Here is a 71,246-nt window from a genome sequence, read left to right as displayed (position 1 = left end):
GACACTTCTCGGGGCGCGTCTTGCTTGGGCCTCTCTCCTGGAGGCCCTCTGTCAGACCCAGAGGAGACATGTGGCAAGACGCTCCACGGGGCGCGTCTTGCTTGGGCTTCTCTCCTGGAGGCCCTCAGTCAGACCCATTGTTGACATGTGGCAAGACGCTCCTCGGGGCACGTCTTGCTTGGGCCTCTCTCCTGGAGGCGCTCAGTCAGACCGAGTAGTGACATGTGGCAAGACGCTCCTCGGGGCGCGTCTTGCTTGGACCTCTCTCCTGGAGGTGCTCAGTTAGACCGAGTAGTGACATGTCGCAAGACGCTCCTCGGGGCGCATCTTGCTTGGGCCTCTCTCATAGAGGCCCTCTGTCAGACCCAGTGTTTACATGTGGCAAGACGCTCCTCGGGGTGCGTCTTGCTTGGGCCTCTCTCCTGGAGGCCCTCTGTCAGACCCAGTGTTGACATGTGGCAAAACGCTCCTCCGGGCGCATCTTGCTTGGGCCTCTCTCCTGGAGGCCCTCAGTAAGACCCATTGTATACATGTGGCAAGACGCTCCTCGGGGCGCGTCTTGCTTGGGCCTCTCTCCAGAAGGCCCTCAATCAGACCCAGTGTTGACATGTGGCAAGACGCTCCTCGGGGCGCGTCTTGCTTGGGCTTCTCTCATGGAGGCCCTCAGTCAGACCCAGTGTTGACATGTGTCAAGACGCTCCTCGGGGCGTGTCTTGCTTGGGCCTCTCTCCTGGAGGTGCTCAAACAGACCGAGTAGTGACATGTGGCAAGACGCTCCTCGGGGCGCGTCTTGCTGGGGCTTCTCTCATGGAGGCACTCAGTCAGATCCAGTGTTGACATGTGGCAAGACGCTCCTCGGGGCACGTCTTGCTTGGACCTCTCTCCCTGAGGCGCTCAGTCAGACCGAGTAGTGACATGTGGCAAGACGCTCCTCGGGGCGCGTCTTGCTTGGACCTCTCTCCCTGAGGCGCTCAGTCAGACCCAGTGTTGACATTTGGCAAGACACTCCTCGGGGCGCGTCTTGCTTGGGCCTCTCTCATGGAGGCCCTCTGTCAGACCCAGTGTTGACATGTGTCAAGACGCTCCTCGGGGGGCGTCTTGCTTTGGCCTCTCTCCTGGAGGCGCTCAGTCTGACCGAGTGCTGACATGTGGCAAGAAGCTCCTCGGGGCGCGTCTTGCTTGGGCTTCTCACCTGGAGGCCCTCAGTAAGAACCATTGGTGACATGTGGCAAGACGCTCCTCGGGGCGCGTCTTGCTTGGGCCTCTCTCCAGAAGGCCCTCAATCAGACCCAGTGTTGACACGTGGCAAGACGCTCCTCGGGGCGCGTCTTGCTTGGGCCTCTCTCCTGGAGGCGCTCAGTCAGACCAAGTGGTGACATGTGGCAAGACACTCCTCGGGGCGCGTCTTGCTTGGGCCTCTCTCCTGGAGGCCCTCTGTCAGACCCAGTGTTGACATGTGGCAAGACACTCCTCGGGGCGCGTCTTGCTTGGGCCTCTCTCATGGAGGCGCTCAGTCAGACCGAGTGCTGACATGTGGCAAGAAGCTCCTCGGGGCGCGTCTTGCTTGGGCCTCTCTCCTGGAGGCGCTCAGTCAGACTGAGTAGAGACATGTGGCCTGACGCTCCTCGGGGCGCGTGTTGCTTGGGCCTCTCTCCTGGAGGCGCTCAGTCAGACCAAGTGGTGACATGTGGCAAGACGCTCCTCGGGGCGCGTCTTGCTTGGGCCTCTCTCCAGAAGGCCCTCAATCAGACCCAGTGTTGACACGTGGCAAGACGCTCCTCGGGGCGCGTCTTGCTTGGGCCTCTCTCCTGGAGGCGCTCAGTCAGAATGAGTAGTGACATGCGGTCTGACGCTCCTCGGGGCGCGTCTTGCTTGGGCCTCTCTCCTGGAGGCGCTCAGTCAGACCAAGTGGTGACATGTGGCAAGACACTCCTCGGGAAGCGTCTTGCTTGGGCCTCTCTCATGGAGGCCCTCTGTCAGACCCAGTGTTGACATGTGTCAAGACGCTCCTCGGGGCGCGTCTTGCTTTGGCCTCTCTCCTGGAGGCGCTCAGTCAGACCGAGTGCTGACATGTGGCAAGACGCTCCTCGGGCCGCGTGTTGCTTGGGCTTCTCTCCTGGAGGCCCTCAGTCAGACCCATTGTTGACATGTGGCAAGACGCTCCTCGGGGCGCGTCTTGCTTGGGCCTCTCTCCTGGAGGCGCTCAGTCAGACCGAGTGCTGACATTTGGCAAGACACTCCTCAAACCGCGTCTTGCTTGGGCTTCTCTCCTGGAGGCGCTCAGACAGACCCAGTGTTGACATGTGACAAGACGCTCCTCGGGGCGCGTCTTGCTTGGGCCTCTCTCCTGGAGGCGCTCAGTCAGAACCAGAGGTGACATGTGGCAAGACGCTCCTCGGGGCGCGTCTTGCTTGGGCCTCTCTCCTGGAGGCCCTCTGTCAGACCCAGTGTTGACATGTGGCAAGACGCTCCTCCGGGCGCATCTTGCTTGGGCCTCTCTCCTGGAGGCCCTCAGTCAGACCCATTGTTGACATGTGGCAAGACGCTCCTCGGGGCGCGTCTTGCTTGGGCCTCTCTCCTGGAGGCGCTCAGTAAGACCGAGTGCTGACATAAGGCAAGACGCTCCTCGGGGCGCTCATTGCTTTGGCCTCTCTCCTGAATTCCCTCTGTCAGACTGAGTGTTGACATGTGGCAAGACTCTCCTCGGGGCGCGTCTTGCTTGGGCTTCTCTCATGGAGGCCCTCAGTCCGACCCAGTGTTGACATGTGTCAAGACGCTCCTCGGGGCGTGTCTTGCTTGGGCCTCTCTCCTGGAGGCGCTCAGTCAGACCCAGTGTTGACATGTGTCAAGACGCTCCTCTGGGCGCGTCTTGCTTGGGCTTCTCTCCTGGAGGCCCTCAGTCAGACCCATTGTTGACATGTGGCAAGACGCTCCTCGGGGCACGTCTTGCTTGGGCCTCTCTCCTGGAGGCGCTCAGTCTGACCGAGTAGTGACATGTGGCAAGACGCTCCTCGGGGCGCGTCTTGCTTGGACCTCCCTCCTGGAGGCGCTCAGTCAGACCGAGTAGTGACATTTGGCAAGACGCTCCTCGGGGCGCGTCTTGCTTGGGCCTCTCTCCTGGAGGCGCTCAGTCAGACCGAGTGCTGACATAAGGCAAGACGCTCCTCGTGGCGCGTCTTGCTGGGGCCTCTCTCCTGGAGGTGCTCAATCAGACCCAGTGGTGACAAGTGGCAAGACGCTCCTCTGGGCGCGTCTTGCTTGGGCCTCTCTCCTGGAGGAGCTCAGTCAGACCCAGTGGTGACACGTGGCAAGACGCTCCTCGAGGCGCATCTTGCTTGGGCCTCTCTCCTGGAGGCGCTAAGTCAGACCCAGTGTTGACACGTGGCAAGACGCTCCTCGGGGCGCGTCTTGCTTGGGCCTCTCTCCTGGAGGCGCTCAGTCAGACACAGTGTTGACATGTGGCAAGACACTCCTCGGGGCGCGTCTTGCTTTGGCTTCTCTCCTGGAGGCCCTCAGTCAGACCCATTGTTGACATGTGGCAAGACGCTCCTCGGGGCGCGTATTGCTTGGGCCTCTCTCCTGGATGCCCTCTGTCAGACCCAGTGTTGACATGTGGCAAGACTCTCCTCGGGGCGCGTCTTGCTTGGGCTTCTCTCATGGAGGCCCTCAGTCAGACCCAGTGTTGACATGTGTCAAGACGCTCCTCGGGGCGTGTCTTGCTTGGGCCTCTCTCCTGGAGGCGCTCAGTCAGACCCAGTGTTGACATGTGGCAAGACGCTCCTCGGGGCGCTTCTTGCTTGGGCTTCTCTCCTGGAGGCCCTCAGTCAGACCCATTGTTGACATGTGGCAAGACGCTCCTCGGGGCACGTGTTGCTTGGACCTCTCTCCTGGAGGCGCTCAGTCAGACCGAGTAGTGACATGTGGCAAGACGCTCCTCGGGGTATGTCTTGCTTGGGCCTCTCTCCTGGAGGCGCTCAATTAGACCCAGTGTTGACATGTGGCAAGACGCTCCTCGGGGCGCGTCTTGCTTGGGCTTCTCTCCTGGAGGCCCTCAGTGAGACCCATTGTTGACATGTGGCAAGAAGCTCCTCGGGGCGCTTCTTGCTTGGGCCTCTCTCCTGGAGGCGCTCAGTCAGACCGAGTGCTGACATGTGGCAAGACGCTCCTCGGGGCGCGTCTTGCTGGGGCCTCTCTCCTGGAGGCGCTCAGTCAGACCCAGTGTTGACATGTGGCCTGACGCTCCTCGGGGCACGTCTTGCTTGGGCTTCTCTCCTGGAGGCCCTCAGTCAGACCCATTGTTGACATGTGGCAAGACGCTCCTCGGGGCACGTCTTGCTTGGGCCTCTCTCCTGGAGGCACTCAGTCAGACCGAGTAGTGACATGTGGCAAGACGCTCCTCGGGGTGCGTCTTGCTTGGACCTCTCTCCTGGAGGCGCTCAGTTAGACCGAGTAGTGACATGTCGCAAGACGCTCCTCGGGGCGCGTCTTGCTTGGGCCTCTCTCCTGGAGGCGCTCAGTCAGCCCGAGTGCTGACATAAGGCAAGACGCTCCTCGGGGCGCATCTTGCTTGGGCCTCTCTCCTGGAGGCGCTCAGTCAGACCCAGTGTTGACACGTGGCAAGACGCTCCTCGGGGCGCGTCTTGCTTGGGCCTCTCTCCTGGAGGCGCTCAGTCAGACCCAGTGTTGACATGTGGCAAGACACTCCTCGGGGCGCGTCTTGCTTGGGCATCTCTCCTGGAGGCGCTCAGTCAGACCGAGTGCTGACATGTGGCAAGAAGCTCCTCGGGGTGCGTGTTGCTTGGGCTTCTCTCCTGGAGGCCCTCAGTAAGACCCATTGTTGACATGTGGCAAGACGCTCCTCGGGGCGCGTCTTGCTTGGGCCTCTCTCCAGAAGGCCCTCAATCAGACCCAGTGTTGACACGTGGCAAGACGCTCCTTGGGGCGCGTCTTGCTTGGGCCTCTCTCCTGGAGGCGCTCAGTCAGACTGAGTAGTGACATGTGGCCTGACGCTCCTCGGGGCGCGTGTTGCTTGGGCCTCTCTCCTGGAGGCGCTCAGTCAGACCCATTGTTGACATGTTGCAAGACGCTCCTTTGGGCGCGTCTTGCTTGGGCCTCTCTCCTGGAGGCGCTCAGTCAGACCGAGTGCTGACATGTGGAAAGACGCTCCTCGGGGCGCCTCTTGCTTGGGCCTCTCTCCTGGAGGCCCTCTGTCAGACCCAGTGTTGACATGTGGCAAGACGCTCCTCCGGGCGCATCTTGCTTGGGCCTCTCTCCTGGAGGCCCTCAGTCAGACCCATTGTTGACATGTGGCAAGACGCTCCTCAGGGCGCGTCTTGCTTGGGCCTTTCTCCTGGAGGCGCTCAGTCAGACCGAGTGCTGACATGTGGCAAGACGCTCCTCGGGTCGCTTCTTGCTTGGGCCTCTCTCCTGGAGGCGCTCAGTCAGACTGAGTAGTGACATGTGGCCTGACGCTCCCCGGGGCACGTCTTGCTTGGGCCTCTCTCCTGGAGGTGCTCAGTCAGACCCAGTGGTGACATGTGGCAAGACACTCCTCGGGGCGCGTCTTGCTTGGGCTTCTCTCATGGAGGCCCTCAGTAAGACCCATTGTTGACTTGCCACATGTCACCTCTGGTTCTGACTGAGCGCCTCCAGGAGAGAGGCCCAAGCAAGACGTGCCCCGAGGAGCGTCTTGCCACAAGTCAACAATGGGTCTGACTGAGGGCCTCCAGGAGAGAAGCCCAAGCAAGACGCGCCCCGTGGAGCGTCTTGACAAATGTCAACACTGGGTCTGATAGAGGGCCTCCAGGAGAGGGGCCCAAGAAAGACGCGCCCCGAGGAGTGTCTTGCCACCTGTCACCACTGGGTCTGACTGAGCGCCTCCAGGAGAGAGGCCCAGGCAAGACCCGCCCCGAGGAGCGTCAGGCCACATGTCACTACTCAGTCTGACTGAGCGCCTCCAGGAGAGAGGCCCAAGCAAGATGCACCCCGAGGAGCGTCTTGCCACGTGTCAACACTGGGTCTGATTGAGGGCCTTCTGGAGAGAGGCCCAAGCAAGACGCACCACGAGGAGCGTCTTGCCACATGTCAACAATGGGTCTTACTGAGGGCCTCCAGGAGAGAAGCCCAAGCAAGACGTGCCCCGAGGAGCTTCTTGCCACATGTCAGCACTCTGTCTGACTGAGCGCCTCCAGGAGAGAGGCCAAAGCAAGACGCGCCCCGAGGAGCGTCTTGACACATGTCAACACTGGGTCTGACAGAGGGCCTCCATGAGAGAGGCCCAAGCAAGACGCGCCCCGAGGAGTGTCTTGCCACATGTCAACACTGGGTCTGACAGAGGGCCTCCAGGAGAGAGGCCCAAGCAAGACGCGCCCCGAGGAGTGTCTTGCCACATGTCACCACTTGGTCTGACTGAGCGCCTCCAGGAGAGAGGCCCAAGCAAGACGCGCCCCGAGGAGCGTCTTGCCACGTGTCAACACTCGGTCTGATTGAGGGCCTTCTGGAGAGAGGCCCAAGCAAGACGCGCCCCGAGGAGCGTCTTGCCACATGTCAACAATGGTTCTTACTGAGGGCCTCCAGGTGAGAAGCCCAAGCAAGACGCGCCCCGAGGAGCTTCTTGCCACATGTCAGCACTCGGTCAGACTGAGCGCCTCCAGGAGAGAGGCCAAAGCAAGACGCCCCCCGAGGAGCGTCTTGACACATGTCAACACTGGGTCTGACAGAGGGCCTCCATGAGAGAGGCCCAAGCAAGACGCGCCCCGAGGAGTGTCTTGCCAAATGTCAACACTGGGTCTGACTGAGCGCCTCAGGGAGAGAGGTCCAAGCAAGACGCGCCCCGAGGAGCGTCTTGCCACATGTCACTACTCGGTCTGACTGAGCGCCTCAGGGAGAGAGGCCCAAGCAAGACGCGCCCCGAGAAGTGTCTTGCCACATGTCACCACTTGGTCTGACTGAGCGCCTCCAGGAGAGAGGCCCAAGCAACACGCGCCCCGAGGAGCGTCAGACCGCATGTCACTACTCATTCTGACTGAGCGCCTCCAGGAGAGAGGCCCAAGCAAGACGCGCCCCGAGGAGCGTCTTGCCACGTGTCAACACTGGGTCTGATTGAGGGCCTTCTGGAGAGAGGCCCAAGCAAGACGCGCCCCGAGGAGCGTCTTGCCACATGTCACCACTTGGTCTGACTGAGCGCATCCAGGAGAGAGGCCCAAGCAACACGCGCCCCGAGGAGCGTCAGGCCACATGTCTCTACTCAGTCTGACTGAGCGCCTCCAGGAGAGAGGCCCAAGCAAGACGCGCCCCGAGGAGCGTCTTGCCACATGTCAACAATGGGTCTTACTGAGGGCCTCCAGGAGAGAAGCCCAAGCAAGACGCGCCCCGAGGAGCTTCTTGCCACATGTCAGCACTCGGTCTGACTGAGCGCCTCCAGGAGAGAGGCCAAAGCAAGACGCGCCCCGAGGAGCGTCTTGACACATGTCAACACTGGGTCTGACAGAGGGCCTCCATGAGAGAGGCCCAAGCAAGACGCGCCCCGAGGAGCGTCTTGCCACATGTCAACACTGGGTCTGACAGAGGGCCTCCAGGAGAGAGGCCCAAGCAAGACGCACCCCGAGGAGTGTCTTGCCACATGTCACCACTTGGTCTGACTGAGCGCCTCCAGGAGAGAGGCCCAAGCAAGACGCGCCCCGAGGAGCGTCTTGCCACGTGTCAACACTGGGTCTGATTGAGGGCCTTCTGGAGAGAGGCCCAAGCAAGACGCGCCCCGAGGAGCGTCTTGCCACATGTCAACAATGGTTCTTACTGAGGGCCTCCAGGTGAGAAGCCCAAGCAAGACGCGCCCCGAGGAGCTTCTTGCCACATGTCAGCACTCGGTCAGACTGAGCGCCTCCAGGAGAGAGGCCAAAGCAAGACGCCCCCCGAGGAGCGTCTTGACACATGTCAACACTGGGTCTGACAGAGGGCCTCCATGAGAGAGGCGCAAGCAAGACGCGCCCCGAGGAGTGTCTAGCCAAATGTCAACACTGGGTCTGACTGAGCGCCTCAGGGAGAGAGGTCCAAGCAAGACGCGCCCCGAGGAGCGTCTTGCCTCATGTCACTACTCGGTCTGACTGAGCGCCTCAGGGAGAGAGGTCCAAGCAAGATGCGCCCCGAGGAGCGTCTTGCCACATGTCAACACTGGATCTGACTGAGTGCCTCCATGAGAGAAGCCCCAGCAAGACGCGCCCCGAGGAGCGTCTTGCCACATGTCACTACTCGGTCTGTTTGAGTGCCTCCAGGAGAGAGGCCCAAGCAAGACACGCCCCGAGGAGCGTCTTGACACATGTCAACACTGGGTCTGACTGAGGGCCTCCATGAGAGAAGCCCAAGCAAGACGCGCCCCGAGGAGCGTCTTGCCACATGTCAACACTGGGTCTGATTGAGGGCCTCCATGAGAGAGGCCCAAGCAAGACGCGCCCCGAGGAGCGTCTTGCCACATGTATACAATGGGTCTGTTTGAGCGCCTCCAGGAGAGAGGCCCAAGCAAGACACGCCCCGAGGAGCGTCTTGACACATGTCAACACTGGGTCTGACTGAGGGCCTCCATGAGAGAAGCCCAAGCAAGACACGCCCCGAGGAGCGTCTTGACACATGTCAACACTGGGTCTGACTGAGGGCCTCCATGAGAGAGGCCCAAGCAAGATGCGCCCCGAGGAGCGTCTTGCCACATGTATACAATGGGTCTGACTGAGGGCCTCCAGGAGAGAAGCCCAAGCAAAACGCGCCCCGTGGAGCGTCTTGCCACATGTCACCTCTGGTTCTGACTGAGCGCCTCCAGGAGAGAGGCCCAAGCAAGACGCGCCCCGTGGAGCGTCTTGCCACATGTCAACACTGGGTCTGACTGAGCGCCTCCAGGAGAGAGGCCCAAGCAAGACGCGCCCCGAGGAGCGTCTTGCCACATGTGAACAATGGGTCTGACTGAGGGCCTCCAGGAGAGAAGCCCAAGCAAGACGCGCCCCGTGGAGCGTCTTGCCACATGTCAACACTGGGTCTTATTGAGGGCCTTCTGGAGAGAGGCCCAAGCAATACGCGCCCCGAGGAGAGTCTTGCCACATGTCAACAATGGGTCTTACTGAGGGCCTCCAGGAGAGAGGCCCAAGCAAGATGCGCCCGGAGGAGCGTCTTGCCACATGTCAACACTGGGTCTGACAGAGGGCCTCCAGGAGAGAGGCCCAAGCAAGACGCGCCCCGAGGAGCGTCTTGCCACATGTCACCTCTGGTTCTGACTGAGCGCCTCCAGGAGAGAGGCCCAAGCAAGACGCGCCCCGAGGAGCATCTTGCCACAAGTCAACAATGGGTCTGACTGAGGGCCTCCAGGAGAGAAGCCCAAGCAAGACGCGCCCCGTGGAGCGTCTTGACACATGTCAACACTGGGTCTGACAGAGGGCCTCCAGGAGAGGGGCCCAAGAAAGACGCGCCCCGAGGAGTGTCTTGCCACATGTCACCACTGGGTCTGACTGAGCGCCTCCAGGAGAGAGGCCCAGGCAAGACGCGCCCCGAGGAGCGTCAGGCCACATGTCACTACTCAGTCTGACTGTGCGCCTCCAGGAGAGAGGCCCAAGCAAGACGCGCCCCGAGGAGCGTCTTGCCACGTGTCAACACTGGGTCTGATTGAGGGCCTTCTGGAGAGAGGCCCAAGCAAGACGCACCACGAGGAGCGTCTTGCCACATGTCAACAATGGGTCTTACTGAGGGCCTCCAGGAGAGAAGCCCAAGCAAGACGCGCCCCGAGGAGCTTCTTGCCACATGTCAGCACTCGGTCTGACTGAGCGCCTCCAGGAGAGAGGCCAAAGCAAGACGCGCCCCGAGGAGCGTCTTGACACATGTCAACACTGGGTCTGACAGAGGCCCTCCATGAGAGAGGCCCAAGCAAGACGCGCCCCGAGGAGTGTCTTGCCACATGTCAACACTTTGTCTGACAGAGGGCCTCCAGGAGAGAGGCCCAAGAAAGACGCGCCCCGAGGAGTGTCTTGCCACATGTCACCACTTGGTCTGACTGAGCGCCTCAAGGAGAGAGGCCCAAGCAACACGCGGCCCGAGGAGCGTCTTGCCACATGTCAGCACTCGGTCTGACTGAGCGCCTCCAGGAGAGAGGCCAAAGCAAGACGCGCCCCGAGGAGCGTCTTGACACATGTCAACACTGGGTCTGACGGAGGGCCTCCATGAGAGAGGCCCAAGCAAGACGCGCCCCGAGGAGTGTCTTGCCACATGTCAACACTGGGTCTGACAGAGGGCCTCCAGGAGAGAGGCCCAAGCAAGACGCGCCCCGAGGAGTGTCTTGCCACATGTCACCACTTGGTCTGACTGAGCGCCTCCAGGAGAGAGGCCCAAGCAAGACGCGCCCCGAGGAGCGTCTTGCCACGTGTCAACACTGGGTCTGATTGAGGGCCTTCTGGAGAGAGGCCCAAGCAAGACGTGCCCCGAGGAGCGTCTTGCCACATGTCAACAATGGTTCTTACTGAGGGCCTCCAGGTGAGAAGCCCAAGCAAGACGCGCTCCGAGGAGCTTCTTGCCACATGTCAGCACTCGGTCAGACTGAGCGCCTCCAGGAGAGAGGCCAAAGCAAGACGCCCCCCGAGGAGCGTCTTGACACATGTCAACACTGGGTCTGACAGAGGGCCTCCATGAGAGAGGCCCAAGCAAGACGCGCCCCGAGGAGTGTCTTGCCAAATGTCAACACTGGGTCTGACTGAGCGCCTCAGGGAGAGAGGTCCAAGCAAGATGCGCCCCGAGGAGCGTCTTGCCACATGTCACTACTCGGTCTGACTGAGCGCCTCAGGGAGAGAGGTCCAAGCAAGACGCGCCCCGAGGAGCGTCTTGCCACATGTCAACACTGGATCTGACTGAGTGCCTCCATGAGAGAAGCCCCAGCAAGACGCGCCCCGAGGAGCGTCTTGCCACATGTCACTAGTCAGTCTGTTTGAGCGCCTCCAGGAGAGAGGCCCAAGCAAGACACGCCCCGAGGAGCGTCTTGACACATGTCAACACTGGGTCTGACTGAGGGCCTCCATGAGAGAAGCCCAAGCAAGACGCGCCCCGAGGAGCGTCTTGCCACATGTCAACACTGGGTCTGATTGAGGGCCTTCTGGAGAGAGGCCCAAGCAAGACGCGCCCCGAGGAGCGTCTTGCCACATGTATACAATGGGTCTTACTGAGGGCCTCCAGGAGAGAGGCCCAAGCAAGATGCGCCCGGAGGAGCGTTTTGCCACATGTCAACACTGGGTCTGACAGAGGGCCTCCAGGAGAGAGGACCAAGCAAGACGCACCCCGAGGAGCGTCTTGCCACATGTCACCTCTGGTTCTGACTGAGCGCCTCCAGGAGAGAGGCCCAAGCAAGACGCGCCCCGAGGAGCGTCTTGCCACATGTCAACACTGGGTCTGACAGAGGGCCTCCATGAGAGAGGCCCAAGCAAGACGCGCCCCGAGGAGCGTCTTGCGACATGTCACTACTCGGTCTAACTGAGCGCCTCCAGGAGAGAGGTCCAAGCAAGACGCGCCCCGAGGAGCGTCTTGCCACATGTCACTACTCGGTCTGACTGAGCGCCTCCAGGAGAGAGGCCCAAGCAAGACGTGCCCCGAGGAGCGTCTTGCCACATGTCAACAATGGGTCTGACTGAGGGCCTCCAGGAGAGAGGCCCAAGCAAGATGCGCCCGGAGGAGCGTTTTGCCACATGTCAACACTGGGTCTGACAGAGGGCCTCCAGGAGAGAGGCCCAAGCAAGACGCACCCCGAGGAGCGTCTTGCGACATGTCACTACTCGGTCTAACTGAGCGCCTCCAGGAGAGAGGTCCAAGCAAGACGCGCCACGAGGAGCGTCTTGCCACATGTCACTACTCGGTCTGACTGAGCGCCTCCAGGAGAGAGGCCCAAGCAAGACGTGCCCCGAGGAGCGTCTTGCCACATGTCAAAAATGGGTCTGACTGAGGGCCTCCAGGAGAGAAGCCCAAGCAAGAAGCGCCCCGAGGAGCGTCTTGTCACATGTCAACACTGTGTCTGACTGAGCGCCTCCAGGAGAGAGGCCCAAGCAAGACACGCCCCGAGGAGCGTCTTGACACATGTCAACACTGGGTCTGACTGAGGGCCTCCATGAGAGAAGCCCAAGCAAGACGCGCCCCGAGGAGAGTCTTGCCACATGTCAACACTGAGTCTGACAGAGGTCATCCAGGAGAGAGGCCCAAGCAATACGCGCCCCGAGGAGCGTCTTGCCACATGTCAACAATGGGTCTGACTGAGGGCCTCCAGGAGAGAAGCCAAAGCAAGACGCGCCCCGAGGAGCTTCTTTCCACATGTCAACAATGGGTCTTACTGAGGGCCTCCATGAGAGAAGCCCAAGCAAGATGCGCCCCGAGGAGTGTCTTGCCACATGTCAACACTGTGTCTGACTGAGCGCCTCCAGGAGAGAGGCCCAAGCAAGACGCGCCCCGAGGAGCGTCTTGCCACGTGTCAACACTGGGTCTGACTTAGCGCCTCCAGGAGAGAGGCCCAAGCAAGATGCGCCTCGAGGAGCGTCTTGCCACGTGTCACCACTGGGTCTGACTGAGCTCCTCCAGGAGAGAGGCCCAAGCAAGACGCGCCCCGAGGAGCGTCTTGCCAAATTTCACTACTCGGTCTGACTGAGCGCCTCCAGGAGGGAGGTCCAAGCAAGACGTGCCCCGAGGAGCGTCTTGCCACATGTCAACACTGGGTCTGACTGAGCGCCTCCAGGAGAGAGGCCCAAGCAAGACACGCCCCGAGGAGCGTCTTGACACATGTCAACACTGGGTCGGACTGAGGGCCTCCATGAGAGAAGCCCAAGCAAGACGCGCCCCGAGGAGAGTCTTGCCACATGTCAACACTCGGTCTGACAGAGGGCATTCAGGAGAGAGGCCCAAGCAATGAGCGCCCCGAGGAGCGTCTTGCCTTCTGTCAGCACTCGGTCTTACTGAGTGCCTCCAGGAGAGAGGCCCAAGCAAGACGCGCCCCGAGGAGCGTCTTGCCACATGTCAACAATGGGTCTGACTGAGGGCCTCCAGGAGAGAGGCCCAAGCAAGATGCGCCCGGAGGAGCGTCTTGCCACATGTCAACACTGGGTCTGACAGAGGGCCTCCAGGAGAGAGGCCCAAGCAAGACGCGCCCCGAGGAGCGTCTTGCCACATGTCACCTCTGGTTCTGACTGAGCGCCTCCAGGAGAGAGGCCCAAGCAAGACGCGCCCCGAGGAGCGTCTTGTCACATGTCAACACTGGGTCTGTCTGAGCGTCTCCAGGAGAGAAGCCCAAGCAAGACGCGCCCCGAGGAGCGTCTTGCCAAATGTCAGCACTCGGTCTGACTGAGCGCCTCCAGGAGAGAGGCCCAAGCAAGACGCGCCCCGAGGAGCGTCTTGCCACATGTCAACAATGGGTCTGACTGAGGGCCTCCAGGAGAGCAGCCCAAGCAAGACGCGCCCCGTGGAGCGTCTTGCCACATGTCAACACTGGGTCTGACTGAGCGACTCCAGGAGAGAGGCCCAAGCAAGACGCGCCCCGAGGAGCGTCTTGCCACATGTCAACAATGGGTCTGACTGAGGGCCTCCAGGAGAGAAGCCCAAGCAAGACGCGCCCCGTGGAGCGTCTTGCCACATGTCAACACTGGGTCTGACAGAGGGCCTCCATGAGAGAGGCCAGAGCAAGACGCGCCCCGAGTAGTGTCTTGCGACATGTCACTACTCGGTCTAACTGAGCGCCTCCAGGAGAGAGGTCCAAGCAAGACGTGCCCCGAGGAGCGTCTTACCACATGTCAACACTGGGTCTGACTGAGCGCCTCCAGGAGAGAGGCCCAAGCAAGACACGCCCCGAGGAGCGTCTTGACACATGTCAACACTGGGTCGGACTGAGGGCCTCCATGAGAGAAGCCCAAGCAAGACGCGCCCCGAGGAGAGTCTTGCCACATGTCAACACTCGGTCTGACAGAGGGCATTCAGGAGAGAGGCCCAAGCAATGAGCGCCCCGAGGAGCGTCTTGCCTTCTGTCAGCACTCGGTCTTACTGAGTGCCTCCAGGAGAGAGGCCCAAGCAAGACGCGCCCCGAGGAGCGTCTTGCCACATGTCAACAATGGGTCTGACTGAGGGCCTCCAGGAGAGAGGCCCAAGCAAGATGCGCCCGGAGGAGCGTCTTGCCACATGTCAACACTGGGTCTGACAGAGGGCCTCCAGGAGAGAGGCCCAAGCAAGACGCGCCCCGAGGAGCGTCTTGCCACATGTCACCTCTGGTTCTGACTGAGCGCCTCCAGGAGAGAGGCCCAAGCAAGACGCGCCCCGAGGAGCGTCTTGTCACATGTCAACACTGGGTCTGTCTGAGCGTCTCCAGGAGAGAAGCCCAAGCAAGACGCGCCCCGAGGAGCGTCTTGCCAAATGTCAGCACTCGGTCTGACTGAGCGCCTCCAGGAGAGAGGCCCAAGCAAGACGCGCCCCGAGGAGCGTCTTGCCACATGTCAACAATGGGTCTGACCGAGGGCCTCCAGGAGAGAAGCCCAAGCAACACGCGGCCCGAGGAGCGTCTTGCCACATGTCAGCACTCGGTCTGACTGAGCGCCTCCAGGAGAGAGGCCAAAGCAAGACGCGCCCCGAGGAGCGTCTTGACACATGTCAACACTGGGTCTGACAGAGGGCCTCCATGAGAGAGGCCCAAGCAAGACGCGCCCCGAGGAGTGTCTTGCCACATGTCAACACTGGGTCTGACAGAGGGCCTCCAGGAGAGAGGCCCAAGCAAGACGCGCCCCGAGAAGTGTCTTGCCACATGTCACCACTTGGTCTGACTGAGCGCCTCCAGGAGAGAGGCCCAAGCAACACGCGCCCCGAGGAGCGTCAGACCGCATGTCACTACTCATTCTGACTGAGCGCCTCCAGGAGAGAGGCCCAAGCAAGACGCGCCCCGAGGAGCGTCTTGCCACTTGTCAACACTGGGTCTGATTGAGGGCCTTCTGGAGAGAGGCCCAAGCAAGACGCGCCCCGAGGAGCGTCTTGCCACATGTCACCACTTGGTCTGACTGAGCGCCTCCAGGAGAGAGGCCCAAGCAACACGCGCCCCGAGGAGCGTCAGGCCACATGTCACTACTCAGTCTGACTGAGCGCCTCCAGGAGAGAGGCCCAAGCAAGACGCGCCCCGAGGAGCGTCTTGCCACATGTCAACAATGGGTCTTACTGAGGGCCTCCAGGAGAGAAGCCCAAGCAAGACGCGCCCAGAGGAGCTTCTTGCCACATGTCAGCACTCGGTCTGACTGAGCGCCTCCAGGAGGGAGGTCCAAGCAAGACGTGCCCCGAGGAGCGTCTTGCCACATGTCAACACTGGGTCTGACTGAGCGCCTCCAGGAGAGAGGCCCAAGCAAGACACGCCCCGAGGAGCGTCTTGACACATGTCAACACTGGGTCGGACTGAGGGCCTCCATGAGAGAAGCCCAAGCAAGACGCGCCCCGAGGAGAGTCTTGCCACATGTCAACACTCGGTCTGACAGAGGGCATTCAGGAGAGAGGCCCAAGCAATGAGCGCCCCGAGGAGCGTCTTGCCTTCTGTCAGCACTCGGTCTTACTGAGTGCCTCCAGGAGAGAGGCCCAAGCAAGACGCGCCCCGAGGAGCGTCTTGCCACATGTCAACAATGGGTCTGACTGAGGGCCTCCAGGAGAGAGGCCCAAGCAAGATGCGCCCGGAGGAGCGTCTTGCCACATGTCAACACTGGGTCTGACAGAGGGCCTCCAGGAGAGAGGCCCAAGCAAGACGCGCCCCGAGGAGCGTCTTGCCACATGTCACCTCTGGTTCTGACTGAGCGCCTCCAGGAGAGAGGCCCAAGCAAGACGCGCCCCGAGGAGCGTCTTGTCACATGTCAACACTGGGTCTGTCTGAGCGTCTCCAGGAGAGAAGCCCAAGCAAGACGCGCCCCGAGGAGCGTCTTGCCAAATGTCAGCACTCGGTCTGACTGAGCGCCTCCAGGAGAGAGGCCCAAGCAAGACGCGCCCCGAGGAGCGTCTTGCCACATGTCAACAATGGGTCTGACTGAGGGCCTCCAGGAGAGCAGCCCAAGCAAGACGCGCCCCGTGGAGCGTCTTGCCACATGTCAACACTGGGTCTGACTGAGCGACTCCAGGAGAGAGGCCCAAGCAAGACGCGCCCCGAGGAGCGTCTTGCCACATGTCAACAATGGGTCTGACTGAGGGCCTCCAGGAGAGAAGCCCAAGCAAGACGCGCCCCGTGGAGCGTCTTGCCACATGTCAACACTGGGTCTGACAGAGGGCCTCCATGAGAGAGGCCAGAGCAAGACGCGCCCCGAGGAGCGTCTTGCGACATGTCACTACTCGGTCTAACTGAGCGCCTCCAGGAGAGAGGTCCAAGCAAGACGTGCCCCGAGGAGCGTCTTACCACATGTCAACACTGGGTCTGACTGAGCGCCTCCAGGAGAGAGGCCCAAGCAAGACACGCCCAGAGGAGCGTCTTGACACATGTCAACACTGGGTCGGACTGAGGGCCTCCATGAGAGAAGCCCAAGCAAGACGCGCCCCGAGGAGAGTCTTGCCACATGTCAACACTCGGTCTGACAGAGGGCATTCAGGAGAGAGGCCCAAGCAATGAGCGCCCCGAGGAGCGTCTTGCCTTCTGTCAGCACTCGGTCTTACTGAGTGCCTCCAGGAGAGAGGCCCAAGCAAGACGCGCCCCGAGGAGCGTCTTGCCACATGTCAACAATGGGTCTGACTGAGGGCCTCCAGGAGAGAGGCCCAAGCAAGATGCGCCCGGAGGAGCGTCTTGCCACATGTCAACACTGGGTCTGACAGAGGGCCTCCAGGAGAGAGGCCCAAGCAAGACGCGCCCCGAGGAGCGTCTTGCCACATGTCACCTCTGGTTCTGACTGAGCGCCTCCAGGAGAGAGGCCCAAGCAAGACGCGCCCCGAGGAGCGTCTTGTCACATGTCAACACTGGGTCTGTCTGAGCGTCTCCAGGAGAGAAGCCCAAGCAAGACGCGCCCCGAGGAGCGTCTTGCCAAATGTCAGCACTCGGTCTGACTGAGCGCCTCCAGGAGAGAGGCCCAAGCAAGACGCGCCCCGAGGAGCGTCTTGCCACATGTCAACAATGGGTCTGACTGAGGGCCTCCAGGAGAGAAGCCCAAGCAACACGCGGCCCGAGGAGCGTCTTGCCACATGTCAGCACTCGGTCTGACTGAGCGCCTCCAGGAGAGAGGCCAAAGCAAGACGCGCCCCGAGGAGCGTCTTGACACATGTCAACACTGGGTCTGACAGAGGGCCTCCATGAGAGAGGCCCAAGCAAGACGCGCCCCGAGGAGTGTCTTGCCACATGTCAACACTGGGTCTGACAGAGGGCCTCCAGGAGAGAGGCCCAAGCAAGACGCGCCCCGAGAAGTGTCTTGCCACATGTCACCACTTGGTCTGACTGAGCGCCTCCAGGAGAGAGGCCCAAGCAACACGCGCCCCGAGGAGCGTCAGACCGCATGTCACTACTCATTCTGACTGAGCGCCTCCAGGAGAGAGGCCCAAGCAAGACGCGCCCCGAGGAGCGTCTTGCCACTTGTCAACACTGGGTCTGATTGAGGGCCTTCTGGAGAGAGGCCCAAGCAAGACGCGCCCCGAGGAGCGTCTTGCCACATGTCACCACTTGGTCTGACTGAGCGCCTCCAGGAGAGAGGCCCAAGCAACACGCGCCCCGAGGAGCGTCAGGCCACATGTCACTACTCAGTCTGACTGAGCGCCTCCAGGAGAGAGGCCCAAGCAAGACGCGCCCCGAGGAGCGTCTTGCCACATGTCAACAATGGGTCTTACTGAGGGCCTCCAGGTGAGAAGCCCAAGCAAGACGCGCCCAGAGGAGCTTCTTGCCACATGTCAGCACTCGGTCTGACTGAGCGCCTCCAGGAGAGAGGCCAAAGCAAGACGCGCACCGAGGAGCGTCTTGACACATGTCAACACTGGGTCTGACAGAGGGCCTCCATGAGAGAGGCCCAAGCAAGACGCGCCCCGAGGAGTGTCTTGCCACATGTCACCACTTGGTCTGACTGAGCGCCTCCAGGAGAGAGGCCCAAGCAAGACGCGCCCCGAGGAGCGTCTTGCCACGTGTCAACACTGGGTCTGATTGAGGGCCTTCTGGAGAGAGGCCCAAGCAAGACGCGCCCCGAGGAGCGTCTTGCCACATGTCAACAATGGTTCTTACTGAGGGCCTCCAGGTGAGAAGCCCAAGCAAGACGCGCCCCGAGGAGCTTCTTGCCACATGTCAGCACTCGGTCAGACTGAGCGCCTCCAGGAGAGAGGCCAAAGCAAGACGCCCCCCGAGGAGCGTCTTGACACATGTCAACACTGGGTCTGACAGAGGGCCTCCATGAGAGAGGCCCAAGCAAGACGCGCCCCGAGGAGTGTCTTGCCAAATGTCAACACTGGGTCTGACTGAGCGCCTCAGGGAGAGAGGTCCAAGCAAGACGCGCCCCGAGGAGCGTCTTGCCACATGTCACTACTCGGTCTGACTGAGCGCCTCAGGGAGAGAGGTCCAAGCAAGACGCGCCCAGAGGAGCGTCTTGCCACATGTCAACACTGGATCTGACTGAGTGCCTCCATGAGAGAAGCCCCAGCAAGTCGCGCCCCGAGGAGCGTCTTGCCACATGTCACTACTCGGTCTGTTTGAGCGCCTCCAGGAGAGAGGCCCAAGCAAGACACACCCCGAGGAGCGTCTTGACACATGTCAACACTGGGTCTGACTGAGGGCCTCCATGAGAGAAGCCCAAGCAAGACGCGCCCCGAGGAGCGTCTTGCCACATGTCAACACTGGGTCTGATTGAGGGCCTTCTGGAGAGAGGCCCAAGCAAGACGCGCCCAGAGGAGCTTCTTGCCACATGTCAGCACTCGGTCTGACTGAGCGCCTCCAGGAGAGAGGCCAAAGCAAGACGCACCCCGAGGAGCGTCTTGACACATGTCAACACTGGGTCAGACAGAGGGCCTCCATGAGAGAGGCCCAAGCAAGACGCGCCCCGAGGAGTGTCTTGCCACATGTCACCACTTGGTCTGACTGAGCGCCTCCAGGAGAGAGGCCCAAGCAAGACGCGCCCCGAGGTGCGTCTTGCCACGTGTCAACACTGGGTCTGATTGAGGGCCTTCTGGAGAGAGGCCCAAGAAAGACGCGCCCCGAGGAGCGTCTTGCCACATGTCACCACTGGGTCTGACTGAGCGCCTCCAGGAGAGAGGCCCAGGCAAGACGCGGCCCGAGGAGCGTCAGGCCACATGTCACTACCCAGTCTGACTGAACGCCTCAAGGAGAGAGGCCCAAGCAAGACGCGCCCCGAGGAGCGTCTTGCCACGTGTCAACACTGGGTCTGATTGAGGGCCTTCTGGAGAGAGGCCCAAGCAAGACGCACCACGAGGAGCGTCTTGCCACATGTCAACAATGGGTCTTACTGAGGGCCTCCAGGAGAGAAGCCCAAGCAAGACGCGCCCCGAGGAGCTTCTTGCCGCATGTCAGCACTCGGTCTGACTGAGCGCCTCCAGGAGAGAGGCCAAAGCAAGACGCGCCACGAGGAGCGTCTTGACACATGTCAACACTGGGTCTGACAGAGGGCCTCCATGAGAGAGGCCCAAGCAAGACGCGCCCCGAGGAGTGTCTTGCCACATGTCAACACTGGGTCTGACAGAGGGCCTCCAGGAGAGAGGCCCAAGCAAGACGCGCCCCGAGGAGTGTCTTGCCACATGTCACCACTTGGTCTGACTGAGCGCCTCCAGGAGAGAGGCCCAAGCAAGACGCGCCCCGAGGAGCGTCTTGCCACGTGTCAACACTGGGTCTGATTGAGGGCCTTCTGGAGAGAGGCCCAAGCAAGACGCGCCCCGAGGAGGGTCTTGCCACATGTCAACAATGGTTCTTACTGAGGGCCTCCAGGTGAGAAGCCCAAGCAAGACGCGCCCCGAGGAGCTTCTTGCCACATGTCAGCACTCGGTTAGACTGAGCGCCTCCAGGAGAGAGGCCAAAGCAAGACGCCCCCCGAGGAGCGTCTTGACACATGTCAACACTGGGTCTGACAGAGGGCCTCCATGAGAGAGGCCCAAGCAAGACGCGCCCCGAGGAGTGTCTTGCCAAATGTCAACACTGGGTCTGACTGAGCGCCTCAGGGAGAGAGGTCCAAGCAAGACGCGCCCCGAGGAGCGTCTTGCCACATGTCACTACTCGGTCTGACTAAGCGCCTCAGGGAGAGAGGTCCAAGCAAGACACGCCCCGAGGAGCGTCTTGCCACATGTCAACACTGGATCTGACTGAGTGCCTCCATGAGAGAAGCCCCAGCAAGACGCGCCCCGAGGAGCGTCTTGCCACATGTCACTACTCGGTCTGTTTGAGCGCCTCCAGGAGAGAGGCCCAAGCAAGACACGCCCCGAGGAGCGTCTTGACACATGTCAACACTGGGTCTGACTGAGGGCCTCCATGAGAGAAGCCCAAGCAAGACGCGCCCCGAGGAGCGTCTTGCCACATGTCAACACTGGGTCTGATTAAGGGCCTTCTGGAGAGAGGCCCAAGCAAGACGCGCCCCGAGGTGCGTCTTGCCACATGTATACAATGGGTCTTACTGAGGGCCTCTAGGAGAGAGGCCCACGAAAGATGCGCCCGGAGGAGCGTTTTGCCACATGTCAACACTGGGTCTGACAGAGGGCCTCCAGGAGAGAGGCCCAAGCAAGACGCACCCCGAGGAGCGTCTTGCCACATGTCACCTCTGGTTCTGACTGAGCGCCTCCAGGAGAGAGGCCCAAGCAAGACGCGCCCCGAGGAGCGTCTTGCCACATGTCAACACTGGGTCTGACAGAGGGCCTCCATGAGAGAGGCCCAAGCAAGACGCGCCCCGAGGAGCGTCTTGCGACATGTCACTACTCGGTCTAACTGAGCGCCTCCAGGAGAGAGGTCCAAGCAAGACGCGCCCCGAGGAGCGTCTTGCCACATGTCACTACTCGGTCTGACTGAGCGCCTCCAGGAGAGAGGCCCAAGCAAGACGTGCCCCGAGAAGCGTCTTGCCACATGTCAACAATGGGTCTGACTGAGGGCCTCCAGGAGAGAAGCCCAAGCAAGACGCGCCCCGTGGAGCGTCTTGCCACATGTCAACACTGGGTCTGACTGAGCGCCTCCAGGAGAGAGGCCCAAGCAAGACGCGCCCCGAGGAGCGTCTTGCCACATGTCAACAATGGGTCTGACTGAGGGCCTCCAGGAGAGAAGCCCAAGCAAGACGCGCCCCGTGGAGCGTCTTGCCACATGTCAACACTGGGTCTTATTGAGGGCCTTCTGGAGAGAGGCCCAAGCAATACGCGCCCCGAGGAGCGTCTTGCCACATGTCAACAATGGGTCTTACTGAGGGCCTCCAGGAGAGAGGCCCAAGCAAGATGCGCCCGGAGGAGCGTCTTGCCACATGTCAACACTGGGTCTGACAGAGGGCCTCCAGGAGAGAGGCCCAAGCAAGACGCGCCCCGAGGAGCGTCTTGCCACATGTCACCTCTGGTTCTGACTGAGCGCCTCCAGGAGAGAGGCCCAAGCAAGATGCGCCCCGAGGAGCGTCTTGCCACATGTCAACAATGGGTCTGACTGAGGGCCTCCAGGAGAGAAGCCCAAGCAAGACGCGCCCCGTGGAGCGTCTTGACACATGTCAACACTGGGTCTGACAGAGGGCCTCCAGGAGAGGGGCCCAAGAAAGACGCGCCCCGAGGAGTGTCTTGCCACATGTCACCACTGGGTCTGACTGAGCGCCTCCAGGAGAGAGGCCCAGGCAAGACGCGCCCCGAGGAGCGTCAGGCCACATGTCACTACTCAGTCTGACTGAGCGCCTCCAGGAGAGAGGCCCAAGCAAGACGCGCCCCGAGGAGCGTCTTGCCACGTGTCAACACTGGGTCTGATTGAGGGCCTTCTGGAGAGAGGCCCAAGCAAGACGCACCACGAGGAGCGTCTTGCCACATGTCAACAATGGGTCTTACTGAGGGCCTCCAGGATAGAAGCCCAAGCAAGACGCGCCCCGAGGAGCTTCTTGCCACATGTCAGCACTCGGTCTGACTGAGCGCCTCCAGGAGAGAAGCCAAAGCAAGACGCGCCCCGAGGAGCGTCTTGACACATGTCAACACTGGGTCTGACAGAGGGCCTCCATGAGAGAGGCCCAAGCAAGACGCGCCCCGAGGAGTGTCTTTCCACATGTCAACACTGGGTCTGACTGAGCGCCTCCAGGAGAGAGGCCCAAGCAAGACGCGCCCCGAGGAGCTTCTTGCCACGTGTCACCACTGGGTCTGACTGAGCGCCTCCAGGAGAGAGGCCCAAGCAAGACGCGCCCCGAGGAGCGTCTTGCCACGTGTCACCACTGGGTCTGATTGAGCGCCTCCAGGAGAGAGGCCCCAGCAAGACCGGTCAGGCCTGCAGTGTACACATCAGAGACATGATGTTCTTTCACAGAACTGAGGTTGTTCATTACTAAATGACTTTTACAGGAATATTGTTATTATACTATTCAACAGGTTGATCATAATAATGTGTATTAAACCCACAACCTAGCACTGAGGACAGAGGGACTTTATTTAAATTAGTACTTAATTGAAACGATACATAATGATACACAAGAGCCATGTCATACATTCAGCCTAGGAATAGTAGCATTGTGCACTATTAAAAATATACACATCAATTGCTCGAATCCCATTGTTGCAAAGTAAAACTCTAATAAAACTCTAGTCTGACATCAACAGAGAAGACTTAGTGTATGCACTACAAATACAGCATTAGGATTTCGAGTGGACCGTGCACCTTGTGAACCATCAGAGGCTTATGACGCAACATATCTTCCAGTTGCTATTAGACAAGTTATAATTCTCGACCATTTTTCGGAACTGGTTTCTTGGGTCTGTGAGTAAATGCCAAATGAGATGATAGTCCTTAAGTAAGTTCCTTGCGATCCCATGTCACGCTCTTGCCCATCAGCCGGTGAACGCTGAGACGGAACTCGATGAGAGCGATGTATTTTTTAAGTGCTCCGAATGTACTTCTAACAAGCGTGCGATTCACTTCGTGAGTAAACCGCAGCTGCAGCTGATTCAAACAGTCGAGCCAACTTTCTACATCACAATATTCGTTTTGTAGTTAGTCGAGTTACCTTTTGTGTGGCGCATGCACGGGTCATTAGCGTCCAGCTCCCAGCTTAGAGAGTCCTGTATTGACACAGACGTCAATACATCTCGATGTCATGCAACACACAAAGTCTGTCGCATACAGGTGGGTTAACACATGTACGATACCTTTTGTGTGGCGCATGCACGGGTCGTTAGCGTCCAGCTCCCGGCTTATAGAGAGTCCTGTATTGACACAGACGTCAATACATCTCGATGTCATGCAACACACAAAGTCTGTCGCATACAGGTGGGTTAACACACATGTACGATGTGTGCGATGGCACGCCCAGTTTACAATGGGACACGACGATGATCATTGTTAACCAAACTCTTGTTTCTCACGACAGGTGGTAGCGTTGTCTCCTGCACCTGGTCTTCGTGCACAGAGGGTGCTGTAATGTGCTCGTCATAGTCGCGATCGTTGTCACTCGAATCCGTTGTTCTCACGACAGGTGGTAGCGTTGTCTCCTGCATGTTGTCTTCGCGTGCGGCAAGCGTTGTGCTGTGCTCGTTATAATGGTTGTCTTCGTACAAAGGGGGTGTTGAATACTCCTTCGCGAGTAGTGTAGGAGGTGGTGTGATGGGACGTATCTCAGAGGCGTTATGTGAGCGTACCACCATGGCCTGAGCAACTGCGACTACTGAGAGTGCACCCAGTTCAGACAGCGAGATCATTTTTTTACTTGGGTGTTGTACGTGTGGGTACAGCCGCTTTAATGGCAGTGAGAGCAAGTGGTCAAATGTATTTATAGGTCACTAGCAGAAACTAAGGCACGTGGTCAGAGTGTAATCGTAACCACCGTAGCTCTTGTCATAATTTAATTAACATAGAAATCAGAAACGGGCATGTCAGGATAGACATCGCGAGTGATAATGCGGCCAGTATCTGTGTGCGCTTGAGAGGTCCTTGTTGTTCTACTGTGGTGCCCACGCCGCCGGGTCTGTAAATGTCATCGACCTTCTTTATATACGCATACGCTAAAGACCGTATATTCTCTATGGATTTGAACACGTCCTTTGTTTTGCGTAACACTTGAGCTGTCTCGAGCGTGATTTTGTGAGTGTACGCCAGTGTTTCGCGTGCACCGAGGTCCGAAAGGGCGTGCGCTACAACTATTAACCTTGGTTTGGGAGTGTGGCGAAACGCTCGCTCCGCTGTAATGGGCAGATGCAATGTTATCACCTGGTACGTTTCATTAGTCGGGTCGTAACACACCGGTCCGTGACACGGACCGTCACATTGTATGGGGCACAGTAAGGACAACACGCCACCGACCGTGACTTCGCACTCGACCGCGGTGGTGTTGTCGATTTGCAAAGGATCACATACGCCTCTCCAGTCGCAATGAGGCACATTGTAGTCGACGCGACCGTCGGTCACCATAGCTTTCGTCAGCCAACACACTCGATTGCCCTTCGAAACATCGGCGATCAACGTGAGCGTAGAGGTCGCTGTCGCTTTACTGTACGCCAGGATATCCGTGTGTGAGTGCACGCTCGACGTCGATTGACAACCGGTCATGTCAGACCTGATCAGACCTTCCGAACACATGACCATTAGTTGTTGTGCGGCCGAGAGTATCGCGATCATACCGTTGAGATGTGTAGAAAGCGCGTACACGCCAGCCTTCCACGTTTCCAAAGTTTCCAGCAATCTAGAGGGACTTGTCTTAGCGCGCACGGCTGTGCTGAATTTGCGTTGGGTAGACACAACGGCTTCTACCTCGCTTAGGATCTTGTGGGCTCATGTACTCGTGGTAGGCCAAGACGTGTATAGTCGAGCGCGGTGACGCCCCGAACACTTGACCCGGTTTTGTTGTGGCGATATGCGTGTCCAGTAATGCGGCAAAGTCCGCGTGTCTAGCGTGTATTGATTTTACAGCTCGCTCATACCCCAAAAGTACGGTCCGTAGAAGTTCGTTCACTTGTTTCCATGCGCTCGTGGAACACAGGACATCGCAACCTCTGTGATAATCAAGTAAAGCGTCACACACCAGCTGCTTGCACGTTGTAAATACAATCGGTAGTAACTTCTTACTCCACTCTATGTTGAACTCGTATAGTATGTATATGGGCGGTTGCGGCGGTTTGCGCATTTTCTATCTACCCTCCGCTAATATGACTCTGTGGTCTGTCTCCTGAGATGGTGCGGTTGGAACTTGCGAGAGTGCACTATGGACGGTCGGCGTTTCCATTTCGTCAACTGTGCCATTTTCAGCCGCTGGAAAACGGCCGTCGACGGTCGATGCGAGACACCAACATAACGTTAGACCGCGACCCTCATGCCAGTTTTCTGTAGTACTGGTTGTAGTTTCTGGTGCACACTCGATACGCCATTACGATCACAATTACGTTGATTAATAAATCCAGTGTTGTAGCGACTGCAGCCAGCGCCGTCGCGCAACTCGTGTCGGTGTTATCTCTCGATACCTTCGTTGGTATTCAAGCGTATGCAGAATCTACGGATCTGGTGAAGTTGCTTGTCACTAGCTTGCGCACGTTTGATATGGCACTTTGCGCGAGACTCACACAACCTGCAGTGGCGACCGTCGCGTCAGTGCAAAGTTTTTCCGATATATCGCTCGCAACATCGTTTGTCATTTGCTGTACACTGCGCACACTGGCCGCGAGGTCGCGGAGAGGGTCTTCGTTACGAGCTACTCTGGTAGCGCCGTGGTTGATGAGGACGATCATCTTTAGCAATAGTTCATCTCGAAGCGCAACGATGGTGAGGGCGACGGGTTGGCCGGTTCCGCCTTCAGGCCACACGGTTGCCGCTAGATTGCCCAATGCCACACACGCAGACGAACCCTGTACACACTCAATGACCCGTGTGCGATCGTTGATTTCTGCTAGTACGTTTGCTAGGTCTACGTGCTTCCACGGATCGGGCGTGGGCACGCGCTTGTTTTTAGAGGCGTTTTCGCGCAGCCTCTACCCTGCACGACCGCTCGTGGCCGCACTAGCTATATTTATCTTTATTTGTTTCACACACACACACACACACACACACACACACACACACACACACACACACACACACACACGCACGCACACACACACACACACACACACACACAGGCCCTTGCATGCAAACCCCGGTCAGGCCTGCAGTGTACACATCAGAGACATGATGTGCTTTCACAGAACTGAGGTTGTTCATTACTAAATGACTTTTACAGGAATATTGTTATTATACTATTCAACAGGTTGATCATAATAATGTGTATTAAACCCACAACCTAGCACTGAGGACAGAGGGACTTTATTTAAATTAGTACTTAATGGAAACGATACATAATGATACATAAGAGCCATGTCATACATTCAGCCTAGGAATAGTAGCATTGTGCACTATTAAAAATATACACATCAATTGCTCGAATCCCATTGTTGCAAAGTAAAACTCTAATAAAACTCTAGTCTGAGATCAACAGAGAAGACTTAGTGTATGTACTACAAATACAGCATTAGGATTTCGAGTGGACCGTGCACCTGGTGAACCATCAGAGGCTTATGACGCAACATATCTTCCAGTTCTGACTGAGCGCCTCCAGGAGAGAGGCCCAAGCACGACCCGCCCCGACGAGCGTCTTGCCACATGTCACTACTCGGTCTAACTGAGCGCCTCCAGGAGAGAGGTCCAAGCAAGACACGCCCCGAGGAGCGTCTTGCCACATGCCACTACTCGGTCTGACTGAGCGCCTCCAGGAGGGAGGTCCAAGCAAGACGCGCCCCGAGGAGCGTCTTGCCACATGTGACTTCTCGGTCTGACTGAGCGCCTCCAGGAGAGAGGCCCAAGCAAGACGTGCCCCGAGGAGCGTCTTGCCACATGTCAACAATGGGTCTGACTGAGGGCCTCCAGGAGAGAAGCCCAAGCAAGACGCGCCCCGAGGAGCGTCTTGCCACATGTCAACACTGGGTCTGACTGAGGGCCCCCAGGAGAGAGGCCCAAATAAGACGCGCCCCGAGGAGCGTTTTGCCACATGTCAACACTGGGTCTGACTGAGGGCCTCCAGGAGAGAAGCCCAAGCAAGATGCGCCCCGAGGAGCGTCTTGCCACATGTCAGCACTCGGTCTGACTGAGCGCCTCCAGGAAGGAGGCCCAAGCAAGACGCGCCCCGAGGAGCGTCTTGCCACATGTCAACACTGGGTCTGACTGAGCGCCTCCAGGAGAGAGGCCCAAGCAAGACGCCCCCCGAGGAGCGTCTTGCCACATGTGAACACTGGGTCTGACTGAGCGCCTCCAGGAGAGAGGCCCAAGCAAGACGCGCCCGGAGGAGCGTCTTGCAACATGTCAGCACTCGGTCTGACTGAGCGCCTTCAGGAGAGAGGCCCAAGCAAGACGCGCCCCGAGGAGCGTCTTGCCACATGTCAACACTGGGTCTGACTGAGCGCCTCCAGGAGAGAGGCCCGAGGAGCGTCTTGCCACATGTCACCTCTGGGTCTGACTGAGCGCCTCCAGGAGAGAGGCGCAAGCAAGAAACGCCCGAGGAGCGTCTTGACACATGTCAACACTGGGTCTGACTGAGCGCCTCCAGGAGAGAGGCCCCAGCAAGACGCGCCCCGAGGAGCGTCTTGCCACATGTCACTACTCGGTCTGACTGAGCACCTCCAGGAGAGAGGTCCAAGCAACACGCGCCCCGAGGAGCGTCTTGCCACATGTCAACACTGGGTCTGACTGAGTGCCTCCATGAGAGAAGCCCCAGCAAGACGCGCCCCGAGGAGCGTCTTGCCACATGTCACTACTCGGTCTGACTGAGCGCCTCCAGGAGAGAGGCCCAAGCAAGACGTGCCCCGAGGAGCGTCTTGCCACATGTCAACAATGCGTCTTACTGAGGGCCTCCAGGAGAGAAGCCCAAGCAAGAAGCGCCCCGAGGAGCGTCTTGCCACATGTCAACACTGGGTCTGACTGAGCGCCTCCAGGAGAGAGGCCCAAGCAATACGCGCCCCGAGGAGCGTCTTGCCACATGTCAACAATGGGTCTGACTGAGGGCCTCCAGGAGAGAAGCCAAAGCAAGATGCGCCCCGAGGAGCTTCTTTCCAGATGTCAACAATGGGTCTTACTGTGGGCCTCCATTAGAGAAGCCCAAGCAAGACGCGCCCCGAGGAGTGTCTTGCCACATGTCAACACTGTGTCTGACTGAGCGCCTCCAGGAGAGAGGCCCAAGCAAGACGCGCCCCGAGGAGCGTCTTGCCACGTGTCAACACTGGGTCTGACTTAGCGCCTCCAGGAGAGAGGCCCAAGCAAGATGCGCCCCGAGGAGCGTCTTGCCACGTGTCACCACTGGGTCTGACTGAGCTCCTCCAAGAGAGAGGCCCAAGCAAGACGCGCCCAGAGGAGCGTCTTGCCACGTGTCACCACTGGGTCTGATTGAGCACCTCCAGGAGAGAGGCCCCAGCAAGACGCGCCCCGAGGAGCGTCTAGCCTTATGTCAGCACTCGGTCTGACTGAGCGCCTCCAGGAGAGAGGCCCAAGCAAGACGCGCCCCGAGGAGCGTCTTGCCACATGTCACTACTCGGTCTAACTGAGCGCCTCCAGGAGAGAGGTCCAAGCAAGATGCGCCCAGAGGAGCGTCTTGCCACATGTCAACACTGGGTCTGACAGAGGGCCTCCAGGAGAGAGGCCCAAGCAAGACGAGCCCCGAGGAGCGTCTTGCCACATGTCACCTCTGGTTCTGACTGAGCGCCTCCAGGAGAGAGGCCCAAGCAAGACGCGCCCCGAGGAGCGTCTTGTCACATGTCAACACTGGGTCTGTCTGAGCGCCTCCAGGAGAGAAGCCCAAGCAAGACGCGCCCCGAGCAGCGTCTTGCCACATGTCAACAATGGGTCTGACTGAGGGCCTCCAGGAGAGAAGCCCAAGCAAGACGCGCCCCGAGGAGCGTCTTGACACATGTCAACACTGGGTCTGACAGAGGGCCTCCAGGAGAGAGGCCCAAGCAAGACGCGCCCCGAGGAGTGTCTTGCCACATGTCACCACTGGGTCTGACTGAGCGCCTCCAGGAGAGAGGCCCAAGCAAGACGCGCCCCGAGGAGCGTCTTGCCACATGTCAGCACTGGGTCCGACTGAGCGCCTCCAGGAGAGAGGCCCCAGCAAGACGCGCCCCGAGGAGAGTCTTGCCACATGTCAACACTCGGTCTGACAGAGGGCATTCAGGAGAGAGGTCCAAGCAATACGCGCCCCGAGGAGCGTCTTGCCACATGTCACCACTGGGTCTGAATGAGCGCCTCCAGGAGAGAGGCCCAACCAAGACGCGCCCCGAGGAGCGTCTTGCCACGTGTCAACACTGGGTCTGACTGAGCGCCTCCAGGAGAGAGGCCCAAGCAAGACCCGCCCCGAGGAGCGTCTTGCCACATGTGAACACTGGGTCTGACTGAGCGCCTCCAGGAGAGAGGCCCAAGCAAGACGCGCCCCGAGGAGCATCTTGACACATGTCTCCTCTGGGTCTGACTGAGCGCCTCCAGGAGAGAGGCCCAAGCAAGACGTGCCCCGACGAGCATCTTACCACATGTCAACACTGGGTCTAACTGAGTGCCTCCATGAGAGAAGCCCCAGCAAGACGCGCCCCGAGGAGCATCTTGCCACATGTCAACACTGGGTCTGACTGAGCACCTCCAGGAGAGAGGCCCAAGCAAGAAGCGCCCCGAGGAGCGTCTTGCCACATGTCAACACTGGGTCTGACCAAGCGCCTCCAGGAGAGAGGCCCGAGGAGCGTCTTGCCACATGTCACCTCTGGGTCTGACTGAGCGCCTCCAGGAGAGAGGCGCAAGCAAGAAACGCCCGAGGAGCGTCTTGACACATGTCAACACTGGGTCTGACTGAGCGCCTCCAGGAGAGAGGCCCCAGCAAGACGCGCCCCGAGGAGCGTCTTGCCACATGTCAGCACTCGGTCTGACTGAGCACCTCCAGGAGAGAGGCCCAAGCAAGAAGCGCCCCGAGGAGAGTCTTGCCACATGTCAACACTGGGTCTGACAGAGGGCATCCAGGAGAGAGGCCCAAGCAATACGCGCCCCGAGGAGCGTCTTGCCACATGTCAACAATGGGTCTGACTGAGGGGCTCCAGGAGAGAAGCCAAAGCAAGACGCGCCCCGAGGAGTGTCTTGCCACATGTCAACACTGTGTCTGACAGAGGGCCTCCAGGAGAGAGGCCCAAGCAAGACGAGCCCCGAGGAGCGTCTTGCCACATGTCACCTCTGGTTCTGACTGAGCGCCTCCAGGAGAGAGGCCCAAGCAAGACGCGCCCCGAGGAGCGTCTTGTCACATGTCAACACTGGGTCTGTCTGAGCGCCTCCAGGAGAGAAGCCCAAGCAAGACGCGCCCCGAGCAGCGTCTTGCCACATGTCAACAATGGGTCTGACTGAGGGCCTCCAGGAGAGAAGCCCAAGCAAGACGCGCCCCGAGGAGCGTCTTGACACATGTCAACACTGGGTCTGACAGAGGGCCTCCAGGAGAGAGGCCCAAGCAAGACGCGCCCCCGAGGAGTGTCTTGCCACATGTCGCCACTGGGTCTGACTGAGCGCCTCCAGGAGAGAGGCCCAAGCAAGACGCGCCCCGAGGAGCATCTTGCCACATGTCAGCACTGGGTCCGACTGAGCGCCTCCAGGAGAGAGGCCCCAGCAAGACGCGCCCCGAGGAGAGTCTTGCCACATGTCAACACTCGGTCTGACAGAGGGCATTCAGGAGAGAGGTCCAAGCAATACGCGCCCCGAGGAGCATCTTGCCACATGTCACCACTGGGTCTGAATGAGCGCCTCCAGGAGAGAGGCCCAACCAAGACGCGCCCCGAGGAGCGTCTTGCCACGTGTCAACACTGGGTCTGACTGAGCGCCTCCAGGAGAGAGGCCCAAGCAAGACGCGCCCCGAGGAGCGTCTTGCCACATGTGAACACTGGGTCTGACTGAGCGCCTCCAGGAGAGAGGCCCAAGCAAGACGCGCCCCGAGGAGCATCTTGACACATGTCTCCTCTGGGTCTGACTGAGCGCCTCCAGGAGAGAGGCCCAAGCAAGACGTGCCCCGACGAGCATCTTGCCACATGTCAACACTGGGTCTAACTGAGTGCCTCCATGAGAGAAGCCCCAGCAAGACGCGCCCCGAGGAGCATCTTGCCACATGTCAACACTGGGTCTGACTGAGCACCTCCAGGAGAGAGGCCCAAGCAAGAAGCGCCCCGAGGAGCGTCTTGCCACATGTCAACACTGGGTCTGACCAAGCGCCTCCAGGAGAGAGGCCCGAGGAGCGTCTTGCCACATGTCACCTCTGGGTCTGACTGAGCGCCTCCAGGAGAGAGGCGCAAGCAAGAAACGCCCGAGGAGCGTCTTGACACATGTCAACACTGGGTCTGACTGAGCGCCTCCAGGAGAGAGGCCCCAGCAAGACGCGCCCCGAGGAGCGTCTTGCCACATGTCAGCACTCGGTCTGACTGAGCGCCTCCAGGAGAGAGGCCCAAGCAAGAAGCGCCCCGAGGAGCGTCTTGCCACATGTCAACAATGGGTCTGACTGAGGGCCTCCAGGAGAGAAGCCCAAGCAAGACGCGCCCCGAGGAGCGTCTTGCCACATTTCAACACTGGGTCTAATTGAGCGCCTCCAGGAGAGAGGCCCAAGCAAGACGCGCCCCGAGGAGCGTCTTGCCACATGTCACTACTCGGTCTGACTGAGCGCCTCCAGGAGAGAGGTCCAAGCAAGACGCGCCCCGAGGAGAGTCTTGCCACATGTCAACACTGGGTCTGACAGAGGGCATCCAGGAGAGAGGCCCAAGCAATACGCGCCCCGAGGAGCGTCTTGCCACATGTCAACAATGGGTCTGACTGAGGGGCTCCAGGAGAGAAGCCAAAGCAAGACGCGCCCCGAGGAGTGTCTTGCCACATGTCAACACTGTGTCTGACTGAGCGCCTCCAGGAGAGAGGCCCAAGCAAGACGCGCCCCGAGGAGCGTCTTGCCACGTGTCAACACTGGGTCTGACTTAGCGCCTCCAGGAGAGAGGCCCAAGCAAGACGCGCCCCGAGGAGCGTCTTGCCACATGTCACTACTCGGTCTAACTGAGCGCCTCCAGGAGAGAGGTCCAAGCAAGATGCGCCCAGAGGAGCGTCTTGCTACATGTCAACACTGGGTCTGACAGAGGGCCTCCAGGAGAGAGGCCCAAGCAAGACGAGCCCCGAGGAGCGTCTTGCCACATGTCACCTCTGGTTCTGACTGAGCGCCTCCAGGAGAGAGGCCCAAGCAAGACGCGCCCCGAGGAGCGTCTTGTCACATGTCAACACTGGGTCTGTCTGAGCGCCTCCAGGAGAGAAGCCCAAGCAAGACGCGCCCCGAGCAGCGTCTTGCCACATGTCAACAATGGGTCTGACTGAGGGCCTCCAGGAGAGAAGCCCAAGCAAGACGCGCCCCGAGGAGCGTCTTGACACATGTCAACACTGGGTCTGACAGAGGGCCTCCAGGAGAGAGGCCCAAGCAAGACGCGCCCCGAGGAGTGTCTTGCCACATGTCACCACTGGGTCTGACTGAGCGCCTCCAGGAGAGAGGCCCAAGCAAGACGCGCCCCGAGGAGCGTCTTGCCACATGTCAGCACTGGGTCCGACTGAGCGCCTCCAGGAGAGAGGCCCCAGCAAGACGCGCCCCGAGGAGAGTCTTGCCACATGTCAACACTCGGTCTGACAGAGGGCATTCAGGAGAGAGGTCCAAGCAATACGCGCCCCAAGGAGCGTCTTGCCACATGTCACCACTGGGTCTGAATGAGCGCCTCCAGGAGAGAGGCCCAACCAAGACGCGCCCCGAGGAGCGTCTTGCCACGTGTCAACACTGGGTCTGACTGAGCGCCTCCAGGAGAGAGGCCCAAGCAAGACCCGCCCCGAGGAGCGTCTTGCCACATGTGAACACTGGGTCTGACTGAGCGCCTCCAGGAGAGAGGCCCAAGCAAGACGCGCCCCGAGGAGCATCTTGACACATGTCTCCTCTGGGTCTGACTGAGCGCCTCCAGGAGAGAGGCCCAAGCAAGACGTGCCCCGACGAGCATCTTGCCACATGTCAACACTGGGTCTAACTGAGTGCCTCCATGAGAGAAGCCCCAGCAAGACGCGCCCCGAGGAGCATCTTGCCACATGTCAACACTGGGTCTGACTGAGCACCTCCAGGAGAGAGGCCCAAGCAAGAAGCGCCCCGAGGAGCGTCTTGCCACATGTCAACACTGGGTCTGACCAAGCGCCTCCAGGAGAGAGGCCCGAGGAGCGTCTTGCCACATGTCACCTCTGGGTCTGACTGAGCGCCTCCAGGAGAGAGGCGCAAGCAAGAAACGCCCGAGGAGCGTCTTGACACATGTCAACACTGGGTCTGACTGAGCGCCTCCAGGAGAGAGGCCCCAGCAAGACGCGCCCCGAGGAGCGTCTTGCCACATGTCAGCACTCGGTCTGACTGAGCACCTCCAGGAGAGAGGCCCAAGCAAGAAGCGCCCCGAGGAGAGTCTTGCCACATGTCAACACTGGGTCTGACAGAGGGCATCCAGGAGAGAGGCCCAAGCAATACGCGCCCCGAGGAGCGTCTTGCCACATGTCAACAATGGGTCTGACTGAGGGGCTCCAGGAGAGAAGCCAAAGCAAGACGCGCCCCGAGGAGTGTCTTGCCACATGTCAACACTGTGTCTGACAGAGGGCCTCCAGGAGAGAGGCCCAAGCAAGACGAGCCCCGAGGAGCGTCTTGCCACATGTCACCTCTGGTTCTGACTGAGCGCCTCCAGGAGAGAGGCCCAAGCAAGACGCGCCCCGAGGAGCGTCTTGTCACATGTCAACACTGGGTCTGTCTGAGCGCCTCCAGGAGAGAAGCCCAAGCAAGACGCGCCCCGAGCAGCGTCTTGCCACATGTCAACAATGGGTCTGACTGAGGGCCTCCAGGAGAGAAGCCCAAGCAAGACGCGCCCCGAGGAGCGTCTTGACACATGTCAACACTGGGTCTGACAGAGGGCCTCCAGGAGAGAGGCCCAAGCAAGACGCGCCCCGAGGAGTGTCTTGCCACATGTCACCACTGGGTCTGACTGAGCGCCTCCAGGAGAGAGGCCCAAGCAAGACGCGCCCCGAGGAGCGTCTTGCCACATGTCAGCACTGGGTCCGACTGAGCGCCTCCAGGAGAGAGGCCCCAGCAAGACGCGCCCCGAGGAGAGTCTTGCCACATGTCAACACTCGGTCTGACAGAGGGCATTCAGGAGAGAGGTCCAAGCCATACGCGCCCCGAGGAGCATCTTGCCACATGTCACCACTGGGTCTGAATGAGCGCCTCCAGGAGAGAGGCCCAACCAAGACGCGCCCCGAGGAGCGTCTTGCCACGTGTCAACACTGGGTCTGACTGAGCGCCTCCAGGAGAGAGGCCCAAGCAAGACGCGCCCCGAGGAGCTTCTTGCCACATGTGAACACTGGGTCTGACTGAGCGCCTCCAGGAGAGAGGCCCAAGCAAGACGCGCCCCGAGGAGCATCTTGACACATGTCTCCTCTGGGTCTGACTGAGCGCCTCCAGGAGAGAGGCCCAAGCAAGACGTGCCCCGACGAGCATCTTGCCACATGTCAACACTGGGTCTAACTGAGTGCCTCCATGAGAGAAGCCCCAGCAAGACGCGCCCCGAGGAGCATCTTGCCACATGTCAACACTGGGTCTGACTGAGCACCTCCAGGAGAGAGGCCCAAGCAAGAAGCGCCCCGAGGAGCGTCTTGCCACATGTCAACACTGGGTCTGACCAAGCGCCTCCAGGAGAGAGGCCCGAGGAGCGTCTTGCCACATGTCACCTCTGGGTCTGACTGAGCGCCTCCAGGAGAGAGGCGCAAGCAAGAAACGCCCGAGGAGCGTCTTGACACATGTCAACACTGGGTCTGACTGAGCGCCTCCAGGAGAGAGGCCCCAGCAAGACGCGCCCCGAGGAGCGTCTTGCCACATGTCAGCACTCGGTCTGACTGAGCGCCTCCAGGAGAGAGGCCCAAGCAAGAAGCGCCCCGAGGAGCGTCTTGCCACATGTCAACAATGGGTCTGACTGAGGGCCTCCAGGAGAGAAGCCCAAGCAAGACGCGCCCCGAGGAGCGTCTTGCCACATGTCACTACTCGGTCTGACTGAGCGCCTCCAGGAGAGAGGTCCAAGCAAGACGCGCCCCGAGAAGAGTCTTGCCACATGTCAACACTGGGTCTGACAGAGGGCATCCAGGAGAGAGGCCCAAGCAATACGCGCCCCGAGGAGCGTCTTGCCACATGTCAACAATGGGTCTGACTGAGGGGCTCCAGGAGAGAAGCCAAAGCAAGACGCGCCCCGAGGAGTGTCTTGCCACATGTCAACACTGTGTCTGACTGAGCGCCTCCAGGAGAGAGGCCCAAGCAAGACGCGCCCCGAGGAGCGTCTTGCCACGTGTCAACACTGGGTCTGACTTAGTGCCTCCAGGAGAGAGGCCCAAGCAAGATGCGCCCCGAGGAGCGTCTTGCCACGTGTCACCACTGGGTCTGACTGAGCTCCTCCAGGAGAGAGGCCCAAGCAAGACGCGCCCAGAGGAGCGTCTTGCCACGTGTCACCACTGGGTCTGATTGAGCACCTCCAGGAGAGAGGCCCCAGCATGACGCGCCCCGAGGAGCGTCTTGCCTTATGTCAGCACTCGGTCTGACTGAGCGCCTCCAGGAGAGAGGCCGAAGCAAGACGCGCCCCGAGGAGCGTCTTGCCACATGTCACTACTCGGTCTAACTGAGCGCCTCCAGGAGAGAGGTCCAAGCAAGACGCGCCCCGAGGAGCGTCTTGCCACATGTCAACAATGGGTCTGACTGAGGGTCTCCAGGAGAGAAGCCCAAGCAAGACGCACCCAGAGGAGCGTCTTGCCACATGTCAACACTGGGTCTGACTGAGCGCCTCCAGTAGAGAGGCCCAAGCAAGACACGCCCCGAGGAGCGTCTTGACATATGTCAACACTGGGTCGGACTGAGGGCCTCCATGAGAGAAGCCCAAGCAAGACGCGCCCCGAGGAGAGTCTTGCCACATGTCAACACTCGGTCTGACAGAGGGCATTCAGGAGAGAGGCCGAAGCAATACGCGCCCCGAGGAGCGTCTTGCCACATGTCACCACTGGGTCTGAATGAGCGCCTCCAGGAGAGAGGCCCAACCAAGACGCGCCCCGAGGAGTGTCTTGCCACATGCCAACACTGGGTCTGACTGAGCGCCTCCAGGAGAGAGGCCCAAGCAAGATGTGCCCCGAGGAGCGTCTTTCCACGTGTCACCACTGGGTCTGACTGAGTGCCTCCAGGAGAGAGGCCCAAGCAAGACGCGCCCCGAGGAGCGTCTTGCCACTTGTCAGCACTGGGTCTGACTGAGCGCCTCCAGGAGAGAGGCCCCTGCAAGACGCGCCCCGAGGAGCGTCTTGCCTTATGTCAGCACTCGGTCTGACTGAGCGCCTCCAGGAGAGAGGCCCAAGCAAGACGCGCCCCGGGGAGCGTCTTGCCACATGTCAACAATGGGTCTGACTGAGGGCCTCCAGGAGAGAGGCCCAAGCAAGATGCGCCCGGAGGAGCGTCTTGCCACATGTCAACACTGGGTCTGACAGAGGGCCTCCAGGAGAGAGGCCCAAGCAAGACGCGCCCCAAGGAGCATCTTGCCACATGTCACCTCTGGTTCTGACTGAGCGCCTCCAGGAGAGAGGCCCAAGCAAGACGTGCCCCGAGGAGCCTCTTGTCACATGTCAACACTGGGTCTGTCTCAGCGCCTCCAGGAGAGAAGCCCAAGCAAGACGCGCCCCGAGGAGCGTCTTGCCACATGTCAACAATGGGTCTGACTGAGGGCCTCCAGGAGAGAAGCCCAAGCAAGACGCGCCCCGAGGAGCATCTTGACACATGTCAACACTGGGTCTGACAGAGGGCCTCCAGGAGAGAGGCCCAAGCAAGACGCGCCCAGAGGAGTGTCTTGCCACGTGTCACCACTGGGTCTGACTGAGCGCCTCCAGGAGAGAGGCCCAAGCAAGACGCGCCCCGAGGAGCGTCAGGCCACATGTCACTACTCAGTCTGACTGAGCGCCTCCAGGAGAGAGGCCCAAGCAAAACTTGCCCCGAGGAGCGTCTTGCCACATGTCAACAATGGGTCTGACTGAGGGTCTCCAGGAGAGAAGCCCAAGCAAGACGCGCCCAGAGGAGCGTCTTGCCACATGTCAACACTGGGTCTGACTGAGCGCCTCCAGTAGAGAGGCCCAAGCAAGACACGCCCCGAGGAGCGTCTTGACATATGTCAACACTGGGTCGGACTGAGGGCCTCCATGAGAGAAGCCCAAGCAAGACGCGCCCCGAGGAGAGTCTTGCCACATGTCAACACTCGGTCTGACAGAGGGCATTCAGGAGAGAGGCCGAAGCAATACGCGCCCCGAGGAGCGTCAGGCCACATGTCACTACTCGGTCTGACTGAGCGCCTCCAGGAGAGAGGCCCAAGCAAGACTTGCCCCGAGGAGCGTCTTGCCATATGTCAACAATGGGTCTGACTGAGGGTCTCCAGGAGAGAAGCCCAAGCAAGACGCGCCCAGAGGAGCGTCTTGCCACATGTCAACACTGGGTCTGACTGAGCGCCTCCAGTAGAGAGGCCCAAGCAAGACACGCCCCGAGGAGCGTCTTGACATATGTCAACACTGGGTCGGACTGAGGGCCTCCATGAGAGAAGCCCAAGCAAGACGCGCCCCGAGGAGAGTCTTGCCACATGTCAACACTCGGTCTGACAGAGGGCATTCAGGAGAGAGGCCGAAGCAATATGCGCCCCGAGGAGCGTCTTGCCACATGTCACCACTGGGTCTGAATGAGCGCCTCCAGGAGAGAGGCCCAACCAAGACGCGCCCCGAGGAGTGTCTTGCCACATGCCAACACTGGGTCTGACTGAGCGCCTCCAGGAGAGAGGCCCAAGCAAGACGCGCCACGAGGAGCGTTTTGCCACGTGTCATCACTGGGTCTGACTGAGCGCCTCCAGGAGAGAGGCCCAAGCAAGATGTGCCCCGAGGAGCGTCTTTCCATGTGTCATCACTGGGTCTGACTGAGCGCCTCCAGGAGAGAGGCCCAAGCAAGACGCGCCCCGAGGAGCGTCTTGCCTTATGTCAGCACTCGGTCTGACTGAGCGCCTCCAGGAGAGAGGCCCAAGCAAGACGCGCCCCGAGGAGAGTCTTGCCACATGTCAACAATGGGTCTGACTGAGGGCCTCCAGGAGAGAGGCCCAAGCAAGATGCGCCCGGAGGAGCGTCTTGCCACATGTCAACACTGGGTCTGACAGAGGGCCTCCAGGAGAGAGGCCCAAGCAAGACGCGCCCCGAGGAGCGTCTTGCCACATGTCACCTCTGGTTCTGACTGAGCGCCTCCAGGAGAGAGGCCCAAGCAAGATGTGCCCCGAGGAGCCTCTTGTCACATGTCAACACTGGGTCTGTCTGAGCGCCTCCAGGAGAGAAGCCCAAGCAAGACGCGCCCCGAGGAGCGTCTTGCCACATGTCAACAATGGGTCTGACTGAGGGCCTCCAGGAGAGAAGCCCAAGCAAGACGCGCCCCCAGGAGCGTCTTGACACATGTCAACACTGGGTCTGACAGAGGGCCTCCAGGAGAGAGGCCCAAGCAAGACGCGCCCAGAGGAGTGTCTTGCCACATGTCACCACTGGGTCTGACTGAGCGCTTCCAGGAGAGAGGCCCAAGCAAGACGCGCCCCGAGGAGCGTCAGGCCACATGTCACTACTCAGTCTGACTGAGCGCTTCCAGGAGAGAGGCCCAAGCAAGACACGCCCCGAGGAGCGTCTTGCCACATGTCAGCACTGGGTCTGACTGAGCGCCTCCAGGAGAGAGGCCCCAGCAAGACGCGCCCCGAGGAGCGTCTTGCCACATGTCAACACTGGGTCTGACTGAGCGCCTCCAGGAGAGAGGCCCAAGCAAGACGCGCCCCGAGGAGCGTCTTGCCACATGTCAACACTGGGTCTGACTGAGCGCCTCCAGCAGAGAGGCCCAAGCAAGACGCGCCCCGAGGAGCGTCTTGCCACATGTCAGCACTGGGTCTGACTGAGCGCCTCCAGGAGAGAGGCACCAGCAAGATGCGCCCCGAGGAGCGTCTTGCCTTATGTCAGCACTCGGTCTGACTGAGCGCCTCCAGGAGAGAGGCCCAAGCAAGACGCGCCCCGAGGAGCGTCTTGCCACATGTCAACAATGGGTCTGACTGAGGGCCTCCAGGAGAGAAGCCCAAGCAAGACGCGCCCCGAGGAGCGTCTTGACACATGTCAACACTGGGTCTGACAGAGGGCCTCCAGGAGAGAGGCCCAAGCAAGACGCGCCCAGAGGAGTGTCTTGCCACATGTCACCACTGGGTCTGACTGAGCGCCTCCAGGAGAGAGGCCCAAGCAAGACGCGCCCCGAGGAGCGTCAGGCCACATGTCACTACTCAGTCTGACTGAGCGCCTCCAGGAGAGAGGCCCAAGCAAAACTTGCCCCGAGGAGCGTCTTGCCACATGTCAACAATGGGTCTGACTGAGGGTCTCCAGGAGAGAAGCCCAAGCAATACGCACCCAGAGGAGCGTCTTGCCACATGTCAACACTGGGTCTGACTGAGCGCCTCCAGTAGAGAGGCCCAAGCAAGACACGCCCCGAGGAGCGTCTTGACATATGTCAACACTGGGTCGGACTGAGGGCCTCCATGAGAGAAGCCCAAGCAAGACGCGCCCCGAGGAGAGTCTTGCCACATGTCAACACTCGGTCTGACAGAGGGCATTCAGGAGAGAGGCCGAAGCAATACGCGCCCCGAGGAGCGTCAGGCCACATGTCACTACTCCGTCTGACTGAGCGCCTCCAGGAGAGAGGCCCAAGCAAGACTTGCCCCGAGGAGCGTCTTGCCATATGTCAACAATGGGTCTGACTGAGGGTCTCCAGGAGAGAAGCCCAAGCAAGACGCGCCCAGAGGAGCGTCTTGCCACATGTCAACACTGGGTCTGACTGAGCGCCTCCAGTAGAGAGGCCCAAGCAAGACACGCCCCGAGGAGCGTCTTGACATATGTCAACACTGGGTCGGACTGAGGGCCTCCATGAGAGAAGCCCAAGCAAGACGCGCCCCGAGGAGAGTCTTGCCACATGTCAACACTCGGTCTGACAGAGGGCATTCAGGAGAGAGGCCGAAGCAATACGCGCCCCGAGGAGCGTCTTGCCACATGTCACCACTGGGTCTGAATGAGCGCCTCCAGGAGAGAGGCCCAACCAAGACGCGCCCCGAGGAGTGTCTTGCCACATGCCAACACTGGGTCTGACTGAGCGCCTCCAGGAGAGAGGCCCAAGCAAGACGCGCCACGAGGAGCGTCTTGCCACGTGTCATCACTGGGTCTGACTGAGCGCCTCCAGGAGAGAGGCCCAAGCAAGATGTGCCCCGAGGAGCGTCTTTCCATGTGTCATCACTGGGTCTGACTGAGCGCCTCCAGGAGAGAGGCCCAAGCAAGACACGCCCCGAGGAGCGTCTTGCCACATGTCAACACTGGGTCTGACTGAGCGCCTCCAGGAGAGAGGCCCAAGCAAGACGCGCCCCGAGGAGCGTCTTGCCACATGTCAGCACTGGGTCTGACTGAGCGCCTCCAGGAGAGAGGCCCCAGCAAGACGCGCCCCGAGGAGCGTCTTGCCTTATGTCAGCACTCGGTCTGACTGAGCGCCTCCAGGAGAGAGGCCCAAGCAAGACGCGCCCCGAGGAGAGTCTTGCCACATGTCAACAATGGGTCTGACTGAGGGCCTCCAGGAGAGAGGCCCAAGCAAGATGCGCCCGGAGGAGCGTCTTGCCACATGTCAACACTGGGTCTGACAGAGGGCCTCCAGGAGAGAGGCCCAAGCAAGACGCGCCCCGAGGAGCGTCTTGCCACATGTCACCTCTGGTTCTGACTGAGCGCCTCCAGGAGAGAGGCCCAAGCAAGATGTGCCCCGAGGAGTCTCTTGTCACATGTCAACACTGGGTCTGTCTGAGCGCCTCCAGGAGAGAAGCCCAAGCAAGACGCGCCCCGAGGAGCGTCTTGCCACATGTCAACAATGGGTCTGACTGAGGGCCTCCAGGAGAGAAGCCCAAGCAAGACGCGCCCCGAGGAGTGTCTTGACACATGTCAACACTGGGTCTGACAGAGGGCCTCCAGGAGAGAGGCCCAAGCAAGACGCGCCCAGAGGAGTGTCTTGCCACATGTCACCACTGGGTCTGACTGAGCGCTTCCAGGAGAGAGGCCCAAGCAAGACGCGCCCCGAGGAGCGTCAGGCCACATGTCACTACTCAGTCTGACTGAGCGCCTCCAGGAGAGAGGCCCAAGCAAGACGCGCCCCGAGGAGCGTCTTGCCACATGTCAGCACTGGGTCTGACTGAGCGCCTCCAGGAGAGAGGCCCCAGCAAAACGCACCCCGAGGAGCGTCTTGCCACATGTCAACACTGGGTCTGACTGAGCGCCTCCAGGAGAGAGGCCCAAGCAAGACGCGCCCCGAGGAGCGTCTTGCCACATGTCAACACTGGGTCTGACTGAGCGCCTCCAGCAGAGAGGCCCAAGCAAGACGCGCCCCGAGGAGCGTCTTGCCACATGTCAGCACTGGGTCTGACTGAGCGCCTCCAGGAGAGAGGCCCCAGCAAGATGCGCCCCGAGGAGCGTCTTGCCTTATGTCAGCACTCGGTCTGACTGAGCGCCTCCAGGAGAGAGGCCCAAGCAAGACGCGCCCCGAGGAGCGTCTTGCCACATTTCAACAATGGGTCTGACTGAGGGCCTCCAGGAGAGAGGCCCAAGCAAGATGCGCCCGGAGGAGCGTCTTGCCACATGTCAACACTGGGTCTGACAGAGGGCCTCCAAGAGAGAGGCCCAAGCAAGACGCGCCCCGAGGAGCGTCTTGCCACATGTCACCTCTGGTTCCGACTGAGCGCCTCCAGGAGAGAGGCCCAAGCAAGACGTGCCCCAAGGAGCCTCTTGTCACATGTCAACACTGGGTCTGTCTGAGCGCCTCCAGGAGAGAAGCCCAAGCAAGACGCGCCCCGAGGAGCGTCTTGCCACATGTCAACAATGGGTCTGACTGAGGGCCTCCAGGAGAGAAGCCCAAGCAATACGCGCCCCGAGGAGCGTCTTGCCTTATGTCAGCACTCGGTCTGACTGAGCGCCTCCAGGAGAGAGGCCCAAGCAAGACGCGCCCCGAGGAGCGTCTTGCCACATGTCAACAATGGGTCTGACTTAGGGCCTCCAGGAGAGAGGCCCAAGCAAGATGCGCCCGGAGGAGCGTCTTGCCACATGTCAACACTGGGTCTGACAGAGGGCCTCCAGGAGAGAGGCCCAAGCAAGACGCGCCCCGAGGAGCGTCTTGCCACATGTCACCTCTGGTTCTGACTGAGCGCCTCCAGGAGAGAGGCACTGACGCGACGGTCGCCACTGCAGGTTGTGTGAGTCTCGCGCAAAGTGCCATATCAAACGTGCGCAAGCTAGTGACAAGCAACTTCACCAGATCCATAGATTCTGCATACGCTTGAATACCAAAGAAAGTATCGAGAGATAACACCGACACGAGTTGCGCGACGGCGCTGGCTGCAGTCGCTACAACACTGGATTTATTAATCAACGTAATTGTGATCGTAATGGCGTATCGAGTGTGCACCAGAAACTACAACCAGTACTACAGAAAACTGGCATGAGGGTCGCGGTCTAACGTTATGTTGGTGTCTCGCATCGACCGTCGACGGCCGTTTGCCAGCGGCTGAAAATGGCACAGTTGACGAAATGGAAACGCCGACCGTCCATAGTGCACTCTCGCAAGTTCCAACCGCACCATCTCAGGAGACAGACCACAGAGTCATATTAGCGGAGGGTAGATAGAAAATGCGCAAACCGCCGCAACCGCCCATATACATACTATACGAGTTCAACATAGAGTGGAGTAAGAAGTTACTACCGATTGTATTTACAACGTGCAAGCAGCTGGTGTGTGACGCTTTACTTGATTATCACAGAGGTTGCGATGTCCTGTGTTCCACGAGCGCATGGAAACAAGTGAACGAACTTCTACGGACCGTACTGTTGGGGTATGAGCGAGCTGTAAAATCAATACACGCTAGACACGCGGACTTTGCCGCATTACTGGACACGCATATCGCCACAACAAAACCGGGTCAAGTGTTCGGGGCGTCACCGCGCTCGACTATACACGTCTTGGCCTACCACGAGTACATGAGCCCACAAGACCCTAAGCGAGGTAGAAGCCGTTGTGTCTACCCAACGCAAATTCAGCACAGCCGTGCGCGCTAAGACAAGTCCCTCTAGATTGCTGGAAACTTTGGAAACGTGGAAGGCTGGCGTGTACGCGCTTTCTACACATCTCAACGGTATGATCGCGATACTCTCGGCCGCACAACAACTAATGGTCATGTGTTCGGAAGGTCTGATCAGGTCTGACATGACCGGTTGTCAATCGACGTCGAGCGTGCACTCACACACGGATATCGTGGCGTACAGTAAAGCGACAGCGACCTCTACGCTCACGTTGATCGCCGATGTTTCGAAGGGCAATCGAGTGTGTTGGCTGACAAAAGCTATGGTGACCGACGGTCGCGTCGACTACAATGTGCCTCATTGCGACTTTAGAGGCGTATGTGATCCTTTGCAAATCGACAACACCACCGCGGTCGAGTGCGAAGTCACGGTCGGTGGCGTGTTGTCCTTACTGTGCCCCATACAATGTGACGGTCCGTGTCACGGACCGGTGTGTTACGACCCGACTAACGAAAAGTACCAGGTGATAACATTGCATCTGCCCATTACAGCGGAGCGAGCGTTTCGCCACACTCCCAAACCAAGGTTAATAGTTGTAGCGCACACCCTTTCGGACCTCGGTGCACGCGAAACACTGGCGTACACTCACAACATCACGCTCGAGACAGCTCAAGTGTTACGCAAAACAAAGGACGTGTTCAAATCCATAGAGAATATACGGTCTTTAGCGTATGCGTATATAAAGAAGGTCGATGACATTTACAGACCCGGCGGCGTGGGCACCACAGTAGAACAACAAGGTGCTGTCAAGCGCACACAGATACTGGCCGCATTATCACTCGCGATGTCTATCCTGACATGCCCGTTTCTGATTTCTATGTTAATTAAATTATGACAAGAGCTACGGTGGTTACGATTACACTCTGACCACGTGCCTTAGTTTCTGCTAGTGACCTATAAATACATTTGACCACTTGCTCTCACTGCCATTAAAGCGGCTGTACCCACACGTACAACACCCAAGTAAAAAAATGATCTCGCTGTCTGTACTGGGTGTACTCTCAGTAGTCGCAGTTGCTCAGGCCATGGTGGTACGCTCACATAACGCCTCTGAGATACGTCCCATCACACCACCTCCTACACTACTCGCGAAGGAGTATTCAACACCCCCTTTGTACGAAGACAACCATTATAACGAGCACAGCACAACGCTTGCCGCACGCGAAGACAACATGCAGGAGACAACGCTACCACCTGTCGTGAGAACAACGGATTCGAGTGACAACGATCGCGACTATGACGAGCACATTACAGCACCCTCTGTGCACGAAGACCAGGTGCAGGAGACAACGCTACCACCTGTCGTGAGAAACAAGAGTTTGGTTAACAATGATCATCGTCGTGTCCCATTGTAAGCTGGGCATGCCATCGCACACATCGTACATGTGTGTTAACCCACCTGTATGCGACAGACTTTGTGTGTTGCATGACATCGAGCTGTATTGACGTCTGTGTCAATACAGGACTCTCTATAAGCCGGGAGCTGGACGCTAACGACCCGTGCATGCGCCACACAAAAGGTATCGTACATGTGTTAACCCACCTGTATGCGACAGACTTTGTGTGTTGCATGACATCGAGATGTATTGACGTCTGTGTCAATACAGGACTCTCTAAGCTGGGAGCTGGACGCTAACGACCCGTGCATGTGCCACACAAAAGGTAACTCGACTAACTACAAAACGAATATTGTGATGTAGAAAGTTGGCTCGACTGTTTGAATCAGCTGCAGCTGCGGTTTACTCACGAAGTGAATCGCACGCTTGTTAGAAGTACATTCGGAGCACTTAAAAAATACATCGCTCTCATCGAGTTCCGTCTCAGCGTTCACCGGCTGATGGGCAAGAGCGTGACATGGGATCGCAAGGAACTTACTTAAGGACTATCATCTCATTTGGCATTTACTCACGGACCCAAGAAACCAGTTCCGAAAAATGGTCGAGAATTATAACTTGTCTAATAGCAACTGGAAGATATGTTGCGTCATAAGCCTCTGATGGTTCACAAGGTGCACGGTCCACTCGAAATCCTAATGCTGTATTTGTAGTGCATACACTAAGTCTTCTCTGTTGATGTCAGACTAGAGTTTTATTAGAGTTTTACTTTGCAACAATGGGATTCGAGCAATTGATGTGTATATTTTTAATAGTGCACAATGCTACTATTCCTAGGCTGAATGTATGACATGGCTCTTGTGTATCATTATGTATCGTTTCCATTAAGTACTAATTTAAATAAAGTCCCTCTGTCCTCAGTGCTAGGTTGTGGGTTTAATACACATTATTATGATCAACCTGTTGAATAGTATAATAACAATATTCTTGTAAAAGTCATTTAGTAATGAACAACCTCAGTTCTGTGAAAGAACATCATGTCTCTGATGTGTACACTGCAGGCCTGACCGGTCTTGCTGGGGCCTCTCTCCTGGAGGCGCTCAATCAGACCCAGTGGTGACACGTGGCAAGACGCTCCTCGGGGCGCGTCTTGCTTGGGCCTCTCTCCTGGAGGCGCTCAGTCAGACCCAGTGGTGACACGTGGCAAGAAGCTCCTCGGGGCGCGTCTTGCTTGGGCCTCTCTCCTGGAGGCGCTCAGTCAGACCCAGTGTTGACATGTGGAAAGACACTCCTCGGGGCGCGTCTTGCGTGGGCCTCTCTCATGGAGGCCCTCTGTCATACCCAGTGTTGACATGTGTCAAGACGCTCCTCGGGGCGCGTCTTGCTTTGGCTTCTCTCCTGGAGGCGCTCAGTCAGACCGAGTGCTGACATGTGGCAAGAAGCTCCTCGGGGCGCGTCTTGCTTGGGCTTCTCTCCTGGAGGCCCTCAGTAAGACCCATTGTTGACATGTGGCAAGACGCTCCTCGTGGTGCGTCTTGCTTGGGCCTCTCTCCAGAAGGCCCTCAATCAGACCCAGTGTTGACACGTGGCAAGACGCTCCTCGGGGCGCGTCTTGCTTGGGCCTCTCTCCTGGAGGGGCTCAGTCAGACTGAGTAGTGACATGTGGCCTGACGCTCCTCGGGGCGCGTCTTGCCTGGGCCTCTCTCCTGGAGGCGCTCAGTAAGACCCAGTGGTGACATGTGGCAAGACACTCCTCGGGGCGCGTCTTTCTTGGGCCCCTCTCCTGGAGGCCCTCTGTCAGACCCAGTGTTGACATGTGTCAAGACGCTCAACGGGGCGCGTCTTGCTTGGGCTTCTCTCCTGGAGGCCCTCAGTCAGACCCATTGTTGACATGTGGCAAGACGCTCCTCGGGGCGCGTCTTGCTTGGGCCTCTCTCCTGGAGGCGCTCAGTCAGAACCAGAGGTGACATGTGGCAAGACGCTCCTCGGGGCGCGTCTTGCTTGGGCCTCTCTCCTGGAGGCCCTCTGTCAGACCCAGTGTTGACATGTGTTAAGACGCTCCTCCGGGCGCATCTTGCTTGGGCCTCTCTCCTGGAGGCCCTCAGTAAGACCCATTGTTGACATGTGGCAAGACGCTCCTCGGGGCGCGTATTGCTTGGGCCTCTCTCCAGAAGGCCCTCAATAAGACCCAGTGTTTACATGTGGCAAGACGCTCCACGGGGCGCGTCTTGCTTGGGCTTCTCTCCTGGAGGCCCTCAGTCAGACCCATTGTTGACATGTGGCAAGACGCTCCTCGGGGCGCGTCTTGCTTGGGCCTCTCTCCTGGAGGCGCTCAGTCAGACCCAGTGTTGACATGTGGCAAGACGCTCCACGGGGCGCGTCTTGCTTGGGCTTCTCTCCTGGAGGCCCTCAGTCAGACCCATTGTTGACATGTGGCAAGACGCTCCTCGGGGCACGTCTTGCTTGGGCCTCTCTCCTGGAGGCGCTCAGTTAGACCGAGTAGTGACATGTCGCAAGACGCTCCTCGGGGCGCGTCTTGCTTGGGCCTCTCTCATGGAGGCCCTCTGTCAGACCCAGTGTTGACATGTGGCAAGACGCTCCTCGGGGCGCGTCTTGCTTGGGCCTCTCTCCTGGAGGCGCTCAGTCAGAACCAGAGGTGACATGTGGCAAGATGCTCCTCGGGGTGCGTCTTGCTTGGGCCTCTCTCCTGGAGGCCCTCTGTCAGACCCAGTGTTGACATGTGGCAAAACGCTCCTCCGGGCGCATCTTGCTTGGGCCTCTCTCCTGGAGGCCCTCAGTAAGACCCATTGTATACATGTGGCAAGACGCTCCTCGGGAGGCGTCTTGCTTGGGCCTCTCTCCAGAAGGCCCTCAGTCAGACCCAGTGTTGACATGTGTCAAGACGCTCCTCGGGGCGTGTCTTGCTTGGGCCTCTCTCCTGGAGGCGCTCAAACAGACCGAGTAGTGACATGTGGCAAGACGCTCCTCGGGGCGCGTCTTGCTGGGGCTTCTCTCATGGAGGCACTCAGTCAGATCCAGTGTTGACATGTGGCAAGACGCTCCTCGGGGCGCGTCTTGCTTGGACCTCTCTCCCTGAGGCGCTAAGTCAGACCGAGTAGTGACATGTGGCAAGACGATCCTCGGGGCGCGTCTTGCTTGGACCTCTCTCCCTGAGGCGCTCAGTCAGACCCAGTGTTGACATTTGGCAAGACACTCCTCGGGGCGCGTCTTGCTTGGGCCTCTCTCATGGAGGCCCTCTGTCAGACCCAGTGTTGACATGTGTCAAGACGCTCCTCGGGGGGCGTCTTGCTTTGGCCTCTCTCCTGGAGGCGCTCAGTCTGACCGAGTGCTGACATGTGGCAAGAAGCTCCTCGGGGCGCGTCTTGCTTGGGCTTCTCACCTGGAGGCCCTCAGTAAGAACCATTGTTGACATGTGGCAAGACGCTCCTCGGGGCGCGTCTTGCTTGGGCCTCTCTCCAGAAGGCCCTCAATCAGACCCAGTGTTGACACGTGGCAAGACGCTCCTCGGGGCGCGTCTTGCTTGGGCCTCTCTCCTGGAGGCGCTCAGTCAGACCAAGTGGTGACATGTGGCAAGACACTCCTCGGGGCGCGTCTTGCTTGGGCCTCTCTCCTGGAGGCCCTCTGTCAGACCCAGTGTTGACATGTGGCAAGACACTCCTCGGGGCGCGTCTTGCTTGGGCCTCTCTCATGGAGGCCCTCTGTCAGACCCAGTGTTGACATGTGTCAAGACGCTCCTCGGGGCGCGTCTTGCTTTGGCCTCTCTCCTGGAGGCGCTCAGTCAGACCGAGTGCTGACATGTGGCAAGAAGCTCCTCGGGGCGCGTCTTGCTTGGGCTTCTCTCCTGGAGGCCCTCAGTAAGACCCATTGTTGACATGTGGCAAGACGCTCCTCGGGGCGCGTCTTGCTTGGGCCTCTCTCCTGGAGGCGCTCAGTCAGACTGAGTAGTGACATGTGGCCTGACGCTCCTCGGGGCGCGTGTTGCTTGGGCCTCTCTCCTGGAGGCGCTCAGTCAGACCAAGTGGTGACATGTGGCAAGACACTTCTCGGGGCGTGTCTTGCTTGGGCCTCTCTCATGGAGGCCCTCTGTTAGACCCAGTGTTGACATGTGTCAAGACGCTCCTCGGGGCGCGTCTTGCTTTGGCCTCTCTCCTGGAGGCGCTCAGTCAGACCGAGTGCTAACATTTGGCAAGACGCTCCTCGGGGCGCGTCTTGCTTGGGCTTCTCTCCTGGAGGCGCTCAGACAGACCCAGTGTTGACATGTGACAAGACGCTCCTTGGGGCGCGTCTTGCTTGGGCCTCTCTCCTGGAGGCGCTCAGTCAGAACCAGAGGTGACATGTGGCAAGACGCTCCTCGGGGCGCGTCTTGCTTGGGCCTCTCTCTTGGAGGCCCTCTGTCAGACCCAGTGTTGACATGTGGCAAGACGCTCCTCCGGGCGCATCTTGCTTGGGCCTCTCTCCTGGAGGCCCTCAGTCAGACCCATTGTTGACATGTGTCAAGACGCTCCTCGGGCGTTTCTTGCTTGCGCCTCTCTCCTGGAGGCGCTCAGTCAGACCCAGAGGTGACATGTGGCAAGACGCTCCTCGGGCCTCTCTCCTGGAGGCGCTCGGTCAGACCCAGTGTTGACATGTGGCAAGACGCTCCTCGGGGCGCTTCTTGCTTGGGCCTCTCTCCTGGAGGTGCTCAGTCAGACCCAGTGTTGACATGTGGCAAGATGCTCCTCGGGGCGCGTCTTGCTGGGGCTTCTCTCATGGAGGCACTCAGTCCGCCCCAGTGTTGACATGTGGCAAGATGCTCGTCGGGGCACGTCTTGCTTGGGCCTCTCTCCTGGAGGCGCTCAGTCAGACCCAGAGGAGACATGTGTCAAGATGCTCCTCGGGGCGCGTCTTGCTTGGGCCTCTCTCCTGGAGGCGCTCAGTCAGACCCAGTGTTCACATGTGGCAAGACGCTCCTCTGGGCGCGTCTTGCTTGGGCCTCTCTCCTGGAGGCGCTCAGACAGACCCAGTGTTGACACGTGGCAAGACGCTCCTCGGGGCGCATCTTGGTTGGGCCTCTCTCCTGGAGGCGCTCATTCAGACCCAGTGGTGACATGTGGCAAGACACTCCTCGGGGCGCGTATTGCTTGGACCTCTCTCCTGAATGCCCTCTGTCAGACCGAGTGTTGACATGTGGCAAGACTCTCCTCGGGGCGCGTCTTGCTGGGGCCTCTCTCCTGGAGGCGCTCAGTCGGACCCAGTGCTGACATGTGGCAAGACGCTCCTCGGGGCGCGTCTTGCTTGGGCCTCTGTCCTGGAGGAGCTCAGTCAGACTGAGTAGTGACATGTGGCCTGACGCTCCTCGGGGCGCGTCTTGCTTGGGCCTCTCTCCTGGAGGCGCTCAGTCAGACCCAGTGGTGACATGTGGCAAGACACTCCTCGGGGCGCGTCTTGCTTGGGCCTCTCTCCTGGAGGCCCTCTGTCAGACCCAGTGTTGACATGTGTCAAGACGCTCCTCGGGGCGCGTCTTGCTTGGGCTTCTCTCCTGGAGGCCCTCAGTCAGACCCATTGTTGACATGTGGCAAGACGCTGCTCGGGGCGCGTCTTGCTTGGGCTTCTCTCCTGGAGGCGCTCAGACAGACCCAGTGTTGACATGTGACAAGACGCTCCTCGGGGCGCGTCTTGCTTGGGCCTCTCTCCTGGAGGCGCTCAGTCAGAACCAGAGGTGACATGTGGCAAGACGCTCCTCGGGGCTCGTCTTGCTTGGGCCTCTCTCCTGGAGGCCCTCTGTCAGACCCAGTGTTGACATGTGGCAAGACGCTCCTCTGGGCGCATCTTGCTTGGGCCTCTCTCCTTTAGGCCCTCAGTCAGACCCATTGTTGACATGTGGCAAGACGCTCCTCGGGGCGCGTCTTGCTTGGGCCTCTCTCCTGGAGGCGCTCAGTCAGACCGAGTGCTGACATAAGGCAAGACGCTCCTCGGGGCGCGTCTTGCTGGGGCCTCTCTCCTGGAGGCGCTCAGTCAGACCCAGTGCTGACATGTGGCAAGACGCTCCTCGGGGCGCGTCTTGCTTGGGCCTCTCTCCTGGAGGCGCTCAGTCAGACCCAGTGTTGACACGTGGCAAGACGCTCCTCGGGGCGCGTCTTGCTTGGGCCTCTCTCCTGGAGGCGCTCAGTCAGACCCAGTGTTGGCATGTGGCAAAACACTCCTCGGGGCGCGTCTTGGTTGGGCCTCTCTCCTGGAGGCGCTCATTCAGACCCAGTGGTGACATGTGGCAAGACGCTCCTCGGGGGGCGTATTGCTTCGGCCTCTCTCCTGAATGCCCTCTGTCAGACCCAGTGTTGACATGTGGCAAGACGCTCCTCCGGGCGCATCTTGCTTGGGCCTCTCTCCTGGAGGCCCTCAGTCAGACCCATTGTTGACATGTGTCAAGACGCTCCTCGGGCGTTTCTTGCTTGCGCCTCTCTCCTGGAGGCGCTCAGTCAGACCCAGAGGTGACATGTGGCAAGACGCTCCTCGGGCCTCTCTCCTGGAGGCGCTCGGTCAGACCCAGTGTTGACATGTGGCAAGACGCTCCTCGGGGCGCTTCTTGCTTGGGCCTCTCTCCTGGAGGTGCTCAGTCAGACCCAGTGTTGACATGTGGCAAGATGCTCCTCGGGGCGCGTCTTGCTGGGGCTTCTCTCATGGAGGCACTCAGTCCGCCCCAGTGTTGACATGTGGCAAGATGCTCGTCGGGGCACGTCTTGCTTGGGCCTCTCTCCTGGAGGCGCTCAGTCAGACCCAGAGGAGACATGTGTCAAGATGCTCCTCGGGGCGCGTCTTGCTTGGGCCTCTCTCCTGGAGGCGCTCAGTCAGACCCAGTGTTCACATGTGGCAAGACGCTCCTCTGGGCGCGTCTTGCTTGGGCCTCTCTCCTGGAGGCGCTCAGACAGACCCAGTGTTGACACGTGGCAAGACGCTCCTCGGGGCGCATCTTGGTTGGGCCTCTCTCCTGGAGGCGCTCATTCAGACCCAGTGGTGACATGTGGCAAGACACTCCTCGGGGCGCGTATTGCTTGGACCTCTCTCCTGAATGCCCTCTGTCAGACCGAGTGTTGACATGTGGCAAGACTCTCCTCGGGGCGCGTCTTGCTGGGGCCTCTCTCCTGGAGGCGCTCAGTCGGACCCAGTGCTGACATGTGGCAAGACGCTCCTCGGGGCGCGTCTTGCTTGGGCCTCTGTCCTGGAGGAGCTCAGTCAGACTGAGTAGTGACATGTGGCCTGACGCTCCTCGGGGCGCGTCTTGCTTGGGCCTCTCTCCTGGAGGCGCTCAGTCAGACCCAGTGGTGACATGTGGCAAGACACTCCTCGGGGCGCGTCTTGCTTGGGCCTCTCTCCTGGAGGCCCTCTGTCAGACCCAGTGTTGACATGTGTCAAGACGCTCCTCGGGGCGCGTCTTGCTTGGGCTTCTCTCCTGGAGGCCCTCAGTCAGACCCATTGTTGACATGTGGCAAGACGCTGCTCGGGGCGCGTCTTGCTTGGGCTTCTCTCCTGGAGGCGCTCAGACAGACCCAGTGTTGACATGTGACAAGACGCTCCTCGGGGCGCGTCTTGCTTGGGCCTCTCTCCTGGAGGCGCTCAGTCAGAACCAGAGGTGACATGTGGCAAGACGCTCCTCGGGGCTCGTCTTGCTTGGGCCTCTCTCCTGGAGGCCCTCTGTCAGACCCAGTGTTGACATGTGGCAAGACGCTCCTCTGGGCGCATCTTGCTTGGGCCTCTCTCCTTTAGGCCCTCAGTCAGACCCATTGTTGACATGTGGCAAGACGCTCCTCGGGGCGCGTCTTGCTTGGGCCTCTCTCCTGGAGGCGCTCAGTCAGACCGAGTGCTGACATAAGGCAAGACGCTCCTCGGGGCGCGTCTTGCTGGGGCCTCTCTCCTGGAGGCGCTCAGTCAGACCCAGTGCTGACATGTGGCAAGACGCTCCTCGGGGCGCGTCTTGCTTGGGCCTCTCTCCTGGAGGCGCTCAGTCAGACCCAGTGTTGACACGTGGCAAGACGCTCCTCGGGGCGCGTCTTGCTTGGGCCTCTCTCCTGGAGGCGCTCAGTCAGACCCAGTGTTGGCATGTGGCAAAACACTCCTCGGGGCGCGTCTTGGTTGGGCCTCTCTCCTGGAGGCGCTCATTCAGACCCAGTGGTGACATGTGGCAAGACGCTCCTCGGGGGGCGTATTGCTTCGGCCTCTCTCCTGAATGCCCTCTGTCAGACCGAGTGTTGACATGTGGCAAGACTCTCCTCGGGGCGCGTCTTGCATGGGCTTCTCTCATGGAGGCCCTCAGTCCGACCCAGTGTTGACATGTGGCAAAACGCTCCTCGGGGCACGTCTTGCTTGTGCCTCTCTCCTGGAGGCGCTCAGTCAGACCGAGTAGTGACATGTGGCAAGACGCTCCTCGGGGCGCGTCTTGCTTGGACCTCCCTCCTGGAGGCGCTCAGTCAGACCGAGTAGTGACATTTGGCAAGACGCTCCTCGGGGCGCGTCTTGCTTGGACCTCTCTCCTGGAGGAGCTCAGTTAGATCGAGTAGTGACATGTGGCAAGACGCTCCTCGGGGCGCGTCTTGCTTGGGCCTCTCTCCTGGAGGCGCTCAGTCAGACCGAGTGCTGACATAAGGCAAGACGCTCCTCGGGGCGCGTCTTGCTGGGGCCTCTCTCCTGGAGGTGCTCAATCAGACCCAGTGGTGACACGTGGCAAGACGCTCCTCTGGGCGCGTCTTGCTTGGGCCTCTCTCCTGGAGGAGCTCAGTCAGACCCAGTGGTGACACGAGACAAGACGCTCCTCGGGGCGCGTCTTGCTTGGGCCTCTCTCCTGGAGGTGCTCAGTCAGACACAGCGTTGACATGTGGCAAGACACTCCTCGGGGCGCGTCTTGCCTGGGCTTCTCTCATGGAGGCCCACAGTAAGACCCATTGTTGACATGTGGAAAGAAGGTCCTCGGGGCGCGTCTTGCTTTGGCTTCTCTGCTGGAGGCCCTCAGTCAGACCCATTGTTGACATGTGGCAAGACGCTCCTCGGGGCGCGTATTGCTTGGGCCTCTCTCCTGGATGCCCTCTGTCAGACCCAGTGTTGACATGTGGCAAGACTCTCCTCGGGGCGCGTCTTGCTTGGGCTTCTCTCATGGAGGCCCTCAGTCAGATCCAGTGTTGACATGTGTCAAGACGCTCCTCGGGCAGTGTCTTGCTTGGGCTTCTCTCCTGGAAGCGCTCAGTCAGACCCAGTGTTGACATGTGGCAAGATGCTCCTCGGGGCGCTTCTTGCTTGGGCTTCTCTCCTGGAGGCCCTCAGTCAGACCCATTGTTGACATGTGGCAAGACGCTCCTCGGGGCACGTCTTGCTTGGGCCTCTCTCCTGGAGGCGCTCAGTCAGACCGAGTTGTGACATGTGGCAAGACGCTCCTCGGGGCGCGTCTTGCTGGGGCTTCTCTCATGGAGGCACTCAGTCAGACCCAGTGTTGACATGTGGCAAGACGCTCCTCGGGGCGCGTGTTGCTTGGACCTCTCTCCTGGAGGCGCTCAGTCAGACCGAGTAGTGACATGTGGCAAGACGCTCCTCGGGGCGCGTCTTGCTTGGGCCTCTCTCCTGGAGGCGCTCAGTCAGACCCAGTGTTGGCATGTGTCAAGACGCTCCTCGGGCGTTTCTTGCTTGCGCCTCTCTCCTGGAGGCGCTCAGTCAGACCCAGAGGTGACATGTGGCAAGACGCTCCTCGGGCCTCTCTCCTGGAGGCGCTCAGTCAGACCCAGTGTTGACATGTGGCAAGACGTTCCTCGGGGCGCGTCTTGCTTGGGCCTCTCTCCTGGAGGCGCTCAGTCAGACCGAGTGCTGACATGTTGCAAGACGCTCCTCCGGGCGCGTCTTGCTTGGGCCTCTCTCCTGGAGGCGCTCAGTCAGACCCAGTGTTCACATGTGGCAAGACGCTCCTCGGGGCGCGTCTTGCTTGGGCCTCTCTCCTGGAGGCGCTCAGTCAGACCCAGTGTTGACATGTGGAAAGACGCTCCTCGGGGCGCGTCTTGCTTGGGCCTCTCTCCTGGAGGCGCTCAGTCAGACCGAGTGCTGACATGTGGCAAGACGCTCCTCGGGGCGCATCTTGCTTGGGCTACTCTCCTGGAGGCCCTCAGTCAGACCCAGTGTTGACATGTGGCAAGACGCTCCTCGGGGCGCGTCTTATTTGGGCCTCTCTCCTGGGGGCCCTCAGTCAGACCCAGTGTTGACATGTGGCAAGACGCTCCTCGGGGCGCGTCTTGCTTGGGCTTCTCTCCTGGAGGCCCTCAGTCAGACCCATTGTTGACATGTGGCAAGACGCTCCTCGGGGCACGTCTTGCTTGGGCCTCTCTCCTGGAGGTGCTCAGTCAGACCGAGTAGTGACATGTGGCAAGACGCTCCTCGGGGCGCGTCTTGCTTGGACCTCCCTCCTGGAGGCGCTCAGTCAGACCGAGTAGTGACATGTGGCAAGACGCTCCTCGGGGCGCGTCTTGCTTGGACCTCCCTCCTGGAGGCGCTCAGTCAGACCGAGTAGTGACATGTGGCAAGACGCTCCTCGGGGCGTGTCTTGCTTGGACCTCTCTCCTGGAGGTGCTCAGTCAGACCGAGTAGTGACATGTGGCAAGACTCTCCTCGGGGCGTGTCTTGCTTGGGCCTCTCTCCTGGAGGCGCTCAGTCAGAACTGGAAGATATGTTGCGTCATAAGCCTCTGATGGTTCACCAGGTGCACGGTCCACTCGAAATCCTAATGCTGTATTTGTAGTACATACACTAAGTCTTCTCTGTTGATGTCAGACTAGAGTTTTATTAGAGTTTTACTTTGCAACAATGGGATTCGAGCAATTGATGTGTATATTTTTAATAGTGCACAATGCTACTATTCCTAGGCTGAATGTATGACATGGCTCTTATGTATCATTATGTATTGTTTCCATTAAGTACTAATTTAAATAAAGTCCCTCTGTCCTCAGTGCTAGGTTGTGGGTTTAATACACATTATTATGATCAACCTGTTGAATAGTATAAGCCCCATACAATGTGACGGTCCTTGTGACGGACCGGTGTGTTACGACCCGACTAACGAAACGTACCAGGTGATAACATTGCATCTGCCCATTACAGCGGAGCGAGCGTTTCGCCACACTCCCAAACCAAGGTTAATAGTTGTAGCGCACGCCCTTTCGGACCTCGGTGCACGCGAAACACTGGTGTACACTCACAACATCACGCTCGAGACAGCTCAAGCGTTACGCGAAACAAAGGACGTGTTCAAATCCATAGAGAATATACGGTCTTTAGCATATGCGTATATAAAGAAGGTCGATGACATTTACAGACCCGGCGGCGTGGGCACCACAGTAGAACAACAAGGTGCTCTCAAGCGCACACAGATACTGGCCGCATTATCACTCGCGATGTCTATCCTGACATACCCGTTTCTGATTTCTATGTATATTATATTATGACAAGAGCTACTTTAAGTGGTTACGATTACACTCTGACCACGTGCCTTAGTTTCTGCTAGTGACCTATAAATACATTTGCCCACTTGCTCTCACTGCCATTAAAGCGGCTGTACCCACACGTACAACACCCAAGAAAAAAAATTGATCTCGCTGTCTGTACTGGGTGTACTCTCAGTAGTCGCAGTTGCTCAGGCCATGGTGGTACGCTCACATAACGCCTCTGAGATACGTTCCATCACACCACCTCCTAGACTACTCACGAAGGAGTATTCAACACCCCCTTTGTACGAAGACAACCATTATAACGAGCACAGCACAACGCTTGCCGCACGCGAAGACAACATGCAGGAGACAACGCTACCACCTGTCGTGAGAACAACGGATTCGAGTGACAACGATCGCGACTATGACGAGCACATTACAACACCCTCTGTGCACGAAGACCAGGTGCAGGAGACAACGCTACCACCTGTCGTGAGAAACAAGAGTTTGGTTAACAATGATCATCGTCGTGTCCCATTGTAAACGGGCGCGCCATCGCACACATCGTACATCTGTGTTAACCCACCTGTATGCGACAGACTTTGTGTGTTGCATGACATCGAGATGTATTGACGTCTGTGTCAATACAGGACTCTCTATAAGCCAGGAGCTGGACGCTAACGACCCGTGCATGCGCCACACAAAAGGTATCGTACATGTGTTAACCCACCTGTATGCGACAGACTTTGTGTGTTGCATGACATCGAGATGTATTGACGTCTGTGTCAATACAGGACTCTCTAAGCTGGGAGCTGGACGCTAACGACCCATGCATGCGCCACACAAAAGGTAACTTGACTAACTACAAAACGCATATTGTGATGTAGAAAGTTGGCTCGACTGTTTGAATCAGCTGCAGCTGCGGTTTACTCACGAAGTGAATCGCACGCTTGTTAGAAGTACATTCGGAGCACTTAAAAAATACATCGCTCTCATCGAGTTCCGTCTCAGCATTCACCGGCTGATGGGCAAGAGCGTGACATGGGATCGCCAGGAACTTACTTAAGGACTATCATCTCATTTGGCATTTACACACGGACCCAAGAAACCAGTTCCGAAAAATGGTCGAGAATTATAACTTGTCTAATAGCAACTGGAAGATATGTTGTGTCATAAGCCTCTGATGGTTCACAAGGTGCACGGTCCACTCGAAATCCTAATGCTGTATTTGTAGTACATACACGAAGTCTTCTCTGTTGATGTCAGACTAGAGTTTTATTAGAGTTTTACTTTGCAACAATGGGATTCGAACAATTGATCTGTATATTTTTAATAATGCACAATGCTACTATTCCTAGGCTGAATGTATGACATGGCTCTTATGTATCATTATGTATCGTTTCCATTAAGTACTAATTTAAATAAAGTCCCTCTGTCCTCAGTGCTAGGTTGTGGGTTTAATACACATTATTATGATCAACCTGTTGAATAGTATAATAACAATATTCCTGTAAAAGTCATTTTGTAATGAACAACCTCAGTTCTGTGAAAGCACATCATGTCTCTGATGTGTACACTGCAGACCTGACCGGGGTTTGCACGCAAGGGCCTGTGTGTGTGTGTGTGTGTGTGTGTGTGTGTGTGTGTGTGTGTGTGTGTGTGTGTGTATGTATGTGTGTGTGTGTGTGTGTGTGTGTGTGTGTGTGTGTGTGTGTGTGTGTGTGTGTGTGTGTGTGTGTGTGTGTGTTGTGTGTGTGTGTGTGTGTGTGTGTGAAACAAATAAAGATAAATATAGCTAGTGCGGCCACGAGCGGTCGTGCAGGGTAGAGGCTGCGCGAAAACGCCTCTAAAACAAGCGCGTGCCCACGCCCGATCCGTGGAAGCACTTAGAACTAGCAAACGTACTAGCAGAAATCAACGATCGCACACGGGTCATTGAGTGTGTACAGGGTTCGTCTGCGTGTGTGGCATTGGGCAATCTAGCGGCAACCGAGTGGCCTGAAGGCGGAACCGGCCAACCCGTCGCCCTCACCATCGTTGTGCTTCGAGATGAACTATTGCTAAAGATGATCGTCCTCGTCAACCACGGCGCTACCAGAGTTACCACGACATGCGCCTTAAAAGCGTTCTCGTTTGGGTCAGCGCCACCAGAATTGAATCGGCAAGTCAGCGGATATTACACAACTCGTAATGAAGACCCTCTCCGCGACCTCGCGGCCAGTGTGCGCAGTGTACAGCAAATGACAAACGATGTTGCGAGCGATATATCGGAAAAACTTTGCACTGACGCGACGGTCGCCACTGTAGGTTGTGCGAGTCTCGCGCAAAGTGCCATATCAAACGTGCGCAAGCTAGTGACAAGCAACTTCACCAGATCCGTAGATTCTGCATACGCTCGGATACGAATGAAAGTATCGAGAGATAACACCGACACAAGTTGCGCGACGGCGCTGGCTGCAGTCGCTACAACACTGGATTTATTAATCAACGTAATTGTGATCGTAATGGCGTTTCGAGTGTGCACCAGAAACTACAACCAGTACTACAGAAAACTGGCATGAGGGTCGCGGTCTAACGTTATGTTGGTGTCTCGCATCGACCTTCGACGGCCGTTTGCCAGCGGCTGAAAATGACAGTTGACGAAATGGAAACGCCGACCGTCGATAGTGCACTCTCGCAAGTTCCAACCGCACCATCTCAGGAGACTGACCACAGAGTCATATTAGCGGAGGGTAGATAGAAAATGCGCAAACCGCCGCAACCGCCCATATACATACTATACGAGTTCAACATAGAGTGGAGTAAGAAGTTACTACCGATTGTATTTCCAACGTGCAAGCAGCTGGTGTTTGACACTTTACTTGAGTATCACAGAGGTTGCGATGTCCTGTGTTCCACGAGCGCATGGAAACAAGTGAACAAACTTCTACGGACCGTACTGTTGGGGTATGAGCGAGCTGTAAAATCAATACACGCTAGACACGCGGACTTTGCCGCGTTACTGGACACGCATATCGCCACAACAAAACCGGGTCAAGTGTTCGGGGCATCACCGCGCTCGACTATACACGTCTTGGCCTACCACGAGTACATTAGCCCACAGATCCTAAGCGAGGTCGAAGCCGTTGTGTCTACCCAACGCAAATTCAGCACAGCCGTGCGCGCTAAGACAAGTCCCTCTAGACTGCTGGAAATTTTGGAAACGTGGAAGGCTGGCGTGTACGCGCTTTCTACACATCTCAACGGTATGATCGCGATACTCTCGGCCGCACAACAACTAATGGTCATGTGTTCGGAAGGTCTGATCAGGTCTGACATGACCGGTCGTCAATCGACGTCGAGCGTGCACTCACACACGGATATCCTGGCGTACAGTAAAGCGACGTCGACCTCTAAGCTCACGTTGATCGCCGATGTTTCGAAGGGCAATCGAGTGTGTTGGCTGACGAAAGCTATGGTGACCGACGGTCGCGTCGACTACAATGTGCCTCATTGCGACTGGAGAGGCGTATGTGATCCTTTGCAAATCGATAACACCACCGCGGTCGAGTGCGAAGTCACGGTCGGCGGCGTGTTGTCCTTACTGTGCCCCATACAATGTGACGGTCCGTGTGACGGACCGGTGTGTTACGACCCGACTAACGAAACATACCAGGTGATAACATTGCATCCGCCCATTACAGCGGAGCGAGCGTTTCGCCACACTCCCAAACCAAGGTTAATAGTTGTAGCGCACGCCCTTTCGGACCTCGGTGCACGTGAAACACTGGCGTACACTCACAACATCACGCTCGAGACAGCTCAAGTGTTACGCAAAACAAAGGACGTGTTCAAATCCATAGAGAATATACGGTCTTTAGCGTATGCGTATATAAAGGAGGTCGATGACATTTACAGACCTGGCGGCGTGGGCACCACAGTAGAACAACAAGGTGCTCTCAAGCGCACACAGATACTGGCCGCATTATCACTCGCGATGTCTATCCTGACATGCCCGTTTCTGATTTCTATGTATATTAAATTATGACAAGAGCTACGGTGGTTACGATTACACTCTGACCACGTGCCTTAGTTTCTGCTAGTGACCTATAAATACATTTGCCCACTTGCTCTCACTGCCATTAAAGCGGCTGTACCCACACGTACAACACCCAAGAAAAAAAAAGATCTCGCTGTCTGTACTGGGTGTACTCTCAGTAGTCGCAGTTGCTAAGGCCATGGTGGTACGCTCACATAACGCCTCTGAGATACGTCCCATCAGATTCTACCTTCCTGTAACGTTTCAGCCTGATTGGACCTTGTTTTCACACAAATGAACACAGAATGATGTGAAATTGTGCTTTGTGCAACATAATTCTGGGTGCCATTTAAAAACCATAAGTGCTAATGACTCCATTCCTTCTTCGTCTTCGTCTTCATCTTCATCTTCCTCCGCTTATCCGGGTCCGGGTCGCGGGGGCAGCATCCCAATTAGGGAGCTCCAGGCCGTCCTCTCCCCGGCCTTGTCCACCAGCTCGTCCGGCAGGACCACAAGGCGTTCCCGGACCAGATTGGAGATGTAACCTCTCCAACGTGTCCTGGGTCGACCCGGGGGCCTTCTGCCGGCAGGACATGCCCGAAACACCTCCCCGGGGAGGCGTCCAGGAGGCATCCTGACCAGATGCCCAAACCACCTAAACTGGCTCCTTTCGATCCGGAGGAGCAGCGGTTCTACTCCGAGTCCCTCCCGAATGTCCGAGCTCCTCACCCTATCTCTAAGGCTGAGCCCGGCCACCCTACGGAGGAAACTCATTTCGGCCGCTTGTATCCGCAATCTCGTTCTTTCGGGCATTAGCCAAAGCTCATGACCATAGGTGAGGATTGGGACGTAGATCGACTGGTAAATCGAGAGCCTGGCTTTCTGGCTCAGCTCCCTCTTCCCCACGACAGATCGGCTCAGCGCCCGCATCACTGCAGACGCCGAACCAATCCGCCTGTCGATCTCCCGATCCCTCCTACCCTCACTCGTGAACAAGACCCCGAGATACTTAAACTCCTCCACTTGAGGTAGGACCTCTCCCCCGACCCGGAGGTGGCAAGCCACCCTTTTCCGGTCGAGAACCATGGTCTCAGATTTGGAGGTGTTGATCCTCATCCCAGCTGCTTCACATTCGGCCGCGAACCTACCCAGCAAGAGCTGAAGGTCAGAGCTGGATGAAGCTAGGAGGACCACATCATCCGCAAAACGCAGAGACGAGATTCTCCTGCCACCAACTCGACACACTCCACACCACGGCTGCGTCTAGAAATTCTGTCCATAAAAGTGATGAACAGAACCGGTGACAAAGGGCAGCCCTGGCGGAGTCCAACCCTCACTGGGAACAGGTCCGACTTACTACCGGCTATGCGGACCAAACTCACGCTCCTCTGGTAAAGGGACTGAATGGCCCTTAACAGAAAGCCACCCACCCCATACTCCTGGAGTGTCCCCCACAGGGTGCCCCTGGGGACACGGTCATAAGCCTTCTCCAAATCCACAAAGCACATGTGGATTGGTTGGGCAAACTCCCATGCCCCCTCCATCACCCTTGCAAGGGTATAGAGCTGGTCCACAGTTCCACGGCCAGGACGAAAACCACATTGCTCCTCCTCTATCTGAGATTCAACTATCGATCGGACACTCCTCTCCAGTACCTTGGCGTAGACCTTTCCAGGGAGGCTGAGGAGTGTGATCCCCCTATAGTTGGAACACACCCTCAGGTCACCCTTCTTAAAGATGGGGACCACCACCCCGGTCTGCCACTCCCTAGGAACTGCCCCCGATGACCACGCAATGTTGTAGAGACGTGTCAACCATGACAGCCCTACAACATCCATAGCCTTGAGATACCCAGGACAAACCTCATCCGCCCCCGGGGCTCCGCCGCTGTGTAGTTGTTTGACTGTCGCGTGCCCGTCCCATTTATCGGTTCCTTTAAAACCCAGTTCCGTTAGAACTTATGAGACGGTGCATCCATCAGGGTTCGGGGGTGTATCGACGAGTATAATCGTACTAGATCCGGGTTTGGACTATCTAATTAGAATCTTGTCTTTTATTTTAAAGGTGAAATGACTTGCACGAATAGCCAGCCCCAGAGTACTACACTTCTTTTAAACTCGTTACCTTTTGGTTAAGATACTAGAGAGAAGTCTGGAGGCAAGCCAAGCCTCTCAGCAATTGTTTGGCCTCGTCTCGTCTCGTCTTCCTCCGCTTATCCGGGTCCGGGTCGCGGGGGCAGCATCCCAACTAGGGAGCTCCAGGCCGTCCTCTCCCCGGCCTTGTCCACCAGCTCCTCCGGCAGGACCCCAAGGCGTTCCCGGACCAGATTGGAGATGTAACTTCTCCAACGTGTCCTGGGTCGACCCGGGGGCCTTCTGCCGGCAGGACATGCCCGAAACACCTCCCCAGGGAGGCGTCCAGGAGGCATCCTGACCAGATGCCCAAACCACCTCAACTGGCTCCTTTCGATCCGGAGGAGCAGCGGTTCTACTCCGAGTCCCTCCCGAATGTCCGAGCTCCTCACCCTATCTCTAAGGCTGAGCCCGGCCACCCTACGGAGGAAACTCATTTCGGCCGCTTGTATCCGCGATCTCGTTCTTTCGGTCATTACCCAAAGCTCATGACCATAGGTGAGGATTGGGACGTAGATCGACCGGTAAATCGAGAGCCTGGCTTTCTGGCTCAGCTCCCTCTTCCCCACGACAGATCGGCTCAGCGTCCGCATCACTGCAGATGCCGAACCAATCCGCCTGTCGATCTCCCGATCCCTCCTACCCTCACTCGTGAACAAGACCCCGAGATACTTAAACTCCTCCACTTGAGGTAGGACCTCTCCCCCGACCCGGAGGTGGCAAGCCACCCTTTTCCGGTCGAGAACCATGGTCTCAGATTTGGAGGTGCTGATCCTCATCCCAGCCGCTTCACATTCGGCCGCGAACCTACCCAGCAAGAGCTGAAGGTCAGAGCTGGATGAAGCTAGGAGGACCACATCATCCGCAAAAAGCAGAGACGAGATTCTCCTGCCACCAAACTCGACACACTCCACACCACGGCTGCGTCTATTGTTTGGGCTACCCGGAATTAATTGCGCCTCTAACAGCTTATGTGGGAGGTTGGTAACTATAAAATGATTTATGCTAGTTGATCAGGCTATCATAAGTTTATCAATTTATTTATTAATCCAACCTTCCAGCTGATTAGAGACTTTTTCAACCTGCAATCAGAGCCAAAATAACCTCGAATATTTTGCTTTTATCGCCCTTAAGACAACTCGTTACTCGCAAGGAGGGGGAAATTAAAACTTCCCTTATCTTAAGGTTTCTTTATATTATTCTGTTATAAACTGTAAAGTAAGTCCTGATAATTCAGAGACCGATCTTCGACATGCTTACCTCTGTGCAAATTATGGCCAGGGCCCCAAACGTGAAGCTTTAGAGAAAACCTGAAAGAATCAGGATTATGTTTCTTTTTCAAAAAAGGTTTATTACAAAATCAAAATACAAAAATGGGTAAAGTGAAAAGCAACTACTATCCCCCACGGAGGAATTAGTTCAAAATGATTAAATAAGAGTTAGTTTACACTAGCTCTCGTCTTCTCAGAATCTCCCCAAGAACGAAGCCCCGCTCGATCTGAGCTGCATCCTTTTATATCACTTCTGAGACTGCTCTAAACAATGTAAGAGTCACAAGTCATTCTCTCCTGACAGTTTAGGTCAAGGGGTCATTTACCAAATACACTTTTTTAGCTCTACATAAGACATTTAGTATCATTTCACTACATGCAGTATTCACATGAGGACACAAAAGTTACATGCTGCACTCCTGGAATGAGAGCACAGGTCATAAATCTTCATATTGGTAGCAAATTGTAGATCTTCCTCCAGCATTCCTGAGAGCTCCTGGGTCCAGCTGGACTTCTCCTCACTCCATGCCAGTCCTTCTTTTCCCGCCAGAGGTGGAGTTAGGGGCGGGCCCAGGGGTGTGTCCATGGGTGGATCCACAAAAGCCAGCGTGTCTTTTGACCCTTTGCCTAGTCCTGTCCTCACCAGCAAGTCCTGAACTCTTGTCCTCTTGACCCTTGTGTGACCCTTGTCTCTGACCACTGTTTCTAAGCCTTGACTGGTTGCTCGGACTTGCAACATCCCCCATGAGGACGAACTGAGGCAAAGGACCATAAAAAGATAGAGCAGCAATGCAAGCTTTCATAAATCTAGCATCCATCTCACTCAGGAACGGCTGAACACTCAGACACCTAACTGTGGCCTCCACATCAACCCTCATTCTCATCATAATGCCATCATCAGCTACGGGTAAGCACAAGGTCCCTTTGCGGGTTGTTACATAACCTTTAAACAGCTTTCTCCCATCTGTGGGATCTTCGCCCAGAAAGAATAAAGATAAATCCATCACCGGAGCCTCTCCACGCGGAAGCGATCCCATCATTTGAGGTGGGAAGCTGGCGCTGAAAACCAAAACATGATTTTTCGTATCCAACAAAGGTGCGGTCCCAAAAGAGTTACAGACTTCTGGGCCGAACCATCCAGTCTTTACAGACAAAATATTCATAAACTGAAAGCAATCTATAATCTTGCCTTGACAAACAAAGTAACACCCCTTCTGGGATTTAATCCTCCATCTCATTTCTCTCCCAGGTGCAATTCGGACAGGGGAAGGAATGCCTGCTGGCTCACTACTTAGACAGACCATAGGGATTTCACGTATCACATCAGGACACGGGACGCATGTCGAAGCTGCCGTCATTACTGATACAACCTCTTCAGCCACGTCAGATGAGGGCGCCGTTGTCAGCTCCTCGTCGTGGGCCTGCTCAAGCAGGGCATGTACTCCCGGGGAGGACAACATTAGTATGTCGTCTTCCTGATCAGTCTCCCGCTTGAATCCCTTTTCCATTTGGTCTGGATGTACTGAATAAACCTGCAAGACACGCAGCGTTTATTCATCGTAGCATGTTCACACTGGAGCCCGATTGTCTTAGTCTGAGGCAATCCATCCCTCCCGCGATTCACGGTGCACAAATAGTATGCGCCATTCAGAGAGAAAACAGTTGATGGACCTGCGGAGGGATTAATCCCTCTATGATATTCTGCCGAATCGAGTCCATCTGGAAGGAACATAAAATATGTTCCACATGAGATATATAACTCATTCCATGAAGCAATAAGTAACTGCATTACTGCATAAACACTTCTTAATTATAGGAGAAAATAAATCATCAGAAGCTGCAGGAAGAACCACACTACAATTCCTATCTGCAGGCATAGTTTTACAACAATAATCCTCACAACAAGTGTACACCAGTTATAAAATGTCTACAACATCCTAAAGACAAACTGGATAAAATAGTTACAAAATCCTGACATACCTCCAGATTCAGAGCGTCAATCAGCTCAGCTTCAGGGTGAGTTTGATGAGCCATTGGTTCACTTCAAGTTACAGACTGACAGTTAAGGAGCAAGTGACACGCGGTGCAGAGAGGCCTGCACTTAAACAGGAGTAACAAGAAGGGGGGCTAATGCTCCCTCTACCTTGACACCTCTCTTCCCATCTTATCTGGATCTACCAGGTCCTTTCTCCTTTCTCCTAACAGCTTTCTTCCTGTCAACTGCCATTTGTTGTTTTTACAGGCCAAAATCATACCGATTATTAAAATAATCACCCCACACATTAATCCGAGAGCGCAGAGGGGCCAGAACAGAGCGTCCCAGACAGGCCTAATGATGTGCTCTCTCACTCCTTTTACCAACATGCCCATTGAATCAGAAGTTCCTTGAATTACATTGTTAGAAACCTGCACTACACTGTCACTCATAATTTCATTCACACCACGTACTATCAGACTCACATGACATAATGTGCCATTTATGCCATATGCAAAATAATCAAACCAGTCAGCTTTTTGCTGATCTAACGATCTTCGAAATGGTGAGCAAAAACCACTTCTCAGATCCCAATTTGGGAAATTTCTGAAGTTAGGAAACTCTTTGGGTGCATCAGGGTCAATTGTGAATCTTTCAGGTTGAGGATTTTTCCCTATTCTCGGTTCATTAAAACACACATGATGGTCTATGCCTAACCCGTTAAGGTAATTGAAATTGACCAGACTAAACGCTCCCCACTTAGTGGTTCCTGGGGCTGTAAATCCAGGTGGCACTAAGTCTCCAACTTTATCATTCATAATCATTATACGATCTAAAAGACCATTTCCTGTTTTTGTATCATTTACTTCCCAAGTATTTGTTTTATCAATAGAAAACCAATTTGTTTTAACTCGAAGTTGACCATGTTCCATCACAAGAGTTTTAGTTCCCACTAATTTTCTTTCAAATGTTTCTGCTTCAATCCTTGTGTCCTGGGGGTAATAATCATATTTTTGCTTATTATATCCCTCTCCATACCAGTATGTCATAGGATATGTCTCGTACATTCCTTTTCTATAATATCTATAATCTTCTGGAATATCTCTTTGCATATAACCACGTAAGACTTTATAGCATAATTCTCCAGTTCCTAAAGTAGCTATGTTTAGATAAGGAGGCCTAGGTTTAAAAAACTCTCGATCTCCTAATGTGTCTGGACGCAGACCCCAACTGTTAATCCATATAGTTGTGAATACCAAAAAATACACATCCTTCTAGTTAACCCTTTAGTATTATTACAGACTTCCACCTGACATCCTTCAAGCATTAAGGTGTAATTTCTAGCCCATGTGGGACTTTGATAAAAATCTTTCTTATGGGTTGGTCTAATCATTTCATTTACTGCTTCGAAGATGGAGTCTGCCTCAATTATACTATCAGGAGTAGCTGTACCTTTTTGATAATATGCTCCTGCGATCCTTATTCTAAGTGGCTCGCCTCCTTGCCATACAGCGCTATTATTCGCTTTCCTGGTTAAACAGAGTCTAGTTTCTTCATTCCATGCATGAAATCCTGTATCTAAGTTAGTGGGATCAGCTTGATCCTTTTTCATCCACTGCACTACTTTTGGGTGTTTAAAATTAGGAACCTCATAAACCCATTCTGTATAAAGAGTGTGTCGTATTGGATGCAGTTCCCATCCTTGAGGCTGAAGGCCTACCTCATTATGGAGGCAGAAAAATGTCCAGTTAAAATATGTACTATTAGTGGGAAGTATATAATTCTGATATCCTGTGTAATTTGCATATTCACTATGACTTTTACGTAAGAGTCGAGCTAAGTCTGAAGTAGATCTCTTACCCCGCACACCGGGCTCTAGAAAGAGAGGAACGGTCTCTTCACCTTCCTCTGCCTCAGCCAGGGGGTCAGACATTGCAGGGGGTACTTTTGATAACCATTTAATCACATTATCTTTTACTTTCTGCCACATGTGACTCTCTCCTATCATGGACAAGGAATCATATTTTAGTGTTGTGTTAGGAGGGGGGGTCGGGCAAACATCTCTTCGTTCCCTCCCTCTTGATAATCTTTGATACCAATGCGTAATATTTCCTGTTTGCCAGGAACTTAAACTACTGTCTTTGGTCTGAAAACACCCAAATTCGATTCTACGAGGCCACCATCTTTCTATCTTTATCACTTTGAAAGTGGTGAAGTTGTGTCCCCATTCTAAATCATTTCTAAGGCAATATTTGTAAACCCACAACTCTACTTCACCTGAAGTTTGATTTAAGATTTTCTTTTTCCTCAATATTATCTGACAAGATCGATCAAGCTCTGTGGATCCTGTCTGATCCATTAAGACTGCCATATACTCCGCCCATGGGCCGGTCTCACCACACTCCGTGTCATTCTTCTCCTCCTGCTCTGCTGCAGAAAATGATGTCACGGAGGGTGTAGCCATGATCCGGTCAAATCCATTTTCTCCACAGGGCAAGCGCAGGCAGCCAGTTTTGTTCCCTGTTACACTACAAATCTTGAATCCAATCTGTGTTGCTATCATGCAGGTGGTTATATTCTCATTAAAATCTTCTTTGGGCCATAACAGCTTAATTTTGGATACATTCCAATTCCCTATTAATTGTTGCGGTCCTCCGTGAGTTATGTTATATGTCACCGAGGACACATGATACGTTCGGAGATATACATGTACCCCATATGCAATCGCTATACTTAATCCTATGAGGCTAAATTCGAAAAGGATAAAAAAGGCCCATTTAATCCATTTTATTATCCAATCCTTTCCTTTCGGAATATTTACATTTCTCTTTTTAACTTTGGGGTCAACTCCCGCCGGAGTTGCATACCTGACCACTTTTCGTTTTCTGCTGCTTTCCCTCTTATGCTTCTGCGTAGATAACATCTGTAAGACAGAAGCATAAAAATCAGCAGGAAATGAAAGCGCTCTGCTCTAGTTAGGTAGAGTCAGATTGGGGACCAGCCTTCTACGAGACATTCTAGTGTGAGCAGTCCCATAAATCTTAGGCCAATATGCCTCTCCTCTCCGGGTGGTCACTATGTTAACAGCCGAGCTGCAAACGCGACCCGACAGGTCTATTACCTCTATCAAAGTTAACTGATAAGGCATGAACTTACGCTCCGCCCCTGGTCCAAGACTCTTCAGCTCAACCAGGTATGATGTAACACGCTTACGCATCCCTGGGGGCTCCTGAACAGACAATCCTGTATGCCAGTCCAGAGTCCCTGACAGATAAGTTCCCCATCTGTCGTCTTTATACTCTTGAGTTACCCCAATCTGTGTACCTGTTTCCCATGCATCAGCCAGCGTACCAAATTGTTGTCCTAATATCAAGCTCTTAATAGACTCAAATTTGGACCGAGCCTGAAGCTCTTCCAGTCCTTTTTCTCTGGTCTTGAGCTTGAACACAAATGGATAAGCTTCCACCCATAAATCTCTAACCGGCTTCACCAGGCTAGGATTCCTGAGCAGCTCTCCTACAAAAAACATACTTGGCTGGCTTGTCGGTAAGCAGGTAGTCAAAACACCATTCTTCGTGAAACAGCACCCATCTTTGATTTCACCTCTGTGGGTGCATTCACAGACCTGCCAGGAGATGATGCCTGGATTATTCCTCAAGCAGGTTCCGCAAAAACATATTTTAATGGGAGCAGACAGCTCCACCGCACCTGTATGCAAGTCTGTTCCTCTCTCCAGGTGAGTGGGCTTCTGCTCCCGGAGCCCCGACCATTTAATTAGGGTGCACAGATATCCGCATATCACGCATGTGCCCGGCTTCAAGCCTCCCCATTGCGCGTAACGATACACATTTGCAGATTCTATGAAGCCCGGAAACATAGCCACTTTACAATCTCTAACACCATCCCCCTTCGTTAGCAAAATTAGGCCCGTAGCACCTGAGATCTTACAAGTCATTTCTTCACTAGATTTTGGCCCAGCCATGACCTTTAATCAAGTAATTAATTTAAAAAATTTTTTATTTATTTATTTATTTATTTATTTATTTTTTCAATTAATTACTTTTATTTTTCAGAGTTATTTTATAACTTGATGAGGGTGAACGCGCAAACCAGTGTCAGTTAAAACCACGTTCCCAGTTACGTCTTTTATCATAAAGGGACCACTTACGTTATGCTTAATGCAATCTCCTTTTCGAACCGGTCCTCTTTTGACCCAAATTCTTTCACCTTTCTGTAACACAGAGACGTGTTCCGGGTTAGTTTTTTTCTCAGTTCTTTTCAGTTTCGTCATATTAAGGATCACATTTAGTTCTGAAACTCCCTCCGGCGTATCCCATCGGGAGCTCAGGTTAGTCAGGATGTGATTTTTTATCGTCCTAACTGCTCTTTCTGCTATTCCGTTAGTGTGGGACTCGTATGGGATAGAAAAAATGTGTCTTATCCCTCTCGATTCAAGCAGACAAGAAACTTTGTCATTCTTAAATTCAGGTCCTCCATCCAAACGGAGTGACTCACACGTGAGGGGAAGGTGTAGAGATAAGGCCATGCTGACCGTATTTCCTGTGACACGTTTCAGCGGTATTATCTTGCTCTGATCACCTGGTCCATTATCTTTGATTACCAAAAAGAACTTATGTCCGTTCACTCCTCTAGAGGCACATTCACCAACATCCGTGCTGAAATGCACCCCCGGCACATCACACATGATGGGCAGATGGTCATAAATCACGGGTTGAGCCCCTCCTTTTACTTTACACGACTCACACGTCGCTTTTACTCGTGCTGTTAGTTCTTTCAGCTTTGGTACAGAAATATTTTCTTTTTTGAAAATCTCACGCAACCGTAATACTCCTACGTGTCCGTAATTTTTATGCGCAAATGTCACCAGCTCTTCATCAGCTGCAGCGCTCCTGTTCTGTAAAAACGCTGTGGGTAGAAACAAAGCGCGAGCTTGTACTAATTCATCCACTTCTGCGTTTCCGATTTCATCTTAATTTTTTCTTATAACACGATACTAAAGTCCACAAGTCAGCGTGTTCCAATCTTTCTCCATCAGTTTTCTGGAAATCTTTAGACTGCTCGCCCGTGGGGAGTTTCGCTGGATTTTCCCAACAACACCACGCTATCTGATTAAAAACAGGATCATTTTGTTGTTCTGCTAGAATCACCAAATCACCCACTAACGGAAATACATGATTATTCTTTACTTGAGTTTCAGCATTCGGACAGCGCTCCGCTGCGGCTTGAGCCGTTCCGGCCTTGTTATGAAAACTCCGGTTACAGGATACTGCCAAAACGCTTTGTGGTTCACCTTGAAATGTCGCTATTTCTCCGGTGACAAATCTCACATTAAGGAGAACATTTTCCGGTTTTACCGTTAAAGATCTATCTGCCATGGCTGGTTGAAAGTTTCTCTTTTTAATTATTTGTATTATTTTTATTCGTTTTCACGTCTTATTCTTTATTTTTACTCTTTATTCCTTTTTATTTTTTGCCTAGCTTTTATCCTTGGCTTTTCTTACGTCGGAAAGCCGTGATTTCTTTATACCTCTTTGAGTTAATCGTCCATTCTCCCAAATTTCCTTCCTTTTCGAGAAATTGGTGCGGTTTTCGCTCCAAGGTTATAAGCGTATCAGGTCCATAATGCGTAAGCTTTTATCAGCCTAAAAG

The sequence above is a fragment of the Nothobranchius furzeri genome, chromosome 1, assembly GCF_043380555.1.
Source record: "Nothobranchius furzeri strain GRZ-AD chromosome 1, NfurGRZ-RIMD1, whole genome shotgun sequence".
Lineage (NCBI taxonomy): Eukaryota > Metazoa > Chordata > Actinopteri > Cyprinodontiformes > Nothobranchiidae > Nothobranchius > Nothobranchius furzeri.
The sequence above is the reverse complement of the archived record's forward strand: the minus strand, read 5'-3'. Positions refer to the sequence as shown.